General features: G+C 41.6%; 1 protein-coding gene across 3 annotated transcripts; it reads left to right on the top strand.

Moving 5' to 3' along the window:
- Window positions 1-21,051: 21,051 nt before the first annotated feature.
- On the top strand, window positions 21,052-51,000 carry GJD2 (gap junction protein delta 2). Of its 3 annotated transcripts, none has more exons than XR_005598043.1 (3): window positions 21,052-21,186; window positions 25,796-25,931; window positions 50,860-51,000. XR_005598043.1 is itself a non-coding variant. In XM_039537366.1 (3 exons), the coding sequence occupies exon 3, from the start codon at window positions 32,246-32,248 to the stop codon at window positions 33,005-33,007; it is 762 nt and encodes a 253-aa protein (XP_039393300.1). In that variant the 5' UTR covers window positions 21,052-21,186; window positions 25,796-25,931; window positions 32,164-32,245; the 3' UTR covers window positions 33,008-33,887. The 3 variants fall into 3 exon arrangements, 2 of the variants coding, with proteins under 2 accessions (XP_039393300.1, XP_039393299.1); XM_039537366.1 differs by lacking the exon at window positions 50,860-51,000 and adding an exon at window positions 32,164-33,887; XM_039537365.1 differs by lacking the exons at window positions 21,052-21,186; window positions 25,796-25,931; window positions 50,860-51,000 and adding exons at window positions 31,287-31,412; window positions 32,164-33,887.
- Window positions 51,001-72,089: the final 21,089 nt, after the last annotated feature.

The raw sequence follows: 72,089 nt of genomic DNA, 5'->3' as shown, positions 1-72,089 counted from the left end.
TGAGACTTGTGAGTCTGAGTCAATTGACCCAGGTTCTGAGACTCATTGCCATGGCTTTTCTCCCCGCCCTCCCCCTGCCCCCGCCCCCCCCTGCCATTGTAGACATATCCTGAATTTTGAAAACTCAACCCAGGGTAGAAATTTCACAAAGTCCTAATTCCCATTTTAAAAAATGACATTGATATAGGCAAGTATGCAACCATGTATACCGGTACATATTTGAACATTCAAGGCTTACAAAACACCACTGTCAATTTTAAAGGCTGTGATTAAAATGCACTGGATTTACTCTTAAATTCAAAATTTCTTGTGTACTTTAAAAAATACAGATGTCATATGTAGTGAATTAGTTCATGAAAATGTCCTAAAAGTCTGGTTGTTTGGTGGTTGTGGGAATGCTTAGAAATCATTTTAAGCAGGCTTCTTCTCCATCGGTTCAATGGAGAAGGAAAAGAAACTGACACAAATTACACAGTTTGACTGATGCAGAATACATTTACATCAGTACTTGATGAGTGACATCAGAGGTCCTCCAACCAGAGACCAAAAGAAAACTAAGGGCTAAATTCCTGCAATCCTTATTTATGGAGGCAGCATAGTTCAATGTAGGGCTAGAACTTCACTAATAAATTCCTAGGTCACTTAGTCACTAACTTCCATTTCCAACAGTGATGTAGCTCTTAAAAGCCTAACTGACCTATTGACTTTAAATGGACTTAGGCTCCTAAGTCCATCTGGGTGCTCTTGAAAATTTATCCTTGCATGGTTAAGAGGAAAGAATTGTAGCTTTTGGATTCACTGATAAGATGGGTAGGTCGAGACAGAGTTTCTTTTCAGGACATCACAATAGTGGCAGAGTTAAGCTGTTTGGGTGCCTTAACTGCGCATAATCATACTGTCAAGTGTTGGATTTCTTTAAGTTTAACCTTTAACTCTGATTTTCCTGGATTCTTAATGCTTGGTGGTTTTGCTTTTTAGTTATTCTTAGATTATTGATATGTAATCTTAGCTCCATTTTAACACAGATTTTGGGAATATATTTTACTAGTATTGCTGGTATCTATGGATACTAGTAAAATATCTATGGATGGTATCTATGGATAACAGCAGTAGTGCAGTTAAAAAAAGTACATTTGGGTGAAAATAGTTCCTGAAATTGTGGTATATGGTCAGTAAATTGGTGGGAAATATCCCCCCAAAATATATTAAATGATTTCTTCAAAAACTGACTAACAAGAAAGGTAAAGTCATGAGGAGCATCATCTAGCACACACTACATTTACTAAATCATACACTCCTTGTAGGACATGCTCTTCCTGATGTGTTTCTTGTAGCAGACCTGATACGCCACTGGGTTATTACCAATTTACACTAGCTTAACCCCACTGATTTCAGTGAAGTTAAAATGGAGTAATGCAGTGGTGCTTCAGACCTTGCATGTTTAGGCTAAACAATTTGTGCAAGATGAAAAAGCTGAGGGAATCTGCTATTACTTCACTAGCCCAGAGGCGCCTAACTGTAGGGTCTGGCTTCCCTGCGGAGTTAGTCAGGGCTAGGGCTAGCTGAAGTGTTGCCTTTCACCGGCCTCTCTCCACAAGATAAATCTCTAACCCAGGCTTGAGGGTGCTTTAAGCCTGAGTTAGCAGACTTGGCTGTGGGCACAGGCTTGATCTTAGATTTCACTTCAGCCTGGGCTGGCAACCTGCCTACTTTGCAGTGAGAACACAGGCTAATCAAGTATTGTTAGTCCTCTGTACTATCCCACAATTTCACCTGGTATGTACTTTCTTCCGCACTGCATTTTAACCCTAGGATTGCATGCTCCATTTCTGCTGAACTTCCATAGCATTTGAACAGAGATGCTATGCAAGAAATCCTCCTCCTGTGCTCCCATTTGGCCAGGAGCTGTGGAGTTATGTCAGGAAGATCCATTATTTGGGGAAATATACCCAGAATGACATTTGTATGGTTAGTGGACAGGAAAGAAACGGAGAGGCGGAGCAGTCAGACGAATGCGCTACGAATCACTCTGTGGTTTGCAGACTGAATTCTTTAATCATATTCTCATTAAAAGTTCTTGCTGCCAATTGCTTTTTCCTTTCACCTTCAGAACTGATGTGTTAATCATGAATAACTTCTCTTTTAAGCTATTTACATAAAGTATCGTTCTTGTGTCCTTGCCATAGACAGAAGTTACATGCTAGGCAAAAGAGCAAGAAAGCGCACCCTGCAAATGAATTCACAGAGAAGTCCAGTTTAATGCACCACTAAGAACTATGGGATGTCCAACTATAAGTCCATCCAGCACATGGCCTTGTACAGCACCAGTGGATGCAGTTACACAGATCTGGCCTGGGTAGTGTTTTGCATGGGGGTGCGGTATCTGTACTAGTCAAGCCACGGTGAACTCTGCACTGACGACATAGAGGTGTGAAACACTTGATGGAGATCTGCAGAGAGTGGGCTGGTCATATGATGTTGGTTCTCTTCCTTGTTTTCAGCTACCAAACTGTAGTAAAAAAAGAGTTAAACATATAATGAGTATTTTCCTAATATTACTTTTTCATATACATGATTTCTGTGATTATCACCTGGTGGTATTTTGATTGCAAATGGGTGTCCTACAAGACAATGTTTCTATTCAGATGTGGTCCATACTATGACAAAATTCAAGAGACCCTGCACTTGGATATTTACAAAATCTGTTATGCCTCTTTTCATACATAGTCTACTAGATACTTGACTGCCATCTGGCTGGAGTTAGTACATTTTAAAAAAGTTTTCAGTATATTGCAGTTAATGTTTAGGATATAGCTTCTCAGTTACCATCTTTTCCCAGGGTATTTAGGTGTCCTGCTATAAAATCTACATTTTACAACATTTTTTTCCTATATAGCACCCAGGGCACAACTGTGGCAATAAAAGGATTTTTTCCTACTTGGATGGTAATAAGGTTATTTTAAGTCTTTGTGAATTGCTTGATTGAATGTTATTTTTCTCTGACAGCCATGTTTTATTGGTCATTAGTGCACACATGATTCAGAATTAATTTGGTTCAGTGTCCAGCCTTTTGCAGCCCTGTCTACTGAAAAAATTACCCATATATTATATGATATAATATATGGGTAATTTTTTCAGTTTGACTTGCAAAGTGATTTATGTGCTGTTGAAAATGTTACCCTGTGATCATGTGGGGCAACAAGGCCTAGAGTTTAAAAGTTGTCTTAGAGTGGCAGCTTTGTTCCTGGCCATAGTACCTGGAGCACTGGGTTTTCCATGCTATCTGCTGTGCTAAAGAAATTCAATCACATTTCCAAATATTTGCCCCAAAAGTACTCTTACCTTTGTCCCAGCAACGGGTCTCTGACATGCTAAAGAATTTTAGAGGCCATGATTATAAAGATGTGATTTGCTGTAAATAACAAATCTGGAGAGAGATTGTAGCTGAAATGAGAAGAATAAATAGTTCATGCCAGATACTTCACAGAGATGTCCAATCTTATTCAAAATCTATCAAGATTCAGTAGCCTACTTCAGAGGATGGCACATGTCTACTTTTTATGTATTTTGCTTAAGGGCTTGAATTCTGCTCTGCAGTTTGGGATTATGAGAAAAGAAAAGAACTGAAATATTGTAGGTGATAGTGTGAAAAACAATCCTTTTATTGTAACGCGTTGTCTAAGTGCCACAGAATCATGCTCACACGATGTAGCCTGATTTAATAATTTATTTCTATATGTTTAAAAAGTGCCCAAAGTAATGTCCAAAGCAAGTTCTTAATATATTGTGTTGCACTCATTATTTTAAAAGAATGCAGAGATAAGTTTACATTCTTTTCTCTTCTGATCTAACATAACCTCACCCATTGACAATAATTGTGTGGACAAATTTGTCCCTTTCTTTTCCATGAAACTGAGTCCATACATTCTGCTCATTGTACCAATACCTTAGAGAAATAGGACCTTATTTTCAAAGCTTATTTTTGTATAGAGACAAGATGTAAAATGATCAGGAAAAGTACCCTGGAGGTTCTTCACTTTGTCAAAAGATATACTAAAGGTTTCTCCACCGGCCCTGTCCACCTATACTAATGTAAAACGATGAAACGAAAATAATTTAACTTTGAGTGCCAAATAAGACTATTTCTTGTAAATTTCCTATACAAATAGCTACACACAGAGGGTCAATGTACAAACTCCAAATAGGGCTGTGTCCTCAGAGAGACAGTAGGTGCTATTAAAAGCTTGACATTTATCTCTCACAGTAGTTAAATTTACCATGGTATTTGCGGTATTCCCCAGCCTAAGTATAGGGAATGCCACAAATTCCGTGGAATAGATAATTACTGCAGTGCAAAAAATGTTAAGGTGCTAATGGTGCTCACTGTACCTATGGTTGCACTGGGATTTAGAAATAGATTGTGTTTGTTAACAAACTTGCAGTTATAAAGCACCTTTTATCTAAAATGGATCAGAAAGTGAATTACAAAGTTGACAGGCTGATTGTACAAACTACCGCCAAAGAAATCACTTTGGCCATTGCTGAAGTTCCATCACCCTCAGCAAGTGTGTGTTAGTGCAGAGCAAGAATACACAGAAACTTAGGACAAAAGTGTAGAATACCGTGTGCAAATGAAACTGCAACAGGAATTAGAAAAGAAGGTCAGGTTTTGTGGTTAAGGCACTTGAATGGGCCTCAGGAGGTTGGGGTTCTGCTACCAGCTTGACCATAGACTGTCTGTATGATCTGGCGCCTCAGATTGCCATCTGCAAAATGGGGTACTAATGCTTCCTTCCGCTAAGTCTTTGTCTGGTCTATTTAGAATATAAACTCTTCTGCACAGTGACTGTGTCTTTCTACTTGTCTGTATAGCGCCCAGCACAACAGAGGCCCCAGCTGAGATCGGGGCCCCAGGTGTGGTTGGAATAATATGGAATTCAGATAGGCAAAATGGAATTTAACCAGGATTAGCACCCCTGCTCTTGCAAAATATGCCATATGATTTGCCATGAGCACAGACAGTTGGAACCTTGCATTTATTTCTTAGAAAGATGGCACCTCCAGCAGTGCACTCTCTCTTAGCTCTATGTTGGCACTTGTTCAGTACTGACTCAGCGGGTATAATACCACTTTCTGTATTAAACCACCTCTTCTTGCACAACCTGAGTTTTCCCTAGATGCCTCCCATTCGAGTACTGAGCCTGAAGCTTCTGAGAATTGATGAGAATTAAGCTTGATTTGGGGTAATGGCAGAAGATATTTTATTTGGATTTGTAGTCATATCAAAACATTACAGACATTCAGATCCAGGCTAGATACATCTTGTGACCTATTAAAAAGGTAATGGACACATATCATTTCATTTCAAACTTGTTAATCCTTGTAACATTTTAATTAGTGGCTTTGAGAACATGTGAATCCTTGAATGCTCAGGCTTTTCTTATCTTCCCTGTTTTTAACTGGATTCTCTTCTGTGAAAAGCATAAGGAACTTATTTAAAAGACCTAGAGGTCTGGTAAACATCTTGCAGGGGAGACCTGGCATAATCAATCATATTGTCATTTCTAAGACACAAGAGCCAATCTTCTTGTCCCTGAAATGAATGATATTAGTCACATACACAAAGGAGAACAGTAATAAAAAGTATATATTATAGAATAGTTTTTTCTTATTCTGATAGTGTTAGAAGAAAGTAGAATTGTGGACTCTTGAACTTGCCATTTCATTTCTATGTCCTTTATCTAAAATTACCTTTTTAAAATGTATGTATTATTGATATTAAATGAGAAAACTACATTTATGTTTTAAAACCCTATTGATGTAATGCTATGGGTGCGCAGCAGAGCAGACAGAAGTTACGAAATGTACCACTTTAACTTTGTCTTTTCTATGTGTGGAATATGATACAGTTTTTACTTACACCATCACATATGTTTTTGAAATACAACTTTTCACAACCGTTGTAGCTGGGCACCTGAATAGGAATCTCCAGAGCCAGTTGCAAAGGCCCATCTTTGCAGCATAGTAATCCAGCCCCAGGCAACCAACATCAGGTTGCTCTTCCTTTCCCCAAATCCTGAGAGCTTCAGAGCCCCCAGAATGACTTAGCTTTTCCTGCCTCTCCAGAATAGCGCATCCAAAGTGTCTCTCAACTTGCCACTTTTCCCACAGAGACCAAAAAAATGGGAGCTTCCCACTTACCTCCCACCCCAAAATCTCACCTCTCCCTCCCCTAGGGCACCTCGTTTCCCCCCTCCTTCCAAGGTTGCCCCCAATGTAGAAGAAAGATATTCTCCTACTCATAAATCTTTCCCTCTGTGACTCGGACAGACCAGTCAACCTGAGTATGACCCATAACAATTTATTGAAATGTAATCAAGGCAATCTACTTATGTGTGAATTTCAAAGAGATGTACTAGACCAGTCATTCTCAACCAGGGGTACAGGTGTCCCTGGAGGTGCTCAACTGAGTGTTTCTCGCCCTGGGGGTTGCAGCCCCCTGGGAGAGGGGGGTGTCTCAGGATGGATGTAGAGGGGTCGCAAGTGCAGAGCTGGCATTAGGGGGTGGCAAGCAGGGCAATTGCCCAGGTCCCCACACCACAGGGGGGTCTTGCAAAGCTAAGTTACATGCTTCAGGCCTGCTGCCTGGGGCTCAGGCTTCAGCTCAGGCTCAGAAGTGAAAAACAGGCTCAGGTATCACACTGAAATGTAAGTACTGTACAATGTTTATATTCCAATTGATTTATTTTATACTTTCTCATTTTTACTATAAAATTAAGCAATTTTTCAGTAATAACATGCTTTGACACTTCTGTATTTTTATGTCTGATTTTGTAAGCAGGTAATTTAAGTGAGGTGAAACTTGGGGTAGGCAAGACAAATCAGATTCCTGAAAGGGGTAGAGTAGTCTGGAAAGGCTGAGAACCATTGTACTAGACCAGCAATCATTAACCCATTAATTTGAGGTAATGGAATCAAGAGGAGATGCTAAGTGCATCTGTCTGTGTTTACCTATATCTTGTTAGAAGTTTAACAATGTAACCAGATTAGCTTTTAGATGCTAATTCCCTTTCATGTCTTAACTGCCTTATATTATGCATGTGGATTATTCAGTTAACCTTAAGATCAAAGATGTAAGATACTGCAGGACACTAATAATATTACTGCATTGTCTTCCGCTTAACTATCTGTGCTATGATAAAGTACTGGCTAATTGCCTTATGTTTATCTGTGTATGCATAGGGAATAGTTTAGCTTCAAAGCAATGGTCCACAGACAGTTTGCACAGTCTATTGTTCCTCAGGAGAAGGTCTTGCTATGACAAGAGGCTTGCTAGAGAGCTATAAAGTAAAGCCCCAGGCCTGATCCTGACATTTCAGTTCTGCTTTAACTTTAACAGGGAAGGTCTAAGCCAGAAGACTGAAGTCTCTGGGTTTACCCTGGATCACCATGAAATTCTCATGGAAAAACTTGAACAGACTCTACACCTGGACTGCCGATTGTACTATAACCTTTTAAATTGACCCCAGAAAGACTTTTACAAATCAAGTATCAGAGAGGTAGCCGTGTTAGTCTGGTTCTGTAAAAGCAGCAAAGAATCCTGTGGCACCTTATAGACTAACAGACGTTTTGCAGCATGAGCTTTCGTGGGTGAATGCCCACTTCTTCGGATGCAAGCAGTGGAAATTTCCAGGGACAGGTAAATATAAGCAAGCAAGAAGCAAGCTAGAGATAACGAGGTTAGATCAATCAGGGAGGATGAGGCCCTGTTCTAGCAGTTGAGGTGTGAAAACCAAGGGAAGAGAAACTGGTTCTGTAGTTGGCAAGCCATTCACAGTCTTTGTTTAATCCTAAACTGATGGTGTCAAATTTGCAAATGAACTGAAGCTCAGCAGTTTCTCTTAGAAGACTGGTCCTAAAGTTTTTTTGCTGGAGGATGGCCACCTTAAGATCTGCTATTGTGTGACCAGGGAGGTTGAAGTGTTCTCCTACAGGTTCGCACCACAGTAACTCTAGCTCGGGAACCAATCCATGCAACAGACCTCGATGCCAACTCTGCCCACATATCTACACCAGCAACACCATCACAGGACCTAACCAGATCAGCCACACCATCACCGGTTCATTCACCTGCACATCTACCAATGTAATATATGCCATCATATGCCAGCAATGCCCTTCTGCTATGTACATCGGCCAAACTGGACAGTCTCTAAGGAAAAGGATAAATGGACACAAATCAGATCCTCAACATCTCTGCTGTGAAACTGACCAAAGGACTTCACATGTATTTTATGTATATTGATCTTCTAACCATTTGCAACTCTTTCTTTTTCCTTTTATTGTTAAACCTTTAGTTCTAGTTACTAAAGGATTGGTACCAGCCTGATTTATTGGGTAAGATCTGAGACTCTCATTGACCTGGTGATAAGTGTCCGGTCATGCCCTCTCATGCAGGAGAGTTGTCTCAAATACTTTTTACCTAGTCCTCCTACCACAGTGGCTGGGGAAAGCGTAAGCATGACAAGGGGAAGAACCTGTTCCCCAAAGAGACAAATTCACCTCCAGCCCCTTTCAAGAGTCTATCTTCATAATTCCAGGAGGGATGGCCTCAAATCTTCTCTAAGCTCGCCTGCTGCATTGTCTTGCATAGTGAAACATGCTGTGCTAAATACATTTTCCAGTAAAAGTGAACTCCATCTGCATAGCCTGGATGACTCAGCTACCTGTCTAGTTGGTGGTGTTTGAATTAATTGATCTATCGTAGAACTCATGTTTTCTCTCATGGCTTGTTTGTATATGTGACAGTCACATTTGATTTCAACCTTTCACTTTGCCATATGTATTGCCTTCATGCCTGTAAGTCATTTTGCACTGACAGTTCAGGTAGCATGACACTGGACTCTGATAACTGGTTGGTATCATTAAACTAAATATCCTTCACAAATGTTTACTAAAGCCCTGTAGAAACCTACTTCCCAACTTTTCTCTCTCCTTGGATTAGTTTCCTGTAATCCTCGACTCATCTCTGACAAAAGCGCTGGCTCAATATGCATTACATGATTTAAATGTAATAACAAAACAAGTCTAATGGACTGAATCATTCATTTTTATCTTATTGGCTTACCTTTATATGGGGATAGTGTGATGTTGCATCCCATAATGCTTTATAGAAATATGCTTATGAATGTAAATATGACATAACTGGAATATGTTTTATACTAAATATGCCATGTAACATACCTTTCAAATATTATGTTTACTGCATGTATTCATCCTATTCATATAATTGTGTCATTTTTATATCTGAAGTTATGAGCGTTGGCTCTATGCTTGTATTTAAAGCGTTTTCTGTAGAAAGCACCTAAGCAGATTTGATCCACATAGTGTGAAGGGGTTATTCAAGTAAATGGAAGTACTTGGTGAACAATGAACCTTGATAGATGCCAATCCACATCTGAGTTTTCCTTGAAATGTCCCTGTAGAGAACTAAGTCATGCATAGACATGTGACTTCAAGACTCCATCTTGTAGCTGGGATTCTACACAGGGGGAGGGAGACATTTCCACCCACAAGAGAGAAACTATATAAAGTTCTGGGACCCCCCTCCATTTGGTCTTCAGCTGGCTCAAGAGGTAGCCTCTCCACCCCCAAAGGATATCTGAAAGAAACTGGAACAAAGGACTGTAACTACAGGGGCGTGAGTGATTGCTGGACCCAGACTAGAAGGAGGTTAGTCTGTAAAAGAAGCTTACCGGAACATCTCTGAGGGTGAGATTTCATCTGTAATCACTTTCTTACTGTATTAGGCATTGAGTTGCGTGTTTTATTTTATTTTGCCTGGTAATTCACTTTATTCTATCTGTTGTTACTTGGAGCCACTTAAATCCTACTTTTTTATTTAATAAAATCATGTTTTACTTATTAATTAACCCAGAGTATGTATTAATACCTGGGGGCGGGGCAAACAGCTGTTCATATCTCTCTATCAGTGTTATAGCAGGCGAACAATTTATGAGTTTACCCTGTATAAGCTTTATACAGAGTAAAATGGATTTATTTGGGGTTTGGACCCTATGGGGAGTTGAGCATCTGAGTGCTCGAGACAGGAGCACTTCTTAAGCTGTTTTCAGTTAAGCCTGCAGCTTTTGGGGGACGTGGTTCAGACCTGGGTCTGAGTTTGTAGCAGGCTAGCATGTCCGGCACAACCAGGCAGGGCAAATGAAGTTCCAAGCTGCCAGGGAAAACGGGTTCAGAGGTAGTCTCAGCACATCAGGTGGCAGTTCCCAAGGGGGTTTTCTGTGATCCAGCCCATTACAGATAGATCCTAAAGCCCTCATTTACATATAACTGAAGTGAATGGCAGTTTTCTGTGTGCAGAGGCTACAGTACTGACAATTTTATACTCTGAATTAAGGGATGGGAGGGCCTAAACTTTCAAAAGCCGCTAATGATTTCAGTTTCCTCAAATTTTTAGGTGTCCAACTTCAGACATCTTGAAAGTGTCTGGCTTTCAGAAAGTACTGGGCCATTTCAGACATCTCAAGTTGGGCACCCAAAAATGGAGGCACCTGCAATCAATAATCATATCTGAAAATGTAGTGTAGGGATCTTTATTATTTTATTTATACAATTCTATACTACTATGATGCATGGCCAAAAAGGGTTAAGCATCCTGCAGAATAAATGACCCAAATTCAACCTTTAGAGACAGGTTAGAAAACTGTGTAAATGCTAATTAGGGCCATTCCATGTTAGATAGGCTAGAACTTTGAAACCTGTAGTGTTAGAGAATTAGAGATGATATTAAGTGTATGTGTTTACTTCTATCTTCTATAGCTATTGATTCAGAGATCAAAAGGGAATATTAACATTTAGATTAATCTTAGGTGAAATAGTGTCATTGTCTATATGTCTCTTTAAAGTTTGTGATAAATGGCTTAGTGGATAAAATACCTTATGTTAATCCATGTAGTTCTGGTGATGTTTGGGAAGCAGAAGGTTACATCAAAAGCCTATTGTTCACCCAGGACTGTATGGTCAAGAGGCTGCTAGAAAACTATAAAAGTCTCTTGGGGCCTGATCCTTTCATCTCAGATCTGCTTGATGCTTCAAGCAGGGGAAGCTTAAGTCGTAAGACTGAGATTTCCAGTCCTATCTGGATCACCCTGAATATGAACATTGGACTATAACCTATGGACTAATTCTGAATGAACTCTTTGCAACTACAAATCTCACCATCTGTACTATGAATCTGATCTCAGAACTGTATTCATGTCTCTATGTATGTTGATCTTTAAACCATACTCTCTCTCTCTTTTTTCTTTTAAAATAAATTTTAGTTTAGTTAATACGAGTTGTCTGTAAATGTGTATTTGGGTAAGATCTGAAATATTCCTTAACCTGGGAGGTAATGTGTCTGATCCTTTGGCATTGGTAGAACTTGAATATGATGAATAAGATTTTCAGTAATCCTCATCATATTTGACTTGGGTGTCTGGGTGGAGGCCTGAGGCTGGGTTGCTTTAAGGGAACTAAGTATCAGAAGAGTAGCACCTGCTGTAGCACATTCTGCTGCATGAACAAGTCAGATTATGAACAGAAGGCTGCCAGGCAACTCTCCAACACCGCATTCTACAGGCCACTATCCTCCGATTCCACTGAGGGGTACCAAAAGATACTACACCATCTGCTCAACAAACTCCCTGCTATAGCACAGGAACAAATCTACACAGACACACCCCTAGAGCCCCGACCAGAGGTATTCTATCTGCTACCCAAGATCCATAAACCTGGAAATCCTGGATGCCCCATCATCTCAGACATTGGCACTCGTACAGCAGGATTATCTGGCTATTTGGACTCTATCCTCAGACCCTACGCTATCAGCACTCCTAGCTGTCTTTGAGACACCACCAACTTCCTGAGGAAACTACAATGCATTGGTGATCTTCCAGAAAACACCATCCTGGCCACCATAGATGTAGAAGCTCTTTACACCAATATTCCACACAAGGATGGACTATACGCTGTCAGGAACAGTATCCCTGATGAGGCCACGGCACATCTGGTGGCTGAGCTTTGTGACTTTGTCCTCACCTACAACCAATTCAGATTTGGGGACAACTTATACCTTCAAGTCAGTGGCACTGCTATGGGTACCCGCATGGCCCCACAGTATGCCAACATTTTTATGACTGACTTAGAACAACACTTCCTCAGCTCTTCTTCATCATATGGACCCACAGGAAGGAGGCCCTTGAAGAGTTCCACCTGGATTTCAACAATTTCTACCCCACCATCAACCTCAGCCTGGACCAGTCCACACAAGAGATCCACTTCCTGGACATTACAGTGCAAATAAGTGATGGTCACATAAACAGCACCCTATACCAGAAACCTACTGACTGCTATACTTACCTACATGCCTCCAGCTTTCATCCAGACCACATTACATGATCCATTGTCTAAGATACAACTGCATTTGCTCCAATCCCTCAGATAGAGACAAACACCCACAAGATCTTCATCAAGCATTCTTAAAGCTACAGTACCTGGGGAAGTAACTCCACCAGAGAGGTCCTTTGGGGCCATCTGCCTGTCCCAAGTCAGGGTAAAGGAGGAGGGTTGGGCGTGGGGCTAGCAACTCCACCCTGTAAAAATCAGCTTGCTACAGAAACGCCAACAATAGAGTTAACAGAGACTTTTAGCCTGGAAAAAGAAGGGTCTTCAACTCGAAGATGCATGACGCTGGGTGGTGAAAGCCGCGAGGAAGCCACTAAGCCGATCACCCTTCTTGCAGCCAGGAGGATTACCATCGGCACATGGAACGTGAGGACCATGTACGAGTCAGGAAAGACGGCGCAGGTTGCAGCAGAGATGAGGAGCAACAACCTGACCCTACTAGGCATTAGCGAGACAAGATGGACGCAAGCTGGACAGAGACGACTGTTGACAGGAGAGCTGTTGCTGTATTCAGGACATGAAGAGAGCGACGCACACCACACACGGAGTAGGCTTCATGTTGTCCAAGCAGGCACAGAGAGCACTGATTGGTTGGGAGGCACATGGTCCCAGGATCATCACAGCATCCTTCAGAACTAAAATGAAGAGGATTAAGATGAATGTTGTTCAGTGCTACGCTCCAACCAATGACAGTGAAGAGGAGGACAAAGACTACTTTACAACAGACTCCAGAAAATATTAGAGACTCTCCCAGACAAAGACATTACCATCCTTATGGGAGACTTTAATGCCAAAATTGGACCTGATAACACAGGATACGAACAAGTCATGGGGACCCATGCTCTGGGAGAGATGAGTGAGAATGGAGAGAGATTTGTGGATCTGTGTGCACTTAACAATCTGGTCATAGGAGGCAGCGTCTTTCCTCACAAGCGGATCCACAAGAGTACCTGGGTATCGCCAGCAGGCATGACAGAAAACCAGATCGACCATGTCTGCATTAGCAAGAAGTTCAGAAGATCCTTGCAGGACGTTAGAGTTAGAAGAGGAGCAGACGTGGCGTCCGACCATCACTTAGTGGTGGCCAGATTGAAGCTGAAGCTGAAGAAGAACTGGATAGACGCGTCAGACAGAAGAGCGAAGTACAACGTCAACCTTCTGAAGGACCATAAGACCAAGGAAGATTTTGGATTGAGGCTGAAGAATAAGTTTTCAGTACTACAGGATCGGTCTGAGGAAGAGGAAGACAGTGTACTCAACAGATGGCAGAAAGTGAGAGACACACTTAGGTCAGCATGCCAGGAAGTGCTTGGAATTAAGAAACACCAGCAGAAAGAGTGGATCACAGCAGAGTCCTTGACAAAGATAGAAGACAGAAAGAAGAAGAAGGCAGCAGTCAACAACAGCAGGACTAGAGCAGCAAAGGCCAAAGCTCAAAAGAGTATGCTGAAGCCCACAGAGCAGTGAAGAGGAATATTAGGAAGGACAAGAGAGATTATGTGGATGGACTGGCAGCAGAAGCAGAGCAGGCAGCATACAGCGGTAACATGAAACAGCTGTACGATACTACCAAGCGACTGTCTGGAAAGTTCAGCAAGCCAGAACGTCCCGTTAAAGACAAGCAGGGAAAGTCTATAACAGGAATAGAACTACAGATGAACAGATGGGCGGAGCACTTTGAGGAACTCCTGAACAGACCAGCACCACCAAATCCACCAGACATCGACCCAGCCAACGAGGACCTCCCAATCAATTGCGATAAACCAACCAGAGACGAGATCAGAAAAGCCATCACCATGATGAAGAACAGGAAGGCGGCTGGACCTGACGATATCCCAGCAGAGGCCCTGAAAGCAGACCTGGATGCCTCAGTGGAAATGCTGTACCCCCTCTTTGAGAAAATATGGGAAGAAGGAGTGATTCCGGCTGACTGGAAAGAGGGATATCTCATCAAAATCCCCAAGAAAGGAGACCTCAGCAACTGTGCCAACTATAGAGGAATCACACTCCTATCAGTGCCAGGAAAGGTCTTCAACCGAGTCCTCTTAGAGAGAATGAAGGATGCCGTCGATCCACAGCTACGAGATGAACAGGCAGGTTTCCGGCAGAACAGATCATGCACGGACCAGATAGCAACGCTCCGCATCATAGTCGAGCAGTCTATGGAGTGGAACTCCTCGTTGTACATCAACTTTGTTGACTATGAGAAAGCATTCGATAGCGTGGATCGAGAGACCCTCTGGAAGCTCCTTCGGCACTATGGCATCCCAGCAAAGGTGGTCAACCTGATCAAGAATTCATACGACGGCATACACTGTAGAGTGATCCATGGAGGGCAGCTCACAAACAGCTTCCAGGTGCAAACCGGAGTCAGACAAGGATGCTTGTTGTCACCACTTCTCTTTCTTCTCGTCATCGATTGGATTATGAAGACATCCACTTACAAGCGTAGGAATGGAATCCAATGGTCATTGTGGACCCAGCTTGATGACCTGGACTTTGCCGACGACCTTGCACTCCTTTCGCACAGTAAACAGCAGATGCAAGAGAAGACCAACGTAGTGGCATCCACGTCATCACAAGTTGGCCTCAACATCCACAAGGACAAGACCAAGATCCTTAGGATCAATTCCATCAGCAACGACCCAGTCACACTGAATGGAAGCCCCCTGGAAGAAGTGCAGTCCTTCACCTACCTAGGTAGCATCATCGACCAGCAGGGTGGCACAGACGCAGACATCAAAGTAAGGATTGGTAAGGCAAGAGCAGCCTTCCTACAGCTCAAGAACATCTGGAGCTCCAGAGAGCTGTCTTTGGCAATAAAGATTCGACTGTTCAACTCCAACGTGAAATCAGTCTTACTGTATGGAGCTGAAACCTGGAGGACAACCAAAACAACCACCAGGAAGATCCAGACCTTCATTAATAGCTGCCTCAGAAGGATTCTCCAGATCCGCTGGCCAGACACCATCAGTAACATCCACCTCTTGGAGAGGACCCATCAACTCCCAGCAGAGGAAGAAATTAGAAGGAGAAGGTGGGGCTGGATAGGACATACACTACGCAAGCAGCCAACCAACATCACCAGACAGGCACTGCAGTGGAACCCCCAAGGCAAGCGGAAAAGAGGCCGCCCAAGAAATACCTGGCGACGCGACCTCCAGGTTGATAGCAAAAAAATGGGCTATACCTGGAACCAGCTAGAGCGAATGGCCCAGGATAGAAGACTATGGAGATCTGTTGTTGGCGGCCCATACCCCAGTTGGGGTGACGGGCATGAATGAATGAATGACCTGGGGAAGTGAGGAAACAGATTGACAGAGTGAAACAGGTACCCAGAAGTCACCTACCACAGGACAGGCCCAACAAGGAAAATAACAGAACACCACTGGCCATCATGTACAGCCCCCAGCTAAAACTTCTCCAGCACATCATCAATGATCTACAACCTATCCTGGAAAATGAGCCTTCACTCTCACAGACCTTGGGAGGCAGACCAATCCTCGCTTACACACAGCCCCCCAACCTGAAGCAAATACCAGCAACTACACACCACACCACAGAAACTCTAACTCATGAACCAATCCCTGTAACAAACCCCGTTGCCTACTCTGTCCCTATATCTACTCTAGCTACATGATCAGAGGACACAACCATATCTACTAATGTGATATATGCCATCATGTGCCAGCAATGCCCCTCTGCCATCTATACTGGCTAAACCGGACAGTCTCTACGTAAAAGAATAAATGGACATAAATCAGACATCAGGAATGGTAACATACAAAAGCCAGTCGGAGAGCACTTCAATCTCCCTGAACATTCTATAACAGCTTTAAAAGTAGCCATCCTTCAACAAAAAAACTTCAAAAACAGACTTCAAAGAGAAACTGCAGAGCTACAATTCATTTGCAAATTTAACACCATTAATTTGGGCTTGAATAGGGACTGGGAGTAGCTGGCTCACTACAAAAGCAATTTTCCCTCTCTTGGTATTGACCCCGCCTCATCAATTATTGGGAGTGGACCACATCCACCCTGACTGAATTGGCCTTGTCAACACTGGTTCTCCACTTTTAAGGTAACTTCCTTCTCCAGTATATTTATGCCTGTATCTGTAATTTTCACTCCATGCATCTGAAGAAGAGGGTTTTTTACCCATGAAAGCTTATGCCTAAATAAATCTGTTAGTCTTTAAGATGCCACCGGACTCCTTGTCATTTTTAAGGGAACTGTGTTATTGGTTTCTGGGTAACCAGTAAGGTATTATAGAAGCTGTTTTGTGCTGGCTTGGTAAATCTAAGTATTGGAATTACCACCAGCTTTGGGGATTGTCTGCCCCATTCTTTGCAGTTTACTCTAATTGAGTAACTTTATTGTAGCTTCCTGGGACCCTGGTCACAACTACTAAGACTGCAAGTTTAAAAGCCTTGGTGCCCTGTAGTTAGACAAGTATCCTGCCATGAGGGACTTGGGTTTGATACTTAGGCCTGATCTCTAAGGCCTTGTCTACATTGTTACAGGAGTACTCAGTTTCTGTATATATGTAAACAGATAAGGTGCCAGTAGATGGCACTGAAGAACATGTGACATAGCTCCTGGGTTTTGTAGGACCAATAAAACTTGTTTTTGTGTACTGCAAATGGCTTCCTCAGGCAATTCTTAACATGAGCACTCAACACACACTAGACATGTCCTCTAAAATTTTCCACTATTATTACCACAATCCAACTGCACTGGTGCTAGCAATGGTGGGAAATGTTAAGGAAAAATATCTAATGTAGGCACACACTAAAACTGGCAAGGAATGGAAGAACACAATGGACACAACATACTCATAGGCGCCGACTTATATGGGGCTCTGGGGCTTTAGCCCCATGAATAAATCCCAAGCAGGGGCTCTGCCCCACCAATGTTTTTTCTCCTGCTTGAGCGCCCCGCCGCTGCCGCCGCCGCCAGGGCTGCCCAGAGCCCTTTAAATCCCCGCCGCCGGGAATCAGAGGGCTCTGGGCTGCCTGCTGCAGCGGGAAGCCCAGAGCCCTCTGATTCCCGGCTGCGGCTGGGATTTAAAAGGCTCTGCGCTCCCCGCGTTTGCAGGCAGCCCAGAGCCCTTTAAATCCCAGCCGCGGCCGGGAATCAGAGGGCTCTGGGCTGCCGGCGGCAGCGGGCCGCCCAGAGCCCGCTGATTCCCGGTGGCGGCTGGGATTTAAAGGCTCTGGGCTCCCGCGTTGCAGGCAGCCCAGAGCCCTCTGATTCCCGGCCGCGGCTGGGATTTAAAAGGCTCTCGGCTGCCCGCCACAGCAGGCCGCCCAGAGCCCTCTGATTCCCGGCGGCGGCTGGGAGTTAATAGGCTGTGGGCTGCCCGCCGCAGCAGCCCGCCCAGAGCCCTCTGATTCCCGGCCACGGCTGGGATTTAAAGGGCTCTGGGCTCGCGCAGCGGGAAGCCCAGAGCCTCTGATTCCCGGCTGCGGCTGGGATTTAAAAGGCTCTGGGCTCCCCGGGGTTGCAGGCAGCCCAGAGCCCTTTAAATCCCAGCCGCGGCTGGGATTTAAAACTCTGGGCTCCCCGCGGTTGCAGGCAGCCCAGAGCCCTTTAAATCCCAGCCGCCGCCGGGAATCAGAGGGCTCTGGGCTGCCTGCTGCGGCGGGAAGCCCAGAGCCCTCTGATTCCCGGCCGCGGCTGGGATTTTAAAAGCTCTGTTCTCCCCGCGGGTGCAGGCAGCCCAGAGCCCTATAAATCCCAGCCGCGGCCGGGAATCATAGGGCTCTTGGCTGCCTGCAACCGCGGGGAGCCCAGAGCCCTCTGATTCCCGGCTGCGGCTGGGATTTAAAAGGCTCTGGGCTCCCCGCGTTTGCAGGCAGCCCAGAGCCTTTTAAATCCCAGCCGGGGCTGGGATTTAAAAGGCTCTGCGCTCCCCGCGTTTGCAGGCAGCCCAGAGCCCTTTAAATCCCAGCTGAGGCAGGGAATAAGAGGGCTCTGGGCTGCCAGCTGCGGAGGGGAGCCCAGAGGGCGCTGATTCACGGCCGCGGCTGGGATTTTAAAGCTCTGTGCTCCCGCGGGTGCAGGCAGCCCAGAGCCCTTTAAACCCCCGCCGCGGCTGGGATTTAAAAGGCTCTGCGCTCCCCGCGGTTGCAGGCAGCCCAGAGCCCTTTAAATCCCAGCCGCGGCTGGGATTTAAAAGGGTCTCAGCTCCCCCCGGTTGCAGGCAGCCCAGAGCCCTTTAAATCCCTGCCGCGGCTGAGTTTTTAAGGGCTGCGGGCTCCCCGCGGTTGCAGGCAGCCCAGAGCCCTTTAAATCCCAGCAGCGGCTGAGATTTAAAGGGTTCTGGGCTCCCCGCCGCAGCGGGCAGCCCAGAGCCCTCTGATTCCCGGCCCGGCTGGGATTTAAAGGGCTCTGGGATCCCCGCGGCTGCCAGCAGCCCAGAGCCCTTTGAATCCCAACCTCTGTCCGCTGATTGCCCCCTCCCCAGACTCCTGCCCCAACTGCCCCCCAGAACCTCCACCCCCTATCTAAGCCCCACTGGTCCTTGTTCCCCAATTACCCCCTCCCGAGACCCCTGCCCCTAACTGCCCCTTGGGACCTCAGCCCCTATCTAAGCCTCCCTTCTCCTTGTCCCCAACTGCCCCCTCCTGAGACCCCACCCAACTTCCCCCCCCAGGACCGCACCCCCTACCTGTCCCCTGATCCAGCACATAGACTCCCCTGCCTATCCAATTGCTGCCTGTCACCTGACTGCCCATTCGAACCTCTGCCCCATCCAACTCCCCCCTGCTCCTTGTCCCTTGACTGCCCCCGGAACTCCCTACCTCTTCTCCAACCCCCAACTGCTTACTGTGCCACTCAGACCAGCGTATCTGGCTCCATGCAGCTCCAGACAGTTGCTGCCATGCTCCCCCATGGAGCCCACAGCCCTCTCCCACCCCCAGCACCTGCCTTCCAGATTTGAACACCTCAAAATTCAGGAGTGCTCAAGCTCGGTTTGGGCAGCTTTTACTTCATTTCTCCCAAATCAGTTTCCCCTGCAAGATGCCAACTGAAGGTGTTGGAGAACAGAGAGATCAGGTGGCCTCCTAATGCCTGGAAAAGAGACAAAGGCCGGAGGAGGGAGTGTCAGTGCCTGTGCGGACTTCTGGGAAGTGCACGGTGTGGAAGGGGATGCTGTGATGCTTTGGAACATCTCCATACAAAGCCAGTCAGGACTCTGGGGGAGCCTCCTCTCTCGGAGCATACTGTCTCCAGGGCAAGAAGCTTACACCTTCCTGGGTCTGACCTCGAGCATTCAGCATGCCCTTCCACGTCATGCACTTTCCAAAGTGAGTCTGCCCAGGCTGGTCCTGGGGCAACCAGAGGTCGCTGCACCCCAACTCTGCAGTCAGATGTGACTCTCAGCCAGACAGTAAAACAGAAGATTTATTAGATGACGGGAACACAGTTTAAACAGAGCTTGTTGGTACAGAAAACAGAACCCCTCTGTCAGGTCCATCTTGGGGGGTGGGGAGCCCAGAACCAAGTTCTGGGTCTCTCCCAATTTCCCCAGCCAGCTCCAAACTGACACTCCCTCCTCTGGCCTCTGTGTCTCTTCTGGACAAGGAGGCCACCTGATCTCTTTGTCCCCAACACCTTCAGTTGGCATCTTGCAGGGGAAACTGAGGCACCCACACAGTATTCAGAGAAAATATTAAGAACATTCCCACTTCATCACAACAGATGCAACAAAATATAATACTGTATATTGAAGTAGGCAAGTGCTGCTTCTGACTTTCCACTTTTAATTGACCCTTGTAATCTTGTGGCACTGACGCGTTGTAGCTTCATTTTATATCGGCTTACAGGGCGGGAGCGGGGGGGCACCACCATTTTGGGCCCCACCAAAAATTATACAAACCTGCCGCCTATGAACATACTTGGTGTCTATCAGGTAGCGAGGGTGTGCAGCTCTTTACTCTGCAGTGACCCTCTCTGAAAGGACAAGTATTTGCACTGTTGTGCTGGAAAGGGAATTCCAACATGCTTTCCTTTACTAAATGAGTCAACCCTGATGAAGGGGCTGTGAAGGTAGGAAGTAGGAATGTTCCACTGAAGGAAAAAAATTCTCTGCATGCCTTTTTCTCTTGTTAAAGAGACTCCAAAAACAGAAAATGAATCTATACCCCAAGGTAGCTTCTAGAGCAAAGCATTAGTGAAATGTATGAATATGAAATAATAAAGTCTGGTCACAATCTATAAATGACTCTTTCATGCTCATGCTATCTGTGTACTAAGTAGTGTCTTTCTCAGTGTTAATATATTGCACTGCTCTTATTGTATCTTGGAAACTCACCAGCCTCACTGTTCTTCAGCATTTTAAGGGCCAGATCCCTGGGACCAGTTAAACTGCACTATGCATAAGACCTGGAAGCGGGAGGGAGAAGGTGGTTCTAAGCCACATTTCCATGCCTCTGATACTTGGTCTGATAAGAGACTAAGCGGGCATCAACAAAAGTGGTCCACCCGGGACTGTTGCACAACTCTGGAATCCCTGTCACCAGTGCATTCCAGTTCTGCCCTTGACAATGTCCCTGATCTACTCAGAACTACCCTTGAACTGGACAGGGTAGAGACAGTACTGCCTTCTTCACAGTCTGACTTCCACTGGTTAGATTGGAAGAGGAGCTTTGTGTGAAATTTCCTAGAGTCAACGTGGCTTTAATGTAAGCAAGTTATGGAACAGCTGTTTATCAGGTACAGTGTGTTTTTTTTCTGTGAATCATCCACAGTTCAGTTACATTCCTCACAGGAAGGTAGTCACCAGTTTGTTACAGAGAAGTGTGAAAGGACTCACAACCAGCTACAAAAAGGAGTTTCTAAATCTAAATGTTAAAATAAACACTCAGCTAAAAAATGAGGACAAATTTGCATAGGACATGTGTAAATCAATGCAGCCCTTGAGCAATTGCGACCTATGCGTGAAATTACGTGGGCTTCTCTGCTATCTAGAAAAATTAAGTGTAACTTCCGATACCATGGCAACATCATGCATAATGCTGCTTTTCTTAAAGAAAAACACGCAGAAATATATCCTGAACATTTCTATGTGCTTTGCAATTTTTCATTAGGAAATAAGTGCTCCAATGAACTGTTGTGTAGCACTCTTAAATCTTTCTCTCTTGCCTCTTTCTCTGCATCTCAAATATTCTTTCAAGAAATATCTGTGACATCTGTTAGATTTTGGCCGAAGTTAATTAGCTTCAGGGTATTTCATAAAGTAAAGGTTATCACAAAATCCAGATATGGACACTTCAGTCCCTGTTGGGTACTGGAGTGGAGTATCATAATTGCATAATCATAATTGATTTCCATTAGTTAATTATTAAGAGTATTTCTTGAGTCTCAACAATACACTCATAAATATCTTAACTTTGCTTTAGGGCCTGTATACATCTGAATAGAACTGACATTTTGGCTTTTAAAGCAGCGTAGTTATTAGTGGAATAAAAGCTTGGGCCTCCCCACTGCCATCCTGGGAATTCTCTATTAAAAATTCTCACTGTTGGTACAACAAGACGATCTAAGGGATGAGCATTGGGATGTGAAAGTTTCCAGCTCTTGGGGCCTGACTCTCAACCCACTGAGTTCAATGGGTTTTAGATCCAGCCCTAGGTCACTAGTTTGAATGTGAGAAGTTGATATGGAACGAAAGTTGTTAACATCAGTGGCCAGCATGAATTAAATCAGCTGTCTCTGTTCAGTTTCATTCATATCACACAACTCATAGTGTGTGTCCAACACCACAAAAATCACCATCACACTCAGCACAAACAGCCTGCCTTGTTAATGGTCTGAAGAGAAAGGATGAGAAGTAAGCAATGGAACAAGTTAAGCTACCTTCTAAGGCCCTAGATGTGATCCCGTCAGGTCAGGGATAAGGCATGTGCATTTAGGATTATACTGCTTCTACCTATGCTGTACCTTTTCTGTGGATTAAAGGAGACTTCATTCTTCACGGATCTCACTCTGGCATCTTTCATAAGCCTTAAATTCACTTTAAGAATGGGGTGGGGGGGAAATCCTTAAACTGGAAAATATATCAAGACAATGGGGCAAAGTCATCTTTTATGTAGGTGCCTGATCAATAGCCCACTGAAGTCAATGAAAAGACTCCTATTGATTTCAATGAACTTTGGAATAGGCTCTAAATTTGGAGTAACTTCCTTAATATTTACACCAGTGTAACAGGGTGCAGAATTTATCCCTGTACCTTTAAAATGTCTCCATTCCCAATGTGAGCCACTGTCTGACCATGGGTACATGCGTAGTTTAAACTGTTTTTAAACTGAATTGTTTATGAATTTTTTACCTTTAATGAAGGGTAGGGCCTGATCTCCCCATGCTGTGGGAATACCCAAGGGAGGGGCTAAAGAGGAAGAAATCTGTGCTGTTCTCTTTGCTAAGTTTCCTCCCAAGTTGGGAGCATGAGAGAAGGCTTTTCCCTTCCAACCTCCAGGGGAACAGGCCAGGGCTCTGGCTCCCAGAGGATCCATGGCAGGTTAGAACTATCTTCACTGCTCTGTATCTCTGTCACCCTCCCCAGTCTTTGGTGGCATGACTCCAATGGTGTCTCCCTACCAAGGATTCTCTAGCCAGAGGCTGGGTTCAGAACCCACCTAATGGACAGTCCTCACTGGACAGGCTGGGGTTCATGCAAAATTCACACACAGCCCTAGGCTAGGGGATGATGCACCTGCACAATACCCCTGCCCTGTCCACATCCCAGCTACTCCTCTCCTGGCTTGCCATCTTCCTGCCTCTTTCCCCCTGCAAGGATCCACAGATCCACTGAGAGTTTTCAGTAGGGCTGATAGAAGGCTGACCCCTTCACCCCCTTCCTCGTGTGTGTGTGTGTAAGAGTTCTGTATGGAGCGTTCCTGCTGCATGCAGGCCCGGGGAGGGATGACTGGGGGCTTGGTAACTAAATGGAGAAAAATAAAAGTTATAGCATTTTTTTTTGCCCTTCTATCCTAACTAGAGTCCCACCCCATAAATTCCTACAGAATTTCATAGCAGTTAAACCATTAGGGTTCTATATATCCTATAGAATGTAATAATATCCTTCCTATGTACTTTTTTCCAACCTTCCCATAAAATTCTATAATAGGGATGGAATTCTGCATTAAATACTAGAGCATGTTTCAAAAAACAATAGCTATTACATTTTGTAGGATGATTCCATAATGTAAACAAACACTCATTAGGATTCACGTATATGAAATAAATTACTTTTCTCCCCTACACTTTCTAGCTGCAGAATTCCTGAACAACAAAAAGTAAAAACAGAATTCCTTACTCAGCTGCTGTTTTTCACTCCCGTTCACAAAAGTAGTTTACTTTCAAATCAATCACTGCACTACCCTAGTTATTTCAATGGACAGCTTCAATGGACTGCTTTAATGTAATGTGAATCCTCTACTGAGACTGGTGAGATGAGGAGGGAGATAAAAGGGGGGCACCAGGAATACTGAAGACATATGGTGGTGTAACAATCAAAACAAAGGAAATTAATTCTGCCATACATCACGGCGCTGAATTGAAAGCAGCTGAGAGCATATAGGGATTCAGCATTTGAATGGAGATGAAAGAAGACAAGGTAAAGCAAAGCACTAGGTCCAAAAGAAATGTTTCATGTGAATGAATTTATAATGAAATATTGCAGAATGGCTTCTCACAAACAATAGTACTTTTTTCCTACTGGTGCAAGAAGCCTAGGAGAGAAGTCAAAAGCTACACAGAGCTTAAGAACACAGGGCTGTGTGTTCTCATCATTTGGCCTTATCTGCTCCTATTTTGGGTGTTCTGTAGCATTCATTAATTTTATCTGCCTAGTATTTTGCCATTGGAGATTTTAAAAAGCACAGCTGTAGATTAGATTCTCAGAGAGATTTGAAATCCTGGCCTCACTGAAGTCAATGAGAATTATGCCAATGACTTCTGTGGAGCCTGGATTTCACCCCCGGGTTTTAAAAAGAAAAAGTCAAGTTCATTTTGATTACTAATCGTAACTCCTTTGATTCACAAGAAAAAGGAAAATAGGAATATATGATTTGCCATATTGGGTCAGACCAATGACCCAATCAAGTGCCTGGTAATTGGGCTCTGGCCCCGGACAAGCCTCAAGAATCAGAGGAAGGAGACTTCCTCACCCATAATGCATCTGATCAGTGCTGCATTTGTTTCTGTGTGTGTTTCTTTAAGACAACAGTCTCTATGGAGTGAGTCAATTTTTCCTCAATGAAAACTTGCTTTCAATTCATGTTGAATTTGTCATTATCATAGTAGGTGCACGTTACTTGGCATCTTTAGAACATAAGGTGTAGTTATTATTTAACGTATTAAATTGTATATAGTCCTTTATATGTCCAAGGCATTTCCGAAAGGTTTTCTTACTTTAATGAATAAGGAATCTTAGTGTGGGCCGTAATTAGAACCCAAGTTAGATTTGTTCATAAGACAAATAAAATTTACTCCTGTGGGTCCAGATAATAAAAACAGACACAAATCCATTGCAGTCAATGGCTCTGTGCCAATTTCCTCCAGCTGAGGATTTAGCCCATGGACATCAAAATTTAAGGTGAGAAAGTTTAGCTTGCTTCAAGATTTGGGGAAATGATTCATCACCTTTTTATTTGATGAATTGTGTCTCTTTCTAACTGCAAATTGTCTGCAAACAGCTCACAGTTCACTCTCATTAGATGAAGTGCCCAGATATTACAGTAATTGGAGCCACATACCATAGATGTATTTGTAATTGAAAATTATTTGCCAGATAATTTCTGATAATAATTCTGGATTGTTCATGAGCCGTTGATTGTGAGCACTTGCTATGAAGATTTGAGCTATTTTGACTGTGTATACAGGGCACGGAATATTCCCTAACTAAAAGAGTGTAATTCAGATTCAGGGTTCAGTAAAAACACTCATTTAGTTATTTGAAATACACTTTCCAGGAATAGTCACTTAAAATCCGCACCTTCCATTAAGTATTCCTGCTACTACCGGAATATTTATATGAGGCGTGAAAACTGGAAAACTAAACTCCTTAAAAATTTAAATGAATATTCATGTAAACTTCTTTGCATTCTCACCCAGTGCTCTACTTGTTTCTTTCACCAAATTACACTTTGTCTGGCAATTTCCAGCTCCAGATGCACACCTCTTACTCACTGTGGCACGTTGACATAGCCCAAGGTTTATGGGGTACTGTTGGTGATAGTATCTGTCTGTCTAGGTGTGTATAAGGCCTTTACCACTGTGGTATGTTAGCACCTTAAAAATTTCATGTGATTAACTCTGACAGGTGAAAAAATACCAGGTGTATACTATTCACATCTCAAAAAATACCACCACAGTTGGCAGTGCTTGGCACTCTGGAGGCCAGTGACTCACAAGGCATGGAGAAGGAACTGCCTTCTCATTGAGGGCGAAGTGGCAAGGTAATGTAGAAAAGCTTACATTGCCATTGACTATACTCTACCTGTACTCTGGGTAGAAGTCACCACCAGTCCTTGAAATTCTTCTTTTGGGAAGTCTGTCACTTTAAAATTATAGGGGTGGGAGAAGAGGTGCACCCAGTGTGATTTTGAAGATAAGCCTCTTGGCTTTTGAAGGGACTTAGACTGAATGAAGACACAAAAGAGCTTTTTTCTTAATATTCACATGTAATGCTGATTGCTGTTAGGAATAAGTGCATACGATGAGGGGAGAATCTACACCCAAATGTTCATTTCATGAGAGAAAAAATGTAGATGGAAGCAGATGACCTAGATGATTTTATGAATAAAAGATATAATCTGATGCAATCATTTCATTAATACACACATGGCACCAAATGAAAAAACAGCAGAGCAGATGGCTAGGAGAGGTCTTAGATGGGCGTTTTCAGTTTAGCAGCTAACTACTTAGCCTTTGTGGATTATACCAAATACTATCAGAAAAGAAGTGCTTGTAAAAACAATCTTTCAAAGAAAGTTCTACTGTTTCATAAAAGTAATACTGAAAAAAATCTCATCAGCTAGCCCAGTTATGAAGTCCAATTACAAAGCATAATGAAGGCAACAAACAGGTATGTCTGATAAAGTTTTCTCTTTTCCACACTCTAGTTAATAACTTGCAAATGTTTAAAAAGGGTCTTTTGCTGCATATAGTTAATGCATATCTCTGGGGTCTCTGAAGCTTAACAGTAGCAATGAAAATCATGATTTCATGTAAAAGTGAAATATAAGAAGTCACCATGGCTTCTTTGATTCTTAGTGAAGCATTCATTTATTTGCTGTAATATCATATTGCTGCTGCAAATAAATAAAAATAGTCCATGGGACAGTATTTTTTTTTAAATAAATATTATTTCAAGGTTTATTGGCCTAGGCTCACTGGTGTATCCAGTTGCCATTGGACAGAGTAGCGGGGCAGAATGACTTGTACAAGTAGCTGGTTGCAGCACCTGAACTCTGGGGCTTTCCCCAGCATAGATTATAGCAGTTTGGGAGCTGCTCTAATGTATGGCCCCCAAGAAGTCAGCTGCCTGCTGGAAATGCCCAGAAGTCACTGCTCTCCATTCATGCCATCTTTCCTAGCCCACCCTGGCATGTCACCTACATTGGGAGCTGCAGGGAGTGTCGTGTAGGAGCCACTATCTTCCAGTGTGCTCATCCTTTTTCAGGAGGAATCCCCAGCCGGAGAACTCTGGCTGCTTTCTGGACCCTTTGCAGTACCAGTACAGTGCAAAGCGGCTGGATTTCTCTGAGAGGGAATCTGGCCTATAGCTTCTTAGAGACAGATTCACTTCAGTTTGGCATCTAAACTAAGGAAACACACAATCTCACTCTCCAAACCTTATCCAAAATCCATCCAATCTATATTCTTATTATGTATTTTAACATTCATATTGTAGAAGCATGAGCTCCAAACATATACAGGCTTTGACTTATTGTTATTTTTGTAGGGGTTGCTTGAGCTACCATCGGAAACAGAATAGAGTTTGTACTGAATTTTGCTTTCTTCTATAAAAAACCATAACTGTTCCTAAGGAAGTATGTTGCTTTTATACTCTTTGTATACAATTAACAAAATATTACACAGGGCACATCTGATCCTGTTGGAAACCAATATTGTTGCTTCATTAAGAAACTGTTTTTGTAAGCCATGGGATAAAGCTTTGTTAATCCTAGCTGCTTGTGAATGAAATGTAGGATGATTTACTAACAGGAGTGCCACAGCCAGCATAACATATATCCCTAGCATTCTGGGCAGTCTGCTAGGCTGCAGATCCTGGCTCCACAATAGGCTGATATATTCAGTGGATTGGTATAAAACCTAAGACCAAGACTGTAGAAACTGTGGAATTTTCCCCTGCTTGCAACTTTTCCTCCCCAACATCGGTCTCTAGCCATCATGATTAATTTGACTAATTATTTTGTGAAACAAATGAGTTATCAAGTAAGTCTACATTTGGGTATTTCTGATATGTATGTGGTCAATTGTGGGAATAAAAAAATTTGCTTTTATCATACACCTTTCACTGTTGCACCTACACCCTGACAACTCCACCATTTATTATTTTTATTTGTATTGTGGTAGTGCCTAAAAGCCACAACTGGGTTCCGGGCTTCATAGCGCTAGGTGGTATATGAATACAAGACAACCTCAGACATACCAAGCTACTGTGAACTTCAAACAGCTGACACTCTGGTGGGGTTTGTTTGTTTGTTTGTTTAAATAATGCCATGAAAACCTTTCTGTCTTTCCAACTAGTGTGGAATTACTTTCCTTAAATTAGCCTGGTCTGAGGTGCCAGGTGGACAATATTCATTCTCAGGGCTAAGGTCCAATGTCTCGCAAGTGAAAATGGAGTTTGTATAGCATTGGAAAAGGGACATTCCCTGCTTTATAATAGGACACTGCACCTGCCACAGTAGGCCCCAAGTTATTGGACCTTTACCATTATTGATATTAAATGCTATTTCAGATCACTTTTAGAGGTTTATAGCATTTATTAATTAGATATTTTTCTCCTTCCAAGCGGCATACAGTTGGACATACTGCATTAAGTAAAACTGATTAAGACAGCAAGCAATATGTTGACCATTCATTTGAATTCCAAATGGCTGATCAATTTGATCATGTTGTGCTCTTTTTAAATTTACTATTGGTGCCCATTCATGCAAATGGGTTTTTGTGCACATGAAAGTTTGGAGAATAGCTGTTCTTTATATAAATACCCATATTTGCCTTTGCACAAGGATTTCTCTTCTTTCTTTGACAATCTGGACCATGGACTGACTTTCCCTCTGCTGTTTGGTCTTGCTATACAGGATTACGGATCACTGGCATTCTATATGTATGTATATATTATCTTCACACATTGGCACTTCCTCTGTGGATGTGGACTGGCTCCTCTGCTTTCTTTCATATATATCTTCAGTTTCATCTCCAGACACTGGGCCTTTATGAGGCAGTTAGCCGTTGGTGTAGTTAATTAACTAGCTGTTAGGCTTGTTTTAAAAGGCAAAGCCAGAGTTGATTTTTCTATAGCTCTGTTGCTGTATTTAATAGCACCTTTTCATAAATATGTTTAGAAGTTGCACAGTACTTCAAGTGAAGGAAGTGCAAGGTGTGGGCATCAGTCTGTAGAGCACATAAAGCTGAAGGGAAGAAAAGCCCATGATCCATCACTGTGCCTACCAATTCCAAACAGCAGAGAGAAACCCACTTGGTCCAGATTATGGAATGCTTCATCACGGAAATCCAATTTTCAGCTAGAGGAAATCTACCTATTTCTGTGCAAACAAGGGTATTCACTATTCCTCATTTTTTATTGTTCTAGTTTAAAAAAAAGTTTTGCTTGTCCACTCAGGGAACAGAAACAGTATTGTGACCTAGGTGATAATTTACACACCTAAATAACAGACAGCAAACTATGAATAGCTGAAGATTTACAAACTACTTTTGGATTTCATCCCAATCACTCATCAAATATTTAAAGTAATTTTTACAGAAGTAAGAAATGGTTCCTGAAAACAAAGGACCCAATTATTTCCAGTGAATAGTGTGACTTGCTCTATGACTAATACAGTCTGGCTTTTATTGGCGTAGATATATGATCAATAGTACCATAAAGCTGTCTGAAATGCTCAACTAGGTTTTCTGTGAAATTTGTGGGTTAAAAATGATTCAAAACAGGGTGATGTGGTGTCAAGGTTTACTTAGCAGGTAGGGAAAAATAAATAACACCCTTGGATTCATCACTTGAGTGTAAGGCAGTCAACGCAAACTCTTGCCAATTAAATCTTTGTACAATAACCTCCTGTAGTATCTCTGGTTCTGAGTGCATCCACAAAATTTAAAATGTAAATAGTTAACAAGCTAAAATATTCTATGGTAATTTATATGGATTAATTCTAGTATAAGCATTTTGTCTGGGAAATTATACATAACTTTTACATGATTTGCATATATTTTGGTGTCACCACTGATAAATATGTATATGTAGACTCCTGCACACAGAACCTTAATCTTGGAAAATGCTGGATATGTAAATTTCAGTTCTTGCTGTCCATGAATATTTATATAAATGATGTAAAACCAGTGAGAACTAAAACCTACATATTAATGCCAGTGTCTTCCAAGCTTGAGAGATAAGAATATATAAAACTATAGCTATAGAACGCTGCCATTGTGTAAGATACAGAAAATATTTCCAAACTTTGAGACAATACCAAACCGTTCTAATTCCTAAAGTACATTTTCTACCTGGAAGCTAGGTGCTAACAGCCAGAATTACCTCCCCCACCCCACCCCGAATTGTTTCATAGATCAGAAAACAAAATTTAAAATTAATACCCAGCATAGACACTATTTTCTGGTCCAAACTGAGTACTGTTTGAACAGTGAATATGCCTTCTTTGGGGATGACCTAACACAATTTCCTTGTGGCTACATCACTCATTACCTCCGCTGACTGGTGGAATGACAATGAATAGTCACTGCCCGTACTTGGGGTATTTCCTCTGCATACAGGCACAGCACATGCAAACACACAGCTATTAAATCACTGGCGTGTGAGCCGAGACGGGCTCACAGAGGGAAATGGATACAACAAAGCTGCAGGTTACATTTATTAAAATAGGCTCGGCAGACAAGAGAGGAAATCCGCTAGAAATAGGAAGGAGCGAGGGGAAATCACAGGGGAGGGGAGAACTCCCTGCGAGGGAAGCTTTCCACTGGGGGATCCTGGTGGCATCTAATTGCGTGCTATGCTTCGAAGGGCGAGTTAACTCCAGTCCATTACCTGTGTGCTTAGTGGAGCTGTTTTAATCCCTGTGTGATTGGGTAAGCCCCCGGTTCTGCCTGCCCCCGGCATTTCGGGCTGCTTAGGGCTAGCTGCCCGCGGCGGGCTTCCCCCGGAGCCCAGATCATCAAGAATCCCTGGGTCGCAAAATTAATCTCTCGCCAGCGCCATGTAGTTCTTTTTAGTGCCAGTGATTTCTTTCCCTTGCCCACCATAAGAACCCGGAGAAAATCCTAGCGCCGCTGCTGGCTGCTCTCCCCCGACCGGGCTGTGACGCAAGCAGAGACTACTTAAAGGCCGATTAGAGGCGGCAAGACATTACAGCCACCCTCCCTCCCTGCCCATGCACAGCCCAGGCACCGGGGGGCCAGGCCGAGCCCAGCCGCGGGACGTGCCCGGCGAGGCGGAAGGGCTGCGGGGCTGCGCTCAGGCAGCCCGGGCCACCCAGCCCCCCCGCGGGCCAAGCCGCCTGCCCAGACGTTGCTTTGCTCCGCTGGGGTGGGCTAAAAGCCGAAAGCGGCAGCGCGGCCAAAGTCTTTGTCTCCGGATGAACAGCGATGGGGGAATGGACCATCCTAGAGAGACTCCTGGAAGCTGCCGTGCAGCAGCACTCGACTATGATAGGGAGGTAAGAACAAAGGGGCTTTGCCTCGATCCATGGGCAGGCAAGGGGACTAGCTTAAGCCTCTCCTGGAAGTGCTGGCGGAGAGCAGTTGCCATGTGCCCGTGCCGGTGCAGGGAGGAAATGTCCTAACCAGGCGTGTGCCATGGGTTACGGAGAAAAAAAATGCTCCAAACTAGAGCAAACTTCAGCCATCCAGTGTCTCCCGCTCCTCTAGCTCCCTGTGGAGCAAATCAAGAAGTTGTCCCCGCATAGGACTCTTCTGGGAAATAAAGTGCCGTCGCGAGATCGACCCCCCCACACACACATCAATTTCTTTAAAGCCCTTTGAACGCCTCTCCCCTTTGTGTTGGTTTCGGCTGATATTTACAACAATCTAAATTGTGAAGCTTTTTTAAAAGCCAGGTAAAACTGGGGTCTAGCTAGTCACCCTTTGAGCTGAGGATCTTTTCCCAGTTGAGGATTACAATGAGTGTGCGTGCGTGTATCTCTTCATTGCTCTTTAATATCATGTAGCCTGACTCACACAGGACAACACTCGTGCTTGCACACTGTCCTTTAGACTAAACAATCAGGGCAAACGTTTCTTTGCCACCTGCATTGTGATCTCTGTTTATGTGCATGATCAGCACCGGACAGCTCCCCGCAGCCCTGGCGGTTAGATCCAGCCACGCTGCTGCCTGCTGGGGTTTCGGGCGTTTCGCTCTCACTCGAGGTGTGCAGGGTCAGCGTGCACTGACGAACTTTTCTGTTGTAGGATCCTGCTGACCGTGGTGGTGATCTTCAGGATACTCATTGTGGCCATTGTAGGAGAAACGGTTTACGATGATGAACAAACTATGTTTGTGTGCAACACGCTGCAGCCAGGCTGCAACCAGGCTTGTTACGACCAGGCATTCCCTATCTCTCATATCAGGTACTGGGTGTTCCAGATCATCATGGTATGCACCCCCAGCCTCTGCTTTATAACGTACTCTGTTCACCAGTCTGCTAAGCAGAGGGAGAGGAGGTACTCCACCGTCTTCCTCGCCTTGGACAGAGATCAGGAATCAATGAAACGTGAGGACAGTAAGAAGATCAAGAATACCATTGTCAATGGAGTGCTGCAGAACACCGAGAACTCCACCAAGGAAGCAGAGCCAGACTGCTTGGAGGTGAAGGAAATCCCCAACCCAGCCATCAGAACTACAAAGTCGAAGATGAGGCGGCAAGAAGGCATCTCCCGATTTTACATCATCCAGGTGGTTTTTCGAAATGCCCTAGAGATTGGGTTCTTAGTGGGACAATATTTCCTGTATGGATTTAATGTCCCTTCCATGTATGAATGTGATAGATACCCCTGCATTAAGGAAGTGGAGTGCTATGTGTCTAGACCCACTGAGAAGACTGTTTTCTTGGTATTCATGTTTGCAGTGAGTGGGATTTGTGTGGTGCTCAATTTGGCAGAACTGAACCACTTGGGCTGGAGAAAGATTAAAATGGCAGTGAGAGGAGTACAAGCAAAAAGGAAATCCATATACGAAATCAGAAACAAGGACCTGCCAAGAATGAGCGTACCTAACTTTGGCAGGACTCAGTCAAGTGACTCAGCTTATGTGTGAGGCTGTTACAGAACTGAAACACTGTGCCAGGTGGAACTGACCCAGACAACATTAGGGAAAGGTACATTGCTTAGGCAAGCATTTTATCAACCACCAAGAAAGCCACTAAGGTATTGGAATGGCACTTATTGAACTAGATACAAAATGCAGTGCTAAGTAAAAGACTGAAGGAAAAGCTGTAAAACCATGCTTGATCTGGCCTTACAGTACAGTTACTGTTTTCTAATTATCCAATATTATCTTTTGACTGGAGCAGCTTTTTGGTCATTATTAGGATGAGATTACAGGCGAGACTGTCTGACTAATTGTTGTAATTGCATGTAGAATGATCATAGCTAAAAAATTGCCAGGATGCTGTTTTCTGGGGTGTGTACAGGGGAATGCTGTAATATACAACTGTAAGCACATTTTAAAAGGAGGTTAATTGCACTGTTAGGCACTTGACCATAAGCTCAACCAGGAGGTCTGTGCACTTTCATCATCAAGGATGTCTGATTTTTTTTTGTCTGTTGGTGTCACAGAGCTTATTGCTGGTGTATATTATTAGCTATTTTCTAACATAGTTTTGTACAACAATTACACAAAACAATCATGCTGAATATAATTTTGCCATTTTTGTTTGCCTGTCTGTTCACACCAGAGACCTTAATCATCTTATGCTAGTTGGGATCTACCAAATTTGTCAGTATGTTGTAAAAAAAAATTACCTGGATGTGTGTAAATCAGATGGAACTAATTAATGTTCAGCCAAGTTATCTATGATCATCTGACATATATACCAAAGGAACAGAGTTTGTTACTTTTAACTGTGAATATGTCACCTTTTCTCTGCTCTTATTCATATAAGTGCCATACTTGAAACATCTAACTCTGTACTTAGTCAAAGGGTTGTCCAGGGGTACCAACTGGAGTAATGTGGTTTTATACTCTCTTTTATTTATTTTATTTTATTTGTTTAGTCATGGCAATGGTGTAAAAAGCAGCTGGTAATTCTATTGATAAATAAAGTACTTGCCTTTTTTTGTAAACCAGAGAACATTGCTCCTCTTTTTTTATTATATAAATTTCTAGAAACACATGAGATAAAAAAAATAAACTTCCCAGGAATTATTTTTCAGGTGTTCAAAGCATCCCATTCATGGTTTTAACACTAACTGGTACAAAGATGGGAAATTTAAACTGTCAGGTATGGCTGAATTGCTCATTAAGCTACTCTCTGTGCTTTTAAAGCCAGATCCAAAGCCACTGAAATCAGTGGGATTCTTTCCATTGACATCAGTGGGCACTGGATCAGATCCTTAGCTGGTTGCCAAGGCCACTCTGAATTGTCCTATTTGGTCTACTGGCCTATGTCTAAAACAATTGCATGTCTTCACCATGGAGTCCAAAGGATAGCCTCAGCAAAATGCCAGAGCTCTGTAGGCCCTCAGTTGGTTCAAAAACTGCACTTGTCCTGTCTCAGCAACTTAATATCAAGCCATTAGGTTGGTCACAAACAAATATTTGTTAATGGTAGTTTTAATGTAGTATAAAGAGAAACTTGCTGTAACTTATCTGTCAAGGACCTGATACAGGTCCTTTAAAAAGAGTGCGTGAGACGGGGACTGGGTATTGCAAGTGGTCTTTGGAGTAGATTTCACTGTATTTTTGCTATATGTCTGTGCTTGCCTCTTTGCTCACACTAGATACGCTAATCATCTTGCTTGTAGTTGTGATTTATCAGCATTATAAATTTTTTAAATTATATCATGCTTTCTGAATTCTAAATACCACCTTCCTCTGTGGAATTTTTACTTCAAGCTCTGAAACATTACAAGCTTTTTGTCCAATATGCAATGTTGCTTTAAAGATGCCTTTACCATTTTCCTCACCTCAGAAAGACAGCTTTAAAATATTATTATAAAAACTCAAAGTTGCATTTCTTGGCTGTTTCGTTGCTATTCGGATGCATACTTATATGATTTCATTTCATATTAACTATAAAAACATGAAGACTATTTTTAAAAGGCCAATTTAGCAGCTAAAACTCCATCTGCAATCTAACAAGTTTCTAAAGATTATTGACACATACAAATACACTTTGGGCAAATCTGATTTTCATTTCATAAACTACTGGCTTGTTCTGTGAAGTCTCCTTTGAGTAGATTTTTGAAGGGAAAATGCTGTATGACAATAATGACAAGCATGATTTTAATGTGAAAGAAATGGGAGGTTGTGCACATAAAGGCTTGATCCAAAGTACATTGAAGTTGACAGAAAGTCTCCTATTGACTTCATTGGGCATTGGATCAGATTCAAAATGATTAGCATTGTAAAGAAACACTAGTGTTAGGTATCTGTATAGTTTCCTAGCATCATTTATGTCAATACCAGTAAAATTACATGTCTTGAAATCTGTCAGATTATACCATGATGCCTTAATTCAAGGTGTAGGAAAGGGATATGTTTATAATAAGAGCAATGCAAGTGACTCAATTTACTCCAGTCATTTTATATAGGAATTGCATATTTTATTAACTAAATCAGATTGATGTATACCCATGTGTTTAAAAAGAGGGAAACATGCCAGTAGACTGGAGTAGTATGGGGTGTGAGCATATGCAGCAGTACATGTCTGCATACTCATGAATTAATATTTTTATTCATACAACCCACAATCATCATAACTTTTGTAATTGTAAAATTGTAAAAAAGTACTATTTTATTTTAGAAACAAGATGGTGGCAAAGGGCAGCACCTTTAAATCAGCCTTTGCTATCACTTTTCTCTTTTCTTACTTTCCACTCACTTTTATTGTTGGCGAGAAGAAATACAAAATACAAGTGACTACAAAGCAGTTTGGAACATTGCTGTTCAATGATCTTGCCACACCGAAATCAGTAGGAGCAGTATCAGATGTCAAGTACGTTAGAATGTGGTATGTACATCAGTATCATGCCCTGTATGTCATGTTTTCTGCTGATGGCCAGAATTATATTTAATCATAAATGTGTATGTGACTAAACACTTATGGAAAAATCTTATAGAATTAATAGTGATGTAACAAAGAGATTCTATAGAAGCTTAATAGAGCTCTATAGAAATTGATTTTTAAATAATAATTAATAAAACCTAGCTCTGATATAGCACTTTTTCAAACCTCTTAGCATTTAATAAAATAACAACCCCACACAAAAATACTATACAAGATGCATATAATGCTCAATTCAATTCTATAGGGGGTTTCAAAATACCTGTATATAATTTTCTGTTACATTTTACAGGACTTTTTCCATTATGGAATCAAAACTCTTTCACAGGGGAAGTTGAACAGACTGTTCCTGTAATCAGTTCATTCATAAAAGGGTAGCTTTTAAAGCCTTTGACCTTGAAGATATTTATGGCCTTTCACACTACTTGAGAGAAATCTGCAGACTTCACAACTTCAGGGCACAAGCACATCAAGGAAGCAGTGTGATTGATTTTAGTTCATTTTACACTAGAAGAAGCAGAAGTTGGAGACAGTCTCTGAAAACTAGAGAGGACGGAGGATTTGCCCCATCTAATAGTTGGCAGGGTGGGACATTGAAGTTGTGATTTAGAATCATGAGGAAGATGTTAATGATATGCTAATGATAAGTGGAAGGCCTTCATTTAGCATCCTGCTATAGAAATGGAGCAGAAAAGAGATGGAATGTGTATGAAACAGAGGTAAGGGGCAGGATTCTCCTCTCATTTGCACCAGTTTGACACTACTATATTTCTGCCAACTTCATTGGAGTTATTCCTGAATTAACAGTGCCATAAGAATCCAGTCCCGCAATCACTGAAGTCAATAATAAACTTCTTATTGGTTTCAATGGGAGCAAGATCAATCCCTAATCGAGGAGAATTAGACCCATTCTTCATTTATGTAGTGGACATCACATCATCCCTCTACTATCTTTCTATCACCTAGCATTGTCAGTAATGTCTGCTCATTTTATGTTTTGTGATATGACTTTTCAGACATATCTGGCCAGTGTTACCTATGAGCCTAGATTTAGACTAGACTATAAATCCAATCCCTTTAATGACAGAATACTGGGGATGACATATACATAAGCTAAATATTCAGATATTACTTGTGTTGAAATGTGTCACTAGAATGGGTTATTTGCCCATGAAATGAATGTGATCAGATGATGAGGATCTCCAGAACTATATGCAATTTTGAAAATGGGAGCAATCCATATATCACCAAACACTTCCACCAGAATGCTCCTTTGTTGCAGGTATTTGTTCTGGTTTTGAATCTCTGTGTTTGATTTTTTTATCTGTAAAAATATTTAATGTTTATACAGTGTTAGGTAATATATCAAAAATATGTAAGTGGTAAGTGTTATTATTTACCAGTTTTATCATTCACATTACTTTCTTTCCTAATGAAGATGACGAAGTATTAAATATGTTAAAAAGAATAGGTAACACTCCAGAAAACATTAACTATTGTAGCTAAAATCCTTATGTCCTTATTTTTCAAAACTCTATAGCTAATTTATATGTGCACACAATGAGTGTGAAATCAGGTATTTGCATATTGAAATGGCCAGCTAGCTGCATAACCTGCCACTTTCATGTGCAAAACCCTGATTTACATGCACCAATAATCGTCAACTCAAATGTGAGCATAAATAAGGCCCATGTGTGCAAACTTTTGCACATACACAAGTGCAATAACACACCTTTGAACAGCAGGTCATTTGACTTGTAACTGGTTAAATATCATGGTAGGAAGGGAAGGTCTGAAGGTCATCTAGCCCATTTCTATAGAGTAGCACAATTCTTTTATTCTGTTTGTACAGCACCTAGCGTGGGGGGTCCTGGTCCATGACTAGGGGTCCTAGGTGCTATAGTAATACAAATAATAATGACGTAGGAAGGGAGCGTATTATAGCCAAATACATGTAATCAAGGTTGTTAGACCATTATGGAACAAATTTTCAGATGCAGGTGCAAAAGGTGTGACTACAGAAATATTCATACACAGCCACAGAGGCCACTGAAAACTGCATTTGTGCAAGCAAATTGTGTAACTGTGCACCTTCTCCTATGATAATTTACACAGTTGCCTAATTGCACAGTTGGGCATGCAAATATGGGTATCAGGCATGCCCATATTCTTGGAGGTGCTATGTTTGCAACCCTGCCTATCCTCCCTTTGAAATTATGTCCCTATAAGTATAAATGATTCATATTAACTGCTGCAATAAATTTGTGGATATTGATTATCTTCATATACAAGTTACAGCCAAAGACATCGCTGCAGTTGTTCATTACATCAGCCTACATCACCTTTTGGTAGTGATGACCAAGGGAAATTATAGATCCAAATCTTCAGCAAGATCAATATGAATAGCTCCAGTGAGTGAATAGATCCTCATTGATTTACACCTGCTGAGAATCAACTCATGTACAATAGATCCTCCCATAGTAAAGCCTATTTTTCATCCCCCTGCTTCTCTGTGGTGGGGATGTGGAGAAGGAGGGAGGGAAGGTTACTATAGCCTGGGTAATAATTTATGCATTCAAAAGCAATTAAACAATTTGGGATTTTCAGTCAATGTCACTAAAAGCAGAATTTCCCTGTATTTGATTTTGCTATAAATAGGTTTCACAGTACATAATTAAGCACAGAACTGATATTTAAACCATTTGATGCAGTGTCTGGTGTATTTATATTGATATATTTTTAAAAATATGCCTTTAAAGAAATATCAGAGGACTGATAGTTGAACTTGAATCAGTACACATTTTGGCTAAAAGTGTGATGAATAATCCAATATTTTAATGTTTTTTGTTATTTATTAAAAGGCTTCATTTGGGACTACAGAAGAAAGACATTCATTATTGAATAAATTAAAGCACGATCAAGAGATGGTGTTTTTTAAAGAGGTGATTTCCCTTTAGAGCACATGTTTAATGTGCTATATCTAGAAGGGTTTTTTGAGGAATCTGAACATCAGCCAGAGATTTCATAAAAATGTATTATGATAAGAGGTTATAAAGAGAAATAGATTAAGGAAGGTTCCGAAATAGCAAAACAGGGTGGTGTGGGGAGAACCAAAAAGGGATTTATGGGTATTAAGGAAAAATTGAATTACTTTTTTCACAATGTTCCTGACATTGCTTCAGACATCAAATTATCCATTTTAGAAATAAAATCCATGTTTTGAAACACATTAATGAAGAACTGAACAAGGATCCACTTATTATCTCTTATGTAAGGAAAACAGTTTTAGAAACTACTTGGTAAATGCTTTTCATGTTCCTAAATGGTGCATTGCAGTGTCTAAACTCATCACAAATGCTAACATCCCCATGGTTGCTACTAGATATCATTGAAATTGATGGTGTCTGAGGTTTTTTGACCCTCTCAGATTGCATCAAATTCCTCAACATGGCCCTATAATGCAAAACCATACCTCCATCATCCTACTTCTCCACACATCATGCAATACCCATGGGCACAGCTATGTTACAGATACGTAAATTGATGCTGCTGAGGTCAGATTTAAGGTTTTGCGTTACAGGGTGATTGTGAGGAATGTGGTGTGTGTACTGTGTTACTGTACGTGTTGCAGGTGTATAGGACTTATTTGTAAAGGGGCAGAGCCTGTCAGTGAAAGTGGTGAATGTGATGGGTTGGGGGTTCAGGCATATTAAAGGAATCTACCTTACCTGAACATTTTCTTTCTTTCCCCTTAAGAAGTAGTAACTGTTTTTAGCAAAGATTTTTCGGTGTCAAAATGTATATATGTTCTCCCCAGAAAGAGGTGATAAAAAACTCCACATCTGACATTACTCCACACTCCCACGCATGTAGAGTTGGGGTGTGTATAGTTCATAATACTTTTAAATCTCCTTCTTAATTTCTCACATAGAAGTGGGAATATTTATAAGAAAATCAATTTCTCTCTTTTCTCTTCCATTTCTTCTCTTTGGTTTCCCAAAAGTTGAATATGTCAGATTTCTATCTAAAGGAACTATTGGAATTTCTCCTTTTGAGAAGGCAGCAGAAACAAATACTAAGTGAAATCTTCTGGGTAGGATACAAAAGGGGTTTCAATTTTTTGACACCAATTTCACAGCATCCTTGGTCTTTTTCTGCTTGGTGCAAATCTTCTTGATGTAACCTTCTATTTAATATTCCAGCTATTATTTGGATTATGTCTCCTACATCCAGGGATGCATATCATCTAAGTTTTTTCCTATATTAATCAAAAGCACCTGAAACGCTATATATGTTTTAAAGTATTTTACTTCTTATGATTATCAGCAAGTGTCATCAATTTCTTCACTAATTTCTTCAGTTTTGGTGTAAAATAGGGGCTAAATGGTAATGTATATTGTCATTAGGCCCATGTTTAGAATTTTTTAATGTATAATTTATCACTTCTGTAGTTGGACTTAATTCTCCAACTGTAACTAGCCTTAGAGTTTTGGTAGACAAGAGGATGTTTTGAAAAAAGACTGGATTAAAAACCCTTCTTAAAAACATGGGAATTTAGCTAGTTACACTCATACTTCTAAAATCTTCCTATGAAGTCAGCAACATGGTATGTTCCCAGATCTTTCCTTATTGTAAAAAGGGAAATCCATAGAATGTATGGAATATCAAACAGATCACAGTGCTTAATGTGACAGATCAAAAGGAAGTGAATTATGGAGTGCAGTGGATTTGTACATAGAGTATTAAGAAATTCATTGAATCCATACAAGTAATAATAATTATGCAAATTTACCTGTGTAACAATACATCGTGTTCATTCTTAGCAGGCAAAAGGGCAATTTATGTTACTACTGAGATACTACATCTAAAATAAGCAATTTATAATTATGTATTTTAAAGCCATTTAAAATTAGCAGATTTAAAATTTGGAAGTATTTGTGAAATTTCCCCTAATTTTCCCCTTTAATTTAAGCTACCAAATACTGAGGCTGCTGCACCTCTGAATATAGAAGTTGCTTTTCTCTTAATGCTTTAAACTATTGAACTTTGCCTTACTGGAGACCATGAGAGAATATGCTTTAATTTTACAATACATTTCAATAAGAACATGGAGAGATAAAACATTATTAGTGGGATTTGTGGATTTGGCAGCAAGACTTCTATTAACATTAATGGGCATCATGCAGCTAAGTCTCAGTGTATTGATCTCAATATATTTATCCCTTGATGTTTACCCAGCAACATGACCTTTCTACTGCAAATTAATACAATATTTCAGGATCCGTTTAAACTGACTAAACTTTGAGGCCCTCCTGCTCTCTCTCATGAAAATGCATGTCAGAGAGAGGTAACCAGTGAGCACGAGCATATGACTATCTAAATATACCCTATTTTATTGAAAACATTTCAATTTTAACACAATGAAACTGTCACACTATAGATGTAGTACTTTACACTGTACAGTTATTACACATTTTTAGTGAGATTTTGTACCAACCAACCACTAGCTATACAACACTAACTTTTTTCCAGCTTTGAAAATCTTACAAAACTAGAATTTAATCTCCATTTTGTACCAATGACCTTTTGGTTCTAATAAGAGAAATAACCACACTGACAACGTGGCCAGGAAATCTGGTCATGTTCAGGACCTTTCCCCTGTTATCTCCTCAACAAATATATAGGAGTATCTCCAATGCTGAAAAAGGAAATATGGTTAGGTCATTGAGTTCAGTCAAAACTGACTAACTCTGGTAGCTGGAGGACTTTTTGATCAGATATTTGGTTTGCGCTTTCTACATGTGCTGCTGTACTGTTATACTCAAAATTAATCAAAAGCTGAAATGACCAAGCCGGTAGTTATTCCTAAACTAGTTGGTTTTCACATGAAGTGCTTCTCATGGTGCTCTTTACAGTATATGAACTTTTTAGCAGGGGACATATATTTTTACAGATTGCAATATTCATTTTGTGGGCCTGAGAACTTTGGCCCAGTTTCTCAGCAAGTGTAAATTGAGGTAGCTCACTGATACTGATAAATCCACCAACTTAAGTATGCCAAAGATCAGTCCCATTTGAGAGTAGGACAAACAAGTATTTGAAAGCCAAATCCTCCAGGTCCAGTAAGGGTCTTGGTGCAGTTCTGCTGCATAGGATAGAGGTGTAGGATTCTAAGAACCTACATAGTGGACCCATTGTGGACTACATGGTGGACCCATATATCTTATCATGAAAAAGGGGTTTGTGGAGGAGTGAGATGAGTACACAGAGGCTCTGCTTAAACACCTCCACATACCATAGGGAGGGGGAAGCTGCCCCTCTGTAGCCTATGGATGGAAGATTCTCCCATCCACCAACTACTATGGAACCGCTCTGTGGAAAGCCAATTTATTTGAGCTTTCGAAAGGGAAGAGGATTTGCCCATCTTTGAAGAGGAAATCACAGGATATGTCTTGCAGTTGGTTTGTCAGGTGGTTAGCCTTTCTGATCTGCTGTTAGCTTTCTTCACTGGGAGTAAAGCTCCTATGAAACTCACTTTATTCAACTTCAAGTACTAAATTGCACTAGTATTTTCCCTTGCACCTTGGAGAAACAAGTGAATTCGGTGTGTACTGCTTGCAACTGCACTTGATCTCTTGAAGTTCTGTGATGGGATCATCATTTTTAAGCCAATGTCTTTTTGGGTTATTGCAGTACAACGTACCAACTGTTGCCTTGATTAATAACTGCATTTTTCCACTTGTACACCAGTGTAACTTCATTGAAAGTAGTAGAGTCACCTGGTTGTAAAAGTGGAGTAATATAGTGGAGGATCAGGCCCCATAATTATGCACTAAACATCTGGTCCAATCAACCTCATTCTACATCACAGACCTTATGAAGCACCAGTGCCTCCTGTCAATGGAGAGGGCTGTGCATCTCTTCAGAAACTCAGTACATCAGCCAGCACCACAATATTTTCCTTTGATCACTATGTTGATTTCCACTGTATGCCCTACAATGCCATATTAAAAGATCTCCAAGCTCTGGAATGAGGACAACATAATTTCTCAGTCAAATGGAACTACCCACTGGGCAAAGCTTATCTGTGCAGGAGACAAAGCTTTTCTGGGGCCTTGTCCAAGATGGTGGAACAGATTCCTACAGTAATTCACTCAGACACCACGGTGATGGGGGCATTATGTGAACCTAACTAGAAAAGAATGGAATAGAAATAGTATGGAGCATGCTCAGCAGTTTGCAGGAGACTCTTTCAGTGTCTTGCAATTTCAGGACCTACATACGTTTGAGGCAGGTAAGTAGTTAAAACCTAGTGATAAAACACAATAATGATAAAACACTGCCTGCCCCAGTATCCTGTCACCAGTCTGTTGCAAGTGGATCCAATTGCAGGGTCCCACAAGCTACCAAGCCACCCGGGTTTGGGCAGAGTCTAGTCACCGTTTCTCTCTTTGGCAAGTCCTGCTTACATGTAGTGATGGTCTGTCCTCCTTCCCAGAGAAACGCTCCCAATTAAATATAGTGCATGTCCTTTTTACCTGTACCCAGGCTGAGAAGATGAAGTTCTACCAGCCATGCTGGTGCTCCTGTGTAAAAAATCCACTGTTCCATGGGATTGGGCTAACAGCTGGGATACAAGCAAAGCTGATGTTCCTAGATTGCTCTATGATAGCTCCTCAGTGAAAGTCCTTCAATGAGGTTTCAAACACCTTTTCTGGGCAGGATAGCTATCTGGAATACATCATAATAGTCTTGTTTTGGGTTAGCGAACAGGGGACTGCAAACAGGGGAGTTTGAGGGGGCAGGAGAAGGAGATTCCCCCTGCTGAACGAACAAGGTGCGAGTACTAACCTTGGGGTGAGTGAGGTTGCTTGTCTGTTTGTGTTTTTATTTCTCTTTCAGGTTATTTCAGTTATTGGGTCAGCTGGGATTGTGTGTCTGGGGACAGTTTGATCAGTCTCAATCAACCCTGTGATCACCCTCCCTTTGTGTGATTAATGAGGGGGTAGGGCTGACCTAAGGGAGAAGGTCTTAAAAGCCAGAGGCTAAGTGACCAAGGGGAGCTAGCGAACAGGGGACCACAAACAGGAGAGTTTGAGAGGGGGAGGAGTTCCCTCTGCTGAACAAACAAGGTGCAAGTACTAACCTTGGGGTGAGTGAAGTTGCTTGTCTGTTTGTGTTTTTCTTTTTCTTTCAGGTCATTTCAGTTACTGGGTTAGTTGGGATTGTTTGTCTCAGGACTGTTTGAGCCATTGTTCCCTGGATCATTCTTGATCATCTTTGATCAGTCTCAGTCAGCCTTGCGATCACTCTCCCACTCTGTGATTAATGAGGGGGTAGAGCTGACCTAGGAGAGAAGGCCTTAAAATCCAGAGACTAAGCGATCCAGGGGAGCTAGCCACCAAGGGACTGCAAACGGGAGTTTGAGAGAGGGAGATGTAATATAATTGCTATGGTTAGGAAGGGCCACATTATCAGTGCCAACACTGCTCCTGTCTCCTCCACCTGTGCCTGTATCCAGACAGACAACCTAACCATGGGTGCCTTTACCCAGATCCTGGTGTGGATTTGCAGAGACTGTGGTCTGCATTTCCCACTCACAGAAAGCCAAGCTGGGGAAGACCATCCAGTGTGAAAAGTGCCTGCTCTCAGGAAGCAGGTGGGAGAGCTACAGGAGGAAGTGGCTAGGCTGAGGAGCATCCATGCCCATGAGGAATTCCTTGAGAATATTCATATGGAGACCTCCAAGGCTGGGGAAGCAATCCAACTACAGAGAATTGCTCTCACACTACTAGGGGAGGAGGATATGGCTCTGTCATGGGGCGGACACTGGCTGTTAGTTACCTCTAGCAGCAAGCATTGCTCCACCCCTATTCCCAACTCACCCACCATGGTGATGGAAAACCAATATGCTGCCCTGGCAACAAGCAATGAGGAATAACCCCCAGAGGTGGAGGAGCAGAACCCATGTACCCCCAAGGCTGGGAGGATCACAGCCACCACTCCCAGGAGGAAATGTAGGGTACTGGTGGCTGATGACTCTCTCTTCTGAGGGGGACAGAGGCACCTATCTGTTGCCCTGACATGGCATCCCTGTAGGTATGCTGCCTGCCAGGGGCCCGTATCCAAGATGTTATGGAGGGATTGTCAAGGATCATCCGCCCTCTGACTACTATCCCATGCTACTCATCCATGTGGGCACTAATTATACTGCAAGGTATGACCCTCAGCAGATCAGAAGTGACTACAGGGCTCTGGGAGAAAGAGTGGGAGCAAAGGTGGTGGTCTCTTTGATCCTTCCGGTCCAAGGTAGGGGCCCAGGCAGAGACAGGCAGAGACAGATGCATCCTGGAGGTGAATGCCTGGATGCGAAGATGTTGTCATCAGGAGGGCTTCACCTTCCTTGACCACAGGAAGCTGTTCCAGACCACAGGAAGCTGTTCCAGAAAGAAGGACTGCTAAGCAGAGATGGGGTCCACCTATTGAGGAAGGGGAAGAACATATTTGGATACAGACTAGCTAACCTAGTGAGGAGGGCTTTAAACTAGGTGGTGACCAAAGCCCACAGTAAGTAAAAAAAACATAAAGACCTGGGAGAAGGGTTAGAATTTGGGGGGTACCATGAGCTGTTATAGCAGGGATAAAGGAGAGACAAGACAGAACTGAGAGAGGAATCAAATCAGTATCTTAGATGTCTATATACTAATGCACGAAATATGGGGAAAAAGCAGGGAGAACTCAAAATGCTAGTAAATAAACACAACTATGACATAGTTGGCATCACAGAGAATTGGTGGGAGAATATGCATGACTGGAATATTGGTATAGAAGGGTACGGCTTGCTCAGGAAGGACAGGCAGGGAAAAAAGGAGGACGTGTTGCCTTATATATTAAAAATGTATACACTTGGACTGAGGTTGAGATGGAAATAGGAGACAGACTTGTTGAAAGTCTTTGGGTAAGGATAAAAGGGGTAAAAAATAAGGGTGATGTCATGGTAGGGGTCTACTACAGACCACCAAACCAGGAAGAAGAGGTGGACAAGGCTTTTTTTAAACAAACAACAAACTCATCCAAAGCACAGGACTTGGTGGTGATGGGGGACTTCAACTACTCAGATACCTGTTGGGAAAATGACGTAGCAGGGCACAGATTATCCAACAAGTTCTTGGACTATATTGGAGACAATTTTTTATTTCAGAAGGTGGAGAAAGCTATTAGCGGAGAGGCTGTTCTAGATTTGATTTTGACAAATAGTGAGGAACTGGGTGAGAATTTGAAAATGGAAGGCAGCTTGGGTGAAAGTGATCATGAAATGATAGAGTTCATGACTCTAAGGAATGGTAGGAGGGAGAACAGCAAAATATAGACAATAGATTTCAAGGAGGCAGACTTTAGCAAACTCAGGGAGTTGGTAGGTAAGATCCCATGGGAAGCAAGTTTAAGGGGAAAAACAATTGAAGACAGCTGGCAGTTTTTCAAAGAGACATTATTAAGGACACAGGAGCAAACTATCCCACTGTGTAGGAAAGATAGGAAGCATGGCAATAGATTGCCCTGGCTTAACGAGGAGATCTTCAATGATCTAAAAATCAAAAAAGAGTCCTACAAAAAGTGGAAACTAGGTCAAATTACAAAGGATGAATATAAACAAATAACACAAGTATGTAGGGACAAAATTAGAAAGGCCAAGGCACAAAACAAGATCAGATTAGCTAGAGACATAAAGGGTAACAAGAAAACATTCTACAAATACATTAGAAGCAAGAGGAAGGCCAGTGACAGGGTAGGCCCATTACTCAATGAGTGGGGGAAAAACAATAATAGAAAATGTGTAAATGAAAGAGGTGTTTAAGACTTCTTTGTTTCGGTTTTCACCAAGAAGGTTGGTGGTGATTGGACATCTAACATAGTGAATGCCAGTGAAAATGAGGTAGGATCAGAGGCTAAAATAGGAAAAGAACAAGTTAAAAATTACTTAGACAAATTAGATGTCTTCAAGTCACCAGCGCCTGATAAAATGCATCCTAGAATACAGAAGGAGCTGTCTGAGGACAAATCAGAGCCATTAGCAATTATCTTTGAAAAGTCACGGAAGACAGGAGAGATTCCAGAAGACTGGAAAAGGGTGAATATAGTGCCCATCTATAAAAAGGGAAATAAGGACAACCCGGGGAATTACAGACCAGTGATCTTAACTTCTGTACCCGGAAAGATAATGGAGCAAATAATTAAGCAATCAATTTGCAAACATCTAGAAGATAATAAGGTGATCAGTAACAGCATGGATTTGTCGAGAACACATTATGTCAAACCAACCTGATAGCTTTCTTTGAGAGGCTAACAAGCCTTGTGGATGTGGAGGAAGTGGTAGACATGGTCTATCTTGACTTCAGTAAAGCTTTTGATACTGTCTTGCATGACCTTCTAATAAACAAACTAGAGAAATGCAACCAAATGGAGATACTATAAGGTGGGTGCAAAACTGGTTGGAAAACCATTCCCAGAGAGTAGTTATCAATGGTTCACAGTCATGCTGGAAGGCACAATGAGTGGTGTCCCACAGGGATCAGTTCTGGGTCTGCTTCTGTTCAATATCTTCATCAATGATTTAGATAATGGCATAGAGAGTACACTTATAAAGTTTTTGGATGATACCAAGCTGGGAAGGGTTGCAAGTGCTTTGGAGGATAGGATTAAAATACAAAATGATCTGGACAAACTGTAAAAATGGTCTGAAGTAAACAGGATAAAATTCTATAAGGACAAATGCAAAGTACTCCATTTAGGAAGGAACAATCAGTTGTACACATACAAAATGGGAAATGACTGCCTAGGAAGGAGTACTGCGGAAAGGGATCTGGGGGGTCATAGTGGACCACAAGCTAAATAATGAGCCAAGAGTGTAACACTCTTGCAAAAAAGGCGAACATCATTCTGATGTATTAGCAGCAGTGTTGTAAGCAAAACACATGAAGTAATTTTTCCGTTCTACTCCGCACTGATTAGGCCTCAACTGGAGTATTGTGTCCAGTTCTGGGTGCCACATTTCAGGAAAGATGTGGACAAATTGGAGAAAGTCCAGAAAAGTGCAACAAAAATGATCAAAGATCTAGAAAACATGACTTATGAGGGAAGATTTGAAAAAAAATCGATTTGTTTAGTCTGGAGAAGAAAAGACTGAGAGGAGACAAGATAACTGTTTTCAAATACATAAAAGGTTGATACAAGGAGGAGGGAGAAGAATTGTTCTTCTCAACCTCTGAGGATAGGACAAGAAGCAATGGGCTTAAATTGCAGCAAGGGACATTAGGAAAAACTTCCCAACAGTCAGAGTGGTTAAGCACTGGAATAAATTGCCTAGGGATGTGGAATCTCCATCATTGGAGATTTTTAAGAGCAGGTTAGACAAACACCTGTCAGGAATACTTAATCCTGCCCTTAGTGCTGGGAACTGGACTAGATGACCTCTCAAGGTTCCTTCCAGTCCTATGATTCTATTAAAGTTATATGTGTATTAATCACATAGCACAAAATGGAGGTCCTAATACACAGGGCCAGCTCTAGATTTTTTGCCATCCCAAGCAAAACATTTGCCGCCCCAAGCTCAGGTGGGGCTCAGGCTTGCAGGTGGTGCTGGAAGCGGAGGGAATGATGTCACCTTTGTCCAGCCACGCAGAAAAGCCTCAATATAAGGGGTGGCACAAGGCAGCGCAGCAGCCAGTGCACAGATGAGGCGGCGCAGCCCCAGCTCCCCAGCAGGACTCGCCCTCTCCTCCCCAGGTAGTGGCTGGGCCCTGGCAGCTCAGCATCCTGGGGCTGGAGCTTCCTCTTCCCGCTGTGGCCAGGGGTGCGGTGCCCTTGCCCGTCTAAGTGGTGCAGCTCCGAGAGTGTAACTGCCCCAAAGAAAAAGGATGGCTAGAATGCTGCCTCTGGAAATATGCCACCCCAAGCACGTGCTTCCTTTGCTGGTGCCTAGAGCCAGTCCTGCTAATACAAAATGGAGGTTACAATCCAAAACTGAATTAATAATTTGGTTCAGACATTACCCACTCTGTCATAGCTACAAAATCCTTCATCCAAAAATACTTAGTCACTGCAGAACTGATAGTCATTAAGGGCTAAATTCAGTCTTAAGAAATCTGAGTGCAGCTCCCATTGGAGTCAATGAGAGATGCTTGTATTAAGCAGAAGGCAGAATGTAGTCTTAAGTACACTAGGTAAGTCATGATTAAAGCCTTCTGATAAGAGAGAGAAAATATTAAAAGGAAGCCTTTTCCAGCAAGTTCCTGGTTTTTTATTTTTAAATATGAAGAGGGGAATTATATAAAATAGCAGCTTCCTTGTATGTGTCTTGCTGTTAATGAGCACAGTATGCATTTATCTTTTACTTAATTATATTCATCCGTCTTATAACACCTCCTTCTAACACTCAGAGCCCCAGAGTGGTGTTATAATGAGGATGAATGTACTAAAATAGATAAATAACCTTAAGTGAGAAGAAGTTAGAGTAAAGGAATAAAATCATCCTTAGTGGGAAAAGAAATGAAAAAATTCTCCACAAATCATTTAAAAAAATTATTAAATTTTCAAGAAAAATACACACAAAAAAGTCACGAGAATGACATTTAAATTAATGCAACAAATGTGATTACTGACATCAGGACAATGAAATACAAACGTGCACCTTGGTAGCTCTATTGTTTTAGCTTCTGACCTTCCTGACATGGAGATCCAGTGCTGGCAGGTTGAAAAGGGATGATTGGATTGTATTTTGGGTTCAATAATTATGACTTTCAAGTGGATAGCCTGGAAGGTGGGGTGTGGCAGGGGAATCCTGGAACAAGCACAGAAAAGATCTGGGAATCCAGTGTTAGTGGATTTACAGGTGGGTGACCTGGAAATGATGTCCCTGGAGAGGGGAATGGAAAATTGCTGCATCTTGATATGTGGGAATTGGGAGAACAGTTTTACTTTAAGGATTCTACAGACTAGTGTATGTGTACAGTATGTGAAATAATTATGCCCAGGGTGGACTTTGAGTTGGACAGTAAAGGAGATGGTGCTCTCTTTATGGTTGGACTGAGGGGATGCTGATGCAGAGACCTAGTGGGGATCCTCTACACTAGTTCAAACTGGATTCTCCAGAAACCAACAGACGAAGAAAGATTCAGTCCGCTGCTGGATGGTGTCCCAGGAGGGGCTGCCTTGCAGTACACACTGCAAGCAGAGTGAGTACACACAAACAGAGTGAACAATATGATGGCAGCAAATGTCATATGAGTCCCATGATATTTTCCCTTGGGTGTGTTTTTAGTTAGGAGGGGATCAGCTAAATGGAAAGAGAAGGGAAGGAGGGGGATAGGACAGGAGAGGAGAGGGTTGGAGAGGCAAGTGTGGAGCCAAGCAGAGGGGAAGAGGAAGGGTTGGAGAAAACAGTCAATCAGCACAGAGCGAAGAAAGTCTGGCCCTTGGTACTTACTCACCGTTACAGCTCATCAAAATCCCACCAAATTTTCATTTCTGTTTTTTCTGGTTTTAATTGAAAATTGAATTTTTGAAAAGAAATATAGTTGAAAATTCAAAATTTGGAACATCTTGACCAGCTCTTCTGACTGTCATATCATCTTGTGTATACAAAAAGTCTGATGTTTATGCTTTCTAGTTTCATCTTGTTAACAGAATAGCCATTTGTTTGTATATGTCAAAGTGGAATTAATCTGGACTGTTCACTTAACACAGCTTGTCTCAGTCCTTATACATCAATTAGATAGGTGCAGCAGAGCCCAAGATGTCCCACGTCATATAAAATCTTTCAGAAATGTTTTCTTACAGACTCTACAATAGTCTGCTTGAATATTTTTTCACTCTTCTATTGCAGGAGGCAGGTCTGAGGTTCAACACTTGAGTAAAAGACAGCAGCTCGCTACCCTCTCTGTTTTCGAAGGCAATCAAACTCTGATCCACAGAATTTCTGATCTTGAAGATACACACTGGGTAATATAATAAGATGAACATTTTTTAATGGGTAAGTCAGTTCAGAAATACTGATAATATACATGATCAGACATGCGGCTAGATTTTGCCCAGTTATTCCAATGTAAAACTGGAGTAACTCTATTGAAATACAGTAGACCCTGAGAGTTACAAACTGACCATTCAACCACACACTTTATTTAGAACTGGAAGTATGCAATCAGGCAGCAGCAAAGACCAAAAAAAAAAAAAGACAAATACTGTACAGTACTGTGTTAAACGTAAACTACTAAAAAAAAGGGGGGGAAGGGGGAAGCAGAATTTTTCTTTTGTGTAGTAAAGGTTCAAAACTGTATTAAGTCAATATTCAATTGTAAACTTTTGGAAGAACAGCCATAACATTTTGTTCAAAGGTTCAAACATTTCAGAGTTGCAAACAACCTCCATTCCTGAGTTGTTTGCAACTCTGAGGTTCTACTGTAAGTGGAATTCTTCCACATTTACACAAGTGTAAATGAGAGGAGAATCAGGCACTGTGTATAAAGTCAAACTACCAAATAATCATAAAAATTCACAGTATGTTAAATACACTCTGCATTCTAATTAATTGAACACCATGGGCAAGTGACCCCAGGCCAAATTCTGCCCTTGGAAATACTCCTGCAACCACATGTAATTCAATGGATTTGCATGGATGTTAGCAAGAGAAGTACTTAGCTCTAAAAGAAAAAAAGTTAATTATTCATCTCATTTTTTTGTTTTAATCAAATGTTTAGTTACTTCACTAGTTCCGCATTGTGCTCTGCCTCTAGTTCTGTCCATTTGCTGAATCAGAAAGAAGACTGACTCAGTTTAAACTCAGGCTATTTATGCCAAAAATCTTTCTTCGTCTGTTGGTTTCTGGAGAATCCAGTTTGAACTAGTGTATACCAGCCTATCCAGGTGGTGGTTGCTTCCTGGAAGTGGTACAACCTGAGTGAATTTGCTTAATCAGCCCTCCACTGTTCTTAGTTTCTGGAGGAGCTGCAGTCACCTGCCCTCACAGAGTTATATACAACTCATAGCCCACAATGATGCATATATATGATACAGTAAGATCTCCCAAAGGTATTGCAGGAAATTGCCGTATCTGTCACAGTATTTTCAAGGCAAAGCTTTTCAACCTATACACCAACAGTAACCTTAGGGATTGTCATCAGAGCTCTGTCTTTGGGTGAGAGAGGAAAGTTACTGGCAGTGGTTTGAATACGTCTTTCTATTTTAAGGTCAACAAAGATTAAAAAATATTCTAAAGTATAATTACATTTTGTGATTATTCTTAGGCAAGGTGATTAAAAATGTGTTCTACCGCTCATTCAGATATTAACAAATAAGTAAGATAGAGAGAGCTACAAGAAACTAACTTATTTAACTAGTAAACGTGAGTTATTAAGTAAAGTTAGTGACTGTCACGGAGGGGCTACTTAAGGTTCCTCTTAGCTCACCACACAGTCCTTTTACTAAGTTCTATTCTTACTGGAAGAGAAATGACTGAGTTATAGACCTGCAGCCTCCTCTGAGCAGATGAAAAATCTTGAAAGGCCATTAAGATGTTTAGGGTAAAGGATCTTAAGATGCCCTGAAGCTGTTGACTGAGTTAAACTGTTATATCAGAACTGCTGCACTGGATGGTTTTTGGAAGTTGGAGACCTCAGTAATGAAATGGATGTGGCAATCACTTTTCCCCCTTTCAAGCAGTCATCCAGTGTCACAGGACTGCAGAGAAAGCAGTAAATTTAAAACACACAACAGCAGTTCTTTCACCTTTGTGCTCCAGCTTGTATGCATGGGCTGTGCTTATGGCACTGTAGAGTCTCTGCAAAAATAAAATGAGATCAACTTATTCTGGGCCAGATTGTGACTGACCCCTGTGGGGCTGAGGGAGGGGCAAGAAGTCCATTACCTATTGCTTCCCTCATGAAGGAACCAACCATGAAAGCTGGCAGCCCTAGGGTGTTAGTCACCTTACTGGTGAAGAGAAGTGGGAGGAGAGGGGGGCATGCCTCTACCTCCTCTGTACTGGCTATCAGAGCCCTTTGGGCATATGAAAGAATCTCTCTGAAGGAGTATAGCACTGTGCACATTCCTCCTGTGTGCTGAGGAACTCCAGAAGGCAGTATGTTGTTTTGAGGCACAAAATTTCTTACTGCTCCCACTGGCCTGGTGCTTCTCTACACTGAGCCACCCCTTGGCTTTGACTAAAAGCCATGTCAAAGATCTTATATATTTTAGGGCCAGGAACTTGGCTGGAGCTATGCTAATTTACACCAGTTAAGGATCTGGCCAGTGAATCTAAAAATGTCAACAAGGCCAGATCACTATTTCAGTTCATTTTATAAATGATAAGGCTTTTAAAATCCTTTAAAACCAGCTCCTGAGATAGTCATAAAATACATAACTCACGAGCTACCCCAAGTAGGAGAAAAGCTAAATAAATAAAAAAGTAGATCTTGTTTGATTTCCATAAACACATATAGGCAGAAACTCAAAGGTGAAAGAACTGGGATTTCTAAAAATATTCTCCATATGTAGCACTGTGACACCTGATCAGATCTTGATAGCAGGGGGAAAAAGTGTGACATCTATTTAATTGCAATCTTCTAACTTCTGAAAACTGACTCAATTCAGTGGGTTGCCATTTACCAACATTTTGCCAGTCCAGTTCAACTTTACCATACCAATAGCCACTCTGTCCACTGAGACCTTGTGGAGGAACAGATTGTAATCTCAGGTGGCTGGCATGTATTGTCACATACAGTGAGTATGCTTTTGAACGCCAACTGAATTTCTAGAACTTGGTCCAAAAATGGATAAAATGTTTTCCAAAAATTTTTGAAGACATTTTTATTCCATGAGTTCCAAAAAGGATTTTTTTTGTTTGTTCTACTTTTTTGCCAAAACTTTTATAAAAAAAATTCCAGTTAAACACATTTTCAGTTTATTTTCATTTTTCTTTCCTCTTCTATTTTCTTCCCCCATGCCCTTAACTATTTTTTCTTTAAATTTTACCAAGGAAAAAAGTGGGGGGAAAAGAAAAGGAATAATGATAAAATAAAATCCACCTCTCCTTTCAAAATAGCTAAATTTAACATTTTCTAGTGTCGTAAAAATCTTTTAGAAGAAACACATATTTATAAACATTTCTTATTTTAAAAAATAGGTCATTTTTAATGCAAAAATTTTCATTTAAAAAATTTAAATCAGCCCAGCTGGTTTCATTTCACTGTGACTTGTCTGATGTCAGTTGTGGCTATTTCTGGTTTACTCTGGTGTAGTCGAGCTCAGAATCCGTGCCCATTGTCTCAGATAGTCTGCTACTATGCATTTGGGCTCAGTGGCTGTAGTGTGTGTTGTGAAATGGGAGGCAATGAGCTGTGGTACTGCAACTGGACCCGTGCTGTAGAAAGCAGTTTATTAAGCCCGAAGGATTATTCTGCCTATTTCCCAATTATCCTGTGCCTGCATGTGTGTTTGTGTGCTTAGGAGTTACCATGGTGTAAGGTGATTGTATTTGCATAGTCAAAAGCCAGAACACCTTTATAGCAAGATTTTAGTTTATGAGATAGCTGTAGAAAGCAGGCTTTTCTTTTTTAAATGTGTGCGGGGTGCTGCTCCTGACAGCTTCTGACTCAACAGCAATGTAGACATTGGAATGGAGGATTTTTTTTCTATTAATATAGTGATATGAATGAAATACTGAACAAGTAATCATTATCACTCACTTGAGCAAAAGAATAGCTTTATTAGTATCAACACTCATGAAGTTCTTGGCACCTTGTAACATCATATAAAATACTGGGTCTGTCCAGTTAAACCCAGAGGGTTTGAAATTCCAGAAAGGGCTTAGGATCTTGGGCTATGTTGAAATACTAGAGGTTTATCGAAAAAGGAGGGTAATGTCAACACTTGCTTCACTTCTGATTTATGTCCCCTACTTTTTTTTTTTTAATTTCTTCTCAGTTTTCAGTTCTGTTTTCTCTTTTCGAGGATCCCCGCTAGGTCTCTGCACTTATAAGTTTTAAAAAAAGAGAGGTTGCTTGTTAAAGACATTTGAATGTCATTTGAATGTCATGTCTGGTTCAGACAATAGAGTCATATCTGCCTGGCTTTGGGGACCCACTCCTCACATGGTCACATTGTAAGTGTATGGGTCATGTGACAATAGCATGTGGTGTAGACTGCAAACTGCTTTATGATGAGAGAGAGCTCTGCAGCATTGAAGCCCCACAGGAGATCAAGAAATATCCCCATTTATCCCTCTGGAAGTCTTCCTGTCCAGAGCTTGTTGCAAGTTGCTCCTCTCCTGTTTAACAGGAAACATCTATCCTCTATTCCCCTCTTACTACAGACACATACTTTGCTTCCAAATAAAAGACTTAGGGCATGTCTACACTACCAGCTGGATTGATGGGCAGCGATTGATCCAGTGGGGGTCGATTTATTGTGTCTAGTATAAATGTGATAAATTGACTGCTGATCGCTCTAGCGTCAATGCTGGTACTCCACCTCAACGAGAAGTACAAGGGAAATTGATGGGAGAGTGTCTCCCGTTGACACACTGCAGTGAAGACACCGCGGTAAGTAGAGCTAAGTACATCGACTTCAGCTACGTTATTCACGTACTTTAGATCGCTCTCTTCCCCCCCCCGCCATAGTGTAGACCAGCCCTTATTTCTCCCCCTAACTATGGTCTTGAACACCCTTTCCTCTCCAGCTTGAATGGCATAGGAGTTTATAGAAAGCAGTGTGGAGAAGACACTCAGTGTGGAGAAGTGCTACATCAGCACAGATGCAGCGTGTCTGGTGAAGATGCTCTATGCTGACAGGAGAGCGCTCTCCCATTGGCATAATTACTCAGCCTCTGTGAGAGGCGGAAGCTGTCAGTGGGAGAGCATCTCTAGCTGACATAGTGCCAATGTAGACTTAGGTCACTGCAACTTGCGTCACTTGGGGAGGATCTCTTTTTCACACCCTCAAGCCACATAAGTTAGATCGACTTAAGCGGTAGGGTAGAGCTGCCCTGATTCTTAGGCCTTGCAGCTATGCTCCTTAATGAAACAGTTTTGCCGGAGGCCCCTATATTTACCATATTGGCTGTGGTGCTAGCCAAGGTTGAGTGGGCCATTCATTTGAGCTTTTGCTAATTGTATGATAAGATTTCAACCAGCTATCAATGCACAGCAATTCATATTTAATAATTCTGCAGACACTTACACCTGGGTGGATATTGACTTTGTTTGGGTTGTATAGATGTATCTTATGACAGATTTTGGTACCATGGCTTTATCTGCTGTTACATAAAATTGCCAGATCATTCTGATAGTAAAATCCACTAGGGGAATGATGCATATATCTATATGAATGTATATGATTAAAGTACTGCAAGATAGGATGTAATTATTAAATACACACTGTGGTCTGGCAAAAACAGGTACCAGATGTTATGCACAGCAAAATATGTTTGCTATATACCTGTGGGTCTTGAAGTAAAGTATTACTTTTCTAACAGCTGGTATATTTCAGAACATCTGAAAGTTGCACACAGTGGACAGATACTATCTGATTACTGGATGCTACACTAAGTAAATTTCAGCTGAAATGTTACAGTGGGAATGATAAGTGACATGAAAAAATGAAGAGCATCTATAATGTACAAGAGATACTAATTACATCAAACTATTTTATGACTAATTTGTAGATTGCTAGCCATGCAAAACAAGCTTGCTTAAAATAGCTACAAATGTCATAAATAATTTATTCTCTAGTTTTTGTTGCTAGACAAAAAATACACCGAGATTCAACTAAAATGTGTTGACATGTTGGCTTGTATAAAATAATAAATACTTCTGTACTGTTTCCTTAGGGAGCTGTCATTAAAAAACCTCTCTCTCCCTCCCTCCCTCCCTAAATAGACTGATAGATAATTTGGTTACATTGACATGTACAACATTAAGATCCCCAGTCCTGCAGAAATATAAAGTTGTGTGTAACTCTATGCACATGAATAGTCCCATTTGTAAATGAGCCTACCTGTGTGTGCATAAAGATGTTCACATATTTAGATGTTTAAAGAATCAGGCGTATGTGGCCATTCTGCAAAATGCTGAGTACCTTGTGCAAGATGTTTAGAACCTCCAAATCCCGTTACTGACAGTGATTATCTTCAGTAGTAACTGGGGAAACTCAGCTTTTTGCTGGTTTGAATCCTTGATAATTTACAAATCTATTCCAATTTTTGTAGATGGTTTAATAGCCGGAAATGCTCCCAACTGTTAGTTAAGATTGCCCATATATTTCCATTATAACCACTTATTTGCCATCACACATAATTTATCCAAATTTTTACCTCTTGGGCTGAAGCTTTTCAGATCAAACATCTGCCTGAAGGTGACTTTTTTTATTTGGGGTTTGACAAAATAGGGTGAGGCAATTTTCCAAACAAGAGTGGGGAAAAATACACTTTCCCTATTATATATCTGTATCTATAGATATAGCAAATACCTTTGCTTGACCAGCTGTACAGTGGAGACAGCTTAAGGAAATAAAACGTTATTTGGCAGGGAGGGAGGGGCTTTATTGCTGGGTAGAGTCTTTTACTGTTCTGATGAAAATTGGTTGAAATTAGGCTGAATTATTAGGCTTTGAAAATCACGCTGTGCACATGTGATAAGGACCTGAAAGTAAAACACATGAACATGTGTTCAAAGTTAAGCTATTACTTAAATATTTTCCTGAATAGGAATGATTTTCTGAAATAGGGACATGGCTAAATGCTTTACTTTATCAGTGCCTAAGGACTTGATTTGAATAGGCAAACACTTAAGTACATGCTTATCTTTTCTCATGTGAATAGAGTAGTTGAGTTCAATTGGAGCAGGGAGCTGGAGCTAGTCAACAGTTTTTGTTTGAATATTTTATCTGGAAGAATTTTTATGTTGTCTAAATGGATAAAGGAAATGTTAGTTTGCAAAGAAAATAAATAATTCAGTTTTTGTGTCAGAAAACTAAGAACCTGAAAACTGATTTTATTTTCAACAACAGAAAAGAACAACACTTTTGGGGGAAAAAAAATTTCAGCAACCAACACTTTTGCCTGACCAGCCAATTGTTTTCAGTTACTAAAACCCATAATAATAATATGATGAACCCTCCCAAATCTGTATAGAAATTTTTCAAAATTAACAATTTTCTTTTTCTTCACAATTTGCTCCCTTTTCAGCATCAGGCTCTAAATTTTTGACAATAGCAGTATTTTTAAGAACCACCTTCCAGTACTTGCAAGGAAGGTAGAACACCTCTAACTAAACTGCCCCTCTCAATTGCACACTAAAGTATCAATTCATAAAAGCACCTAAGCACATGCTTAAATGCTGTACAGTCTAAGACTGCTTTTCTGATTGAGACCCAGGAGGCAGTGCTCTGCTCATTCACTGTAATCTTCTATGATGGCCACTGACTGAAGCAAAAACATGAGACTAATCTGGATGATGGGCTGCCTATGAAAACTGTTTTTTTTTTAAATATCAGGTGAAAGTTGGTAGCAGGAATTTATTACCTGCATGCCTCTAGTCTTTATATACCCTCTGAAATTCAGTCTGTAGAATTCTGTTGCTACTGCTACATTTCTGTAGTTGAAATCAAGACAGTTTACTCTGGAGTTTGGAGTACTGTACTGCTGAACTCAGCTATTGAAATTCTAGTCTTGTTTCATTTTAATGTAAAACCAGTGGGACTGACATGAACATTTTCTGTCCTTCATCACAGCCAGGGAGAATAGCCATTGTCAGATGCAGTACACTGTCAGCCTGCAAAGCTGCTGTTCTGCTGAAAAAAGTTGGTGATCCAACCCAGTGATGCCTTGGAGGCACATGGGCTAACAGGCAAAAATGCTGGCTAGTTGAATGACTATGTGCTAGCTCCTTTCTGAAGCTTTTAAAGAAGCCCAAATTTAAAGCATCACTTAGTTGTTATCAAGCAAGTCTACATAAGTAATTAATAAAAAATGAGGCGTCAGGAACAGGGCAGAGCTAGAGCTAGGTCACTAGAATGAAATTCGTATTCTTTCTGAATATGCAGCAGATGTATGCCAATATATACACGCTATTGCTTATTGTTGTAGGACTTAAATGGCATGCACTTGTATAAAAAAATGAAAATAACCCAACAACTTCATTTCCTCATGCTAAAGTAAATAAAGATTTTACTCTGCCAAGCACACATATCTATTATATAGCTATACACCCATGTGCATATGTGCCATTTGTGCCATTCATAGAATAATATCACAAAAATAGTAGGAGAGCATGATTAACCACATATTAGATAGTGATAGCACATGTAATAAAGTAGGGTTCATAAAGATAACAAACTAATAATACTAATAGCACTTTGCAGTTCAATAGCACCATCTTTGAGCAGGGGATTGGACTAGATGACCTCCTGAGGTCTCTTCCAACGCTAATATTCCATGGTTCTATGATCTGTGAGAGAATCTTGAAGGGGCACTTCGGCAGCGGGTCCCGGGGCGGAAGGACTCCCCACCGGGGTCTTCGGGGCACTTCAGCGGCGGGTCCTGCAGCGGAAGGACCCCCCGTCGCTGAATTGCCACCGAAGACCCGGAGCAGAAGAAGATCCGGGGGCCCGGGCCTCGCGAGAGTTTTCCGGGGCCTCCGGAGCAAGTGAAAGACCCCGCTCCAAGGGCCCCGAAAAACTCTTGTGGGGACCTGGGGCAAATTGCCCCACTTGCCCCCCACTCTGGGCAGCACTGGGACCACCAGATCATATAGTCTTCCCTTCTGTATATCACAAGCCATTAAATACCATCCAGCCTCCCCAACACCAAGCCCCTCAATCAGAATTAGACCAAAGTATTGCAGCCCTGAGAAGATTAAATTGCTGTGTCACAGGCAGGGAAGAGGAGGGACTGAGGTGCCTCAAGGCCCCTGCAATGACAGGGAATTGCTTTGATAAGATATACCAGATGATCCTAGCAAGTGACCAGTGCCCCATGCTGTAGAGAAAAGCAAAATCCCCTCAAAGTCCCTTAACATTAGTGCACAAAGTGTCCCGCCACCTCATAGTGTGGTTATATTACTAGTGTCATTTAGAAACATTTCAGAGGTTCCCAGAACCCAAACACCGCCCTGCTTACTTATTCTGGGGAAGCAATGTGGTCTAGTGGATAGAACACTAGAGTGGAACACAGGAGATTTGGGTTCTAGTTTGAGCTCTGCTGCTACCCTGCTGGGTGACCTGGGGCAAGTCAGTACCCTTCTCTGTGCCTCAGTTTCCACAGCTGTAAAATGGGTATAATGATATTGCCTGCCAGTGTAGAGCACTTTGGTACCTACTGATGAAAAGCACTAGATAAGGGCATTATTACTAGATTTCGTGACCCCTACATGGCTTTGAAGGGGTGAGGAGAAGCCAGAAGTTTCTATTTCTGACACTAGCCTGGGATAGCAATATTCTACTTCCTGAACAATAGAATTCACTAGCTTACTAAAAAGCAAACTTAGAAATCAGCTCATTCTTCTAGTGGCTGAGAGAGCACACAGGAAAGCTGTGCCTGAAAGAGATCCTGAGATATTCCTCCCAGGGGCAAATGATGCTAATAGCAGAACATAAGGATCATTGCAAATCAGGATTCATTGTGACTTGTAATGGCTCAATGTTAAAACAGTCTCAGAAGAGGCTGCCTGGTGGCTCTCCAACTTCCAAGGTAACAGCTTGTCTGAAGATGTTCAAAAGGGCCCAAAGTGTAATGAGAGAAAACAGTGCTGGCTTATAATCATGAGGGGATATGAAAGCTCTACCTCTGCACTTGGGCTGACCTCACTGGTCATAGGGATATGGCTACACTGAAGCTGGGCGCATGACTCCCAGGGTACATGTACCCATGAAGCTGGGGGTGTGATTCCCAGCAGGAGGCAATATGCTTGCACTAATGCTCATTGAGCTAGCCCTTTAAAAATACAGTGTACCCATTGCAGTGCAAGTTGTGAGATGGGCCAGCTGCCCCCATAATATGCCCATCCAAGCACATAGATAGGGAGGCTAGCCCATCCTGCCGCTCACACTGCTGTGGCTACGCTCTGGTGGTAGCATGGTAGCTCCATCAGCACTAGTGCGAATATGTCTCCTTGTGCTGGGAATCACACCTCAAACTCCAAGTTAGATATACCTCCAGCCTTGGTAGACAGACACATGCTAGCTAACTTGCTAAAAATAGTGTGGACATTGCGGCATGGACTAGCTGCCCAGTAAAAGACCACCTGACCCCCACAGATCTGAGCTTGGGTGGATAATCCACGCGACTGCCCACGCCACAATGCCCACAATGCTATTTTTAGTGTGTTAACGTAAGCAGAGCTAGCGTGTGTCTGATTAACTGGGCTGGGAGGCAAGTGCAGACATATCCTAGGATGTAGTACTTCACTGCTTAGCAAACACAAGGAGGACAGGGTATGGCATGCCCAAAATGGAATGTTCCAGCCTCCCACATCTTCTGTGGCTGGAAAAAGAAACCCTACATTGTGATTTCAGACTTTTCTACTGAAAAGAAATAATCCAGTGGTTCTGTGGATTGCTAATATTTTCTGACACAAGAACACATTTACTGGGAAACAAGGTCCTATCTCATCCATTATATAAAGCACGTAAAAATATTCTGAAATATGAGTGCACTAGTGTAGGTCACAGAAATGCTGGTTCTTTGGAATTAATATAGCAAGAATAATTGCAGAATTAGGATTTCAGTGGTTTTAGTAGGAAATGACATAATTTCAGCATGTTCTGAGCTTCTCTAACACGTTGGTCATCTTTTTAATTAGTGAATAATTGTGTTAGATTTTCAGCGAATGCAGGGTTCATTTACAAGTGGTACCACTGTGTTTATGGCCAAAACCAAATAACAACACTGATAATAAGTAATAAAAAAGCATAAGGTAGAAGTAAAACAGCTCCACACAAGATTCTTCAAAAGGCTTTTATTTACCAGACAAAGCACTAAACTATAAGGAAAGATTAAGATAAACTTAGCATGCACATGTCATTTAATAATGTTATATGAATTTAATATGACAAGAGCAGATTTTTCTTCATTTACCATCTTTCCTTGTATGATAGTGAAATCTTATGTTAAAAAAGACCCCCCATGCCCTCATTTGGGGCATATTCTGAAAATGGGAGAAGCAACTCCATGAGCTAAAACTTGTAGAGTTTCCTTTGAATTCCTTGGGTAGGGGAGAACAGGTTCAGTGTCTTTCCTCCCCACTCCCTTGTAGAAAAAGCCACTGATCCTCCCAGATATGTGTAGATTTGGAGGGAATCTGTTCTGCTGCCCAACCCCCATCATCATAGAGGGCACAGCTCCTGCAGGAGATATTCTTGCAGGGATTCTGCTATCTGTGGCTGCCTCTGGAACCACACTCAGGCCATGTCTACACTACAAAGTCTATACTGGAATAGCCCCCAGTACAAAAGGGGTTCTGCTGTCATAGCTGCATCGCGTCCCTGAATGAGGTTAACAAAGCTGAGAGAAGCATGCTTCTAATGGCATAGTTGTGTCTACACTGAGGGTTTGTTGGTATAGCTGTCAGCTAGCGGATGTGATTTGCTGTCATAACTTTATAGTGTAAACTAAGTCTCAGAGGGTATGTCTACCCAGCAACTAGTCACCTGTGGCTAGCCCATGCCAGCTGACTTGGGCTTGTGGGACTTGGGCTGCAGGGCTGTTTCACTGCTGGGCACTTGTGGACCCTGCAATATGGAAGCCTGGAAGTCTACAAAGCAATGAAACAGCCCTGCAGCCCGAGCCCCGCAAGCCTGAGTCAGCTGGCACAGGCCAGCTGTGGGTTTTTCTTTGCCGTGTAGAAATACCCAGAGAAGGTGCCACAGCACAGAGTTAATTCTGCTTCAAGCTGTAATATTTTTGCTACTTCCCCCACGCAGGAGTGAAGGTGGAGAAGGAGAATCTGGAGGAACTCAAGTGGCTTCTCTGCACCATCTCCTTGGATCCCATCCCCGCCCCCATCAAACTTTCCAATGTCAAACCATAAAACCAGGAGCAGTTTATAAGCATATGAGACTAGTTGAAATCAATGGGAGTCTTTCCATTGGCTGCAATGGCTTTGGAACAAAGAATACAGTGACAAAGAATATACTGTTAAGAAAAGTGCTAATCACTAGTGCTACTCAGTGGGATGGTAAGAAATTAGAAAAAGTCTGAAGCCATGAAGTTCAGATTCAGACTGAAACATCACCAAAGGTCAGAGGTTGTGTGTTCTGGATCCAGGATTTTATCTTTAGTGGCAATCAGACTGGACCACTGGCTCGGAGCCATAGCTAAAAAGAACAAAGGAAAGAAAATGGGAACTCCTGAACATGAACATTTCCAGATCATCTTAAAAGTCAAAACAGGTTTTACATCCTGAGTGGCCAAAAATTTACTATAAAATAAAATGTTTATGAATTGCAACAGGCATCTGACTGTAGATAGCGCAAATTCCCCAACCACCCCTTTTTGTAATTTAAGAAAAAGGAGGAAGTTGTAAAAATACATTGTGCTTTAATGTAAACAAATAAAGAAAACCTATCAAAAGAGAGACTAGATGGAATACTGTGGAATTTAATCAGAAAGCAAAGGGACAAGAAATATATAAAATCCAACCTCACCATAGCAGGTGGTCCAGGGAAACAAGAGGGCGGCATAAGCTTCTTAACATCCCCAGATTATACAATTTTTTTTTTAAATAGCTGATTCAGAAAATCAGGGGCATGTTGTCTCTTTCTGTTTAAAATCATCATATGCTATATTCAACAATTTAAACAATGTTTTTTTTAAAAAAATCTGTTTTCAAGCCACAATGACTGAAGCAGCTATGTATAATTCAAATAATGAGCCAGATCCTGTTCCCATTGCAGTCAATGATATTTTTGTTTGCATTATTGTCTTCAAAAGAGTAAGATCTCTTTCTTTCTCTCTCTCTCTCTCTCTCTCTCTCGGTAGCTATATATACGTCACCTGAGATGACATGATTTAAGCAGTGTCTGAGCCAAAATGAAATAACGGAATGTGCATTTAGATTGCAATTTTAGAGAAAAAAACATAAATTGATAGTTACAACACTACTAAATCTAACAATATTTGTACTTACATTGTTCCAGTTTCTGATTGTTCTGAAGTATGGAATGTAAACATAAGATGCATCTAAAGAATTATTTAGGCATTTTCTTTTGCCAAGACATGGCTTTGAATGACAGACTGTATGTGGAGCCCATTAATATTACATGACAAATTTTAAAAGGTGAAAACTCATACAGAAGAGTTAATTTGCAGCTAGCAGTGAAAACTAAATTACATGAGGTCCTTTCCTGTGGGAGTAGTGACACCTGTGCTGTGTTCAATCCAAAGAGACTATAGGAGTACTTCTAATGAGAACCAGTTTACAGAAATTGAGTAATGTATCTGAGAATGTGAGTCAAGTATTGGCATGAAGAGTGTTTATTTCTGCAAGAATTTGATCATGTACAACAGAAATATCCATGGATCTATATTCAGATATCTGTTATATAAAAATATAGTGAACTATTAACCAGATATTCAAGTCCTGGATAGCAAATTCAACAAACTTGCTAACACTAACACTGCTGTTTATACACATTAGGCTCTTGAGAATGAGTTAGTCTAAAACAAAAAGGTGCCATTTGCTTTTGGCTTGCTGGCCCCTATCCAATGCACACTACACAATTTATACAGGCTTCCTGGGCCCCCAAACAAGCCTGAGAAGGTCATGTAAGGCTGTGCAGTGGTCTGATCTAGTCAGAAAACAGGTCATCCTACTGCTCAAGGGCAAACCTCCTACACATCTGTCCACTCTGAGAAGTTGCAGAACAGCTCAGGAGGTGAACATGCACAAATGATCTCTCTTACTCCTGAACTCTGTTCCAAGACCTGCTGCTATGTGAATACAAATATTACTATGATAACTTTTGTGTGTAGCTCCAACTATAATGGACATCTGGTGGGTAATAAAGGTGAAAGAAAGAAAGCTGGGACCTAGATCTGGTTAAAAAGAAAACCTCTCAAAGCTTTATTTGTGGAGAGAGGCGGGATAATACTTTACAATTACTAATTTATTTGACAAATTTTGCTTCTTTTTTCTCTTCATGAGCAGAACATGAATTTCTTGGATTTATTTGTGTTTCAGAATATTCACCAAATAATTCGTCTGGATAATTTTTGGTCTTTAGATTCTTCATGCACAGTTCTATTCCCTGATGAGATGAGTGAAACTATGATTATTGGTGCAAACAATTTTGGTTAAAAATTTAAATGTGCTTTGCATAGATATCTTCCAATAATCACAGTATACATTCCTGAGAATAAATGCGCTTACTAGGTTATTTGTAGAAAGTGAAAACAAAAGGGGTGTAAACACAGTCAAAGAAAAAATGTATAAAAATTCAAAACAATATTCATGGACATATTTCTGCAGTTTTGCCCATACTTGTGGTCATAGAGGTATCTCCCACTTTGGAATAGTAGGTGAGAATTATTGTCATTAGTGCCCAGTTTGTCGATGGTCTTGGATCACAGATATCTTGTGCTTTTATGATCAGTGCATTTCACTTCATTGCTGCAGCAAACATCAATACAATGGGATATTGTGGTTGTTCTTGTACCACAGAGCTCTGTATTATTCAGACCTTTTTTATACAAGGCAAATTAATGAGAAGGTGATTGAGAGGTTAGGCTTGTAAAGATATGCTACGTCTGTCGCTTTTGGACTAAAAAATGTAGAGATGTAGAGGCACAATTTTGAAGCTAATGGAGTTGACATATTTAAGCCAGAGCTGAATTTAGTACTTGGTCCAGATCCTTAGCTGGTGAAAATCCACAGAGCTCCATTGACTTGACTATTTGATTTTAAATTATGTACAACAAAATGATGTTAAAAGAATATTAAGGTTGCAAAGTCAAGCACTTAAAATGCCAGAATTAAGGTTGTCCATGCAGCCTTAATTTGACCAGGTATGTATGCATTATGATACAGTCTTTAATTACATGATCACATACTTTTTTCCACAAAGCCCCTTCCTCATTCAGTGCATAAGATGGACAATGGTCAGTGAATAGGGAGCTATTCAATATTTTTGTTCTCATAATTCAGTGTGTGATCCCAGGCCTTATTTAATTTACACCATCCAAACCATGCAACCAACACAAAATTATGAATTACTCATGGACTCTTCCCATAGAATCTAAATGCCTCACAAACATCAGTGAATTTATCTTCATAACAGACTCTGAGGTGAGATGGTATTATTAGTCCTGGTTTACAGATGGGGAACTGAGGTAGAGAGAGGTTAAAGTAAACATTGTCAAGTGTCCAATAATTTTGGGTGCCTATCTTGAGATGTATTAAGGCCTTATTTTTCAGAGTAGTTAGCGCTTTATATGTTCAAAACACAGCTCCAATCAATTTCAATGGCAGTTGTGAGTGCTCAGCACTTCTGCCAATAAGGCCGCAGTTGTCTCAAGTTGGGCACACAGATTATGAGGGACATGCAGTGGCCACTTTTGGTAAAATTGGCTTAAGTTTAAGCAGTAATTCCATCATGTGGAAGTGAACCCCACATAGGTCATCTATGGGTTTGGAATTATTGAAACCACTTGAGCTTAGTCCACTTGAGTCAAGCTTAGTCCACTTAGTCAAGCTTAGTCCACTTGAGCTAATAGAATAACTGGTTACTGATAGTAGGCTATTATCCTCTGTATGGGTTAGCCACTAGAGGGAGTTGAAACTAAGGCCTGGTCTACACTGGGGGGGTGGGGTTCGAACTAAGGTACGCAAGTTCAGCTACGCGAATAGCGTAGCTGAACTCGAACTACCTTAGTTCGAACTACTTACCCATCCTGACGGTGCGGGATCGAAGTCCGCTGCTCCCCCATTGACTCCGCCACCGCCGTTCGCGGTGGTGGAGTTCCGGGGTCGATGGGAGCACGTTCGGAGTTCAATATATCGCGTCTAGATGAGAAGCGATATATCGAACTCTGAGAAGTCGATCGCTACCCGCCGACCCGGGCAGGTAGTATGGACGTACCCTAACACAATTTGTTGGAGGGGTTCACAGATATTTGCTAGACAGCAGAGGAATGTTGGAACTCAGGAATCCTAGGTTTTGCTCCAGGTTCTGGAGGGGAATATTATCTAATGGTTAAAGACCCTTCTGCTATGATCCAGGCCAGCCCACCCCTTTCTGCTCTGTCCTTTAGAATGTCTTTCTGTCTTTCTTGCCCATATGTCTATACTCTTCTTCCCTGAAGGAGAAGGAATGTGGCCTTATTGATTAATTAGGGAACAATACACCATGCATCAAGGATAGAATGGAAGAAAGTATGAAGGTGTTCTAAGAGAAACAAATAATAGATGTCTGAGCCCAGCACCATTGGCAGAAGGATGGAATAAGAGACGAAAGTATAAAAAAAGAGTTGTGAAAGGCTTGAAGGTGAGGATAAGAATTTGATGCAGTAGAAAATGGGGAATCACTGGAGAATTCATAAAGAGTGTGATGTTGAGAGCAACATTTGGAAAATTATCTTAGCAGCTGGGTATTGGGTGTTGCCACTGATATGATTTTGCTTGTTTTGAAGTTGCCAGTTTTTAATGTTCCATTGAGTTTATACAAAGCCACATGGACTGAAAGAATTTCTTGCTGTTCTGGTTCTAACAATCCCTTTGCTTCGCCTAGAGATGAAAATGATCTATCTACTAACAAGACCCAAAGCTGTCATAACCTTCATCAGCTGAAAGAAGTAGGTAGCAGGTGCTTTAGAATACTTTCATCTCTCTGTGTGTATTATATACAAACATATACATTGATATAGAGAGTATGTATCTAGAACTACTTTTTGCTAAAACCAGAATTAGAGACCAGGAGATCAAAGCTGATTTGATGAGAAGTGACAAAATTCCAAACTTTTTTTTTTCATCAGATATCTTGAGAAGACTGTATTATGGCAGGAGAGCTGAAATAAGACATTTTCCTCATTATTTCATCACCCTGTGAACCCCCTTTTCAGTCACATGAAGCAACAGTGCTAAGGGGAGGGATCTTTTGCATGCTGATAGTGACACTTACAAATGTTGTTAGTATGAGGAGCAGCTGTTCCCAAAGTCCATGAGATTAACTCATTTATGTGCCATCTTCCCTTGTGCTGTTGCACCAGCTAGTACAACACATGGCTAGGACAACATGGAGAAATCCATGTCTTGCTGAATACAGTAAATACATTTTTTCTTAGCAGTGGATAAAGGGAAAGTCTCTACTGTCACATCTGCTCAAGCTTACTTATAAAAAGTAATGTAACTGAGGTCTGCTGCAGTCTGAACTATTTAATACTGCTCATCAAGATTCTTGTATTCTCTCCAAAGTACCTAACTTCAGATCTGGATGTCTATTTTAGTGTCAGATGATGGATCTCCAAAAGGTGACATGGTTTTAGCCAGTCTTAGCAGGAATGGTTGTGTTAGTGTTGAGGAAATAGGAATCAACCTGAACTTTTGTTCCAAATGCTAATCAAACTTTTTTTTGAGAATCTAAAGTGTTTAAATACATTTTCTCCTCAATTATTTTGTGCACATATGTACTTCCATGTCTGTCAGAAGCAGAAAAGCTGAAATACTGTAAGTAAAGGAGATCTGCATTTAATTCCTGGCTCTGCCACAGGACTTCCTATGTGAATCAGGGCGTGTCAACTAATGCAATTCAATAGAACTTTATTGTCATGACAATCTAGTCAAGTGCTGCCAAAGAGTAGTGACACTTATTGGCTACCTGTCAGATATTCACCTAGGATAAGACTATATACTGCATCTGAGGTTTTAGCCACTGTGTACATTTGTCATTACTGTCCACCCCAGACCAGTGGAACCTGCTACATAATCTCTGTGCTTCATTTCCACATCTATTTACTTCTTGTCTATCACATTTTGTTTGTCTTATATATCTAGATCATAAGTTTGCTGAAAGCATATTTGATAATGGAACACTATCAATGCAAATGCTGTATCTGAGAACCTTATGTGGATTATGGCTGATATCTGCAGGATTGTATAGCCTCCCACACCCTCCGCCTCCCAGCGTTTCATGTTACTACAAAGAAACTACAAGGTCGCAGACTCACACTCTGAAATAGAGAAAGACAATAACCGCTTACTAATTTAACTCTAAAATATAGCTGAAAAATGATGAGGCTTTTAAAATTTCAGAATGTAGAGATGAGCCAAATGGTTATACCTTTTTTCATGTAGTTTGTTGCGAGCTCTATATGTGAGAGAACAAAATAGACAAGAATTTGGCATTTTTAAAAAACAGACAAATTTAGTCTCAAAAACTTTTCCCAATGAACTATTTTGCATTGCCCTATATTCAACAACTTCAAATATGCTCCAGATTTTTTATCTCCTTTTTTCTCACCCCTACCACCGACATCTTTGTCCAACCCTAGCAATCTCCCACCTAGACTACTGCTACCTCCTACTCTCTGCCCTACTTGACAGGTAGATAGGCCTTGTACTTCTTCAATCTACCCAAAATGTTGCTGCTAAGCTAATTTTCCTCTGATGCTGCTCTGACTGTATCACTCTGCTATTCAGGCATCACTGATTTTACAACAATTCCTTCTTCCAATTCATACCCCTTGTCCTCATCTTCAAGGTTTTGTACAACTCTGCCCATGGCTTCACTCATCTTTCATCTCCTACCATTTCAGCCCTAACCACCAACTCCATTTCCCTTCATGTTCCCTTTGTATTATTTTTCCACAAGTACCTGCACACTTTCTCTCACACTGTCCCCTATGCCTGTATTGACTTTCCTGCTGTAGGACACTAAGCAATCTGCCTCACTTCCTTCAGGTCCCTCTTCATATTCTATTCTTTTGACCAAATTTCAGTTTTGATCTGGACTCCTGACAACTTTAGAGAGGGAGAAGAAGAGAGAGTGCAGGACAGAGGGAAACGGCATACACCACAAAAACAAGAAAACTCTTGACATTGTTTTATGTAAACCTCCTCCCTGATTGAATGGCAGCGGGCTGTACTATAGGAATTTATCTGTGACCTTACACCCAATTTTCTTCATCCAAATATTGTTATGATATGAATATGGCATAACCAAGATATGTTTTATGCACGATGGGTCATGTAAGGTATCATTGGAAAGGTTATGATTTATTGAATGTGTTTATCCAATTTGTATGCATGTATCATTTCTGTATCTAAAGTTAGGAATATTGTCTATGTAACAATTACAATTGTGTGGGTGTGTGCTTGGGAAATGCCCACCAGACAGTAAGCAATTAGCCTTAATGGGCCATTAGGTAAAGACAATGAGTTTTCAAAGATGTGGATCCCCCATCTTCCCAAGAGTTCCTTCCTGTGGACTTTGCAAATAAACCTTGTCTCATGGTTGCCCTGACACTGCAAGGTCATGTGATAATATCACCTGATACAAAATACCACGTTGGACACTGCTGGTACTTTTCCACTGGAAACAAAGGCTTCCTGCCTTATGTAAATTCTATTTAAGGCTGGGAAGGAAGGCATTCAGGAGTCTCCTCCATTGCCTGCCCAGCAAGGAAGACTGCTAAAAACAGGGCCGGCTCCAGGCACCAGCTAAAGAAGCAGGTGCTTGGGGCGGCCAATACAAAGGGGCGGCACTCTGTCTGCTATTGGGGAGGCACATCCGGGTCTTCGGCGGGAATTCGGCGGCGGGTCCCTCAGTCCCTCTCTTCCTCTTTCAGCTGCCACTGAAGAGGAAGGGATGGAGTGGCAGACCTGCCACCGAACTGCAGCTGAAGAATGGAGCGGCACGACTGAGCTACCGCTGAAGTGCTGCTGATCATCTCGCCTTTTTTTTTTTTTTTTCCGCTTGGGGTGGCAGAAAACCTGAAGCTGGCCCTGGCTAAAAAACACCTGAAGGGAAAGGCAGAGGTGAGTCCAGGCTGAGACAGGGGTCCAGTCTGTAAGAAAAATAACTGGAACTCTAAGCTACAGAAACTCTGCAACTTGCCTAAACCAACATTTAGGGTGAGAAATTACAATTTGTAACCTGTTTCTTGAGTATATTAAGCTTAGTTTGCATGTTTTGTTTTATTTGCTCAGTTATCTGCTTTGTTCTGTTTGCTATCCCTTATAATCACTTAAAATTTACCTTTTGTAGTTGTTAAACTTATTTCTTGTTTATAACATAACCCAGTTTGTGCAATTTAAATTTGGTGGGGGCAAGAAGCTGTGCATCTCTCTTTCCACGTTGAGGGAGAGAGTGATTTTTATGAGCTTGTGCTGTGCAGATTTTTCTATACAGCGCAAGACAATATTATTTTGGGTTTACTCCCAAAGGGGGTGTGCACATGAGCGCTGGGTGAATCCCCGAGCTGATTCCTCCCGAACTGATCTCAGTGTCTCTGTGTCCATTTGCAGCTGGGTGCATCCCTACCTGTGTGTGTGTGCTGGAGAAGGCTTGAGGGCCTGGAACAGCTAGGACATGGTGAGGAAACTCAGGCTGGTGGAACGGGCAGAACTAGTGGGATCCCAGTACATCAGGTGGCATCCAGGATGGGGCAGGGGAAGGAGGGGGTTTCAACCCATCACATTATCCTGCTAGGACAAAACAATCAAAGTATTCTGAAGAAGACTGACTTGGGAAGCAACTAGAATCCATGTAGTGCAGGCAAGAAATTCCAATCTAATATTTACTTATAAATACTACAAATGAAAAGGCTTCAGTATCAATGTTTCAACAAGTGTGAGCCAGGTAGAATGTTCCCTCACTCTGCATTTTCCTCTGGAATAACTTGCTACGTGTAAAGGTGAATCCCAGACTGGAGACATTTTCTTAGTCTGAATGGATTCTGGTTGACACATCCTCCTGGGCAGCTGGGCTTCTACAGAGCTCTGACCATAAAATACAATTGTCCTCTCTTATCTTAAGAGGATGGTGCAATTCCATTACTATGGGTATAAAAGAGTGTTAAATTGCAACCCCTATGCTCATAGGGGTGGTGAAAAAAGCACCTCTATGAATACA

The sequence above is a fragment of the Mauremys reevesii genome, linkage group 4 (assembly GCF_016161935.1).
Source record: "Mauremys reevesii isolate NIE-2019 linkage group 4, ASM1616193v1, whole genome shotgun sequence".
Lineage (NCBI taxonomy): Eukaryota > Metazoa > Chordata > Testudines > Geoemydidae > Mauremys > Mauremys reevesii.
This window is presented reverse-complemented; position numbering and strand designations above follow the sequence as displayed.

Bases quoted from the DNA above. Each gene is read 5' to 3' on its own strand.
- GJD2 (XM_039537365.1), top strand. From the start codon at position 31,342: ATGGGGGAATGGACCATCCTAGAGAGACTCCTGGAAGCTGCCGTGCAG. The intron at 31,413-32,163 runs GTAAGAACAAAG...TTTCTGTTGTAG, and splicing joins CACTCGACTATGATAGGGAG to GATCCTGCTGACCGTGGTGG.